General features: G+C 33.8%; 1 protein-coding gene across 1 annotated transcript; it reads left to right on the forward strand.

Moving 5' to 3' along the window:
• Positions 1–31,891: 31,891 nt before the first annotated feature.
• On the forward strand, positions 31,892–58,752 carry LOC145283620 (18 kDa learning-associated protein of slug-like). The gene is made up of 4 exons (XM_080132566.1): positions 31,892–32,031; positions 40,625–40,766; positions 55,678–55,782; positions 58,595–58,752. Exons 2-4 carry the CDS (start codon positions 40,625–40,627, stop codon positions 58,750–58,752), a joined length of 405 nt encoding a protein of 134 aa, XP_079988692.1. The 5' UTR covers positions 31,892–32,031.
• The last annotated feature ends 2,196 nt before the right edge of the window (positions 58,753–60,948 follow it).

The raw sequence follows: 60,948 nt of genomic DNA on the forward strand, positions 1-60,948 counted from the left end.
TAGCCTTGTACAGGATACTTTCAGGCGTAAGTAACTTTCTAGCACGGAAGAGAGAGCCGACCTTCCTCTCAGCGAGTTACTTTGTAAGGGAGAATTTCTGTATTACTTATTAGATCCGGCCTATAATTAACATTGATATAAAAAAAAAGTAAGAACAAAAACTTGTTATCATAGACTTGCCGCTTATCAAGGCCCAGAGACCACGCAAAGACAAGGGTTAATAGGTACAGTTACGATCGCTGATGGTGGAAATTGGATGTTAATGTATTATAGAATGCTGCTCTTCAAGAACCTGTTTACGTTGGACTTGAAAACGACCATGTTATAGTCAGCTGGGAGGCAGTTGTACAAATATATAAATATCGGCGCTTCTACACTATCAGAACGAAATTTCAGAAATCGTAATCCTGAATTTCACATGAAAACAATGGTATCTACGTATTCCTCGTATTTTTAAGATGATTATATAAAAAAAATTACGAAAATCGATAAGGTAGAAAATTATTTATTAAAGAAAATAGAAAATAGTATTTGAAGAAAACGATCGTATTTGCTTATGTAAGAAACAGGAAAGTTAAAAAGGGGGTAATTTTCTGTTTCGATTTATTTATAAAAACAAGATAGCCGCAATTTTTCACTTGCTAACACGAGTTGGGTTTTTTTTTTTTAATAATTCAATAATATTCAGTTAATTTCGACTGCATAATTTGAAAGCTAACATTGTAATTTATTAGAATTGATAAAAAAAATCAGTTGAAATCATTGTTTTTTTTATCCCAAAACGCCATTTATTGACTACAAGATTTCGTTCTGGTAATGTAGAAGCACCTAAATATCTGTATTAATGAATATTTTAAAAGTCAATTTTGAATATGCGTAAGTTTGTGAGTGGGAAGGTATACCAGAAATTTCTCTGATGTGATGATCTTTCGGGCCATGCCAGAATAAGAGATATCGCTCACCACTATTAAGAGTTTATGATTAAATGTGAGAAAACGAGAGACATGTTCTACGATAAACAAAAACAACAAAAAATGAATTCAGAAGGCATATATTCAAAAAAGAGATATTTTCTGTATGTTAAAAATTGAAGTTTACAGCAATAGAAAAACATAGAATGTTCGTGATTATTTTAGAGTCCTTGTAAAGAAGGTGGATTCATTAGTTTATAAATAGAAGTCAGAGTCGATTGTTTAAGGGCCGTGTATTACAGGGGTCAGAAGACCGTAATTAAAACTTCTCTCAATTCAATAAATTATATTTCATTAAAGTCATTAACAAGCATCTTTGTTTATCATATTGGAAAAGAGGTTCAGTGCGAAAGGTTGGAAATATTTCAATGAATGGGTTTATACAGATTGACAGATGATAATAAGTCAATGAGTTGTGTGTGTGTGTGTGTGTGTGTGTGTGTGTGTGCGTGCGTTCGTTAATGTTTGTATGTATGTGAATGGAAAGAGATCTTGAAGAGAGGAGCGCCAACAAAGGGGCGCCCAGCGATACCAATCTGTGGATTCGGATCAGCTTGACTCCGCTGGTTTATTGAAGAAAAATCTGGCCTTTTAAGGGATCCAAGTAGCTCCCAGAAAGACTATTTCGAATAAATTCAGAAAGTTCTCTGATTGGTTCAAAATATAATCATTTGTTTTAATTCAGGACACTGTATGCGCAAACGATGTGCGCACAAACGTGTTTAGTCATTTAATTTTGGACGCCAATGTGTAAATGTCCATTAACAGGCCTTCGTACTCTATTTAAGATGACGTTTATAACTGCTTTGTATTAAGTGCTAGTTATCGTCCTTGTTTGGACATGCCTATCACACACACAGATAATAACGCGGACATGTAAGCACATGTGCATTTAATTAATTCACCTAATTGTCTTGGAAAGGAGCTTGACTGTTGTTGGTAGTGCTTACAGCCATTTTAAAAGTCTTTATCTACAAGCAGCGTAATTGCTATTAGCATTTATTAAACTGAAGTGATTAAATGTCTCGATGCGATTAAGTACCAACGTGATTATCAACGTCTAGTGATTAATAGTCGTGTGATGAACTGTCGGGTGATGAAAAGACCCTACACCCTGTAAAGCTCAAGGTTCTGCGTTACTTTCGAGTTCAGAAGTAAATTAAGTGAATCCAATTGAATGTGTACGAGCCTTTTTCAAGTCTCACACAAAAACACACATTCACATTTCAAGCTATGCCATATACATACGCGCACACAAACATACGCGCCCACGTCCACACATGTACACATATTCACGTTCGCGTACATATACTCACATTCACGTGTATAGACACACACGCTAACGCGCACACAAACACACACATGGACGACGTCACTTCTGCTTTCTAAGGAAAAATACACATGCGCAAATGACCACCGGAAACGAGTATAAAACAAAGAGACAAGCTGTTTCTAACCTTTTTAGGACCAACTCTCGACCAGAGAGGTTGGGCTAACCAGCCGCCTCCCTTTCGGGAGACGTACGCTCGCGCGCGTCACGCCCACTTACTACTATATATGGGGCACGAGCTAACAGACTGTATGTACACATTCCCAATCTTTCTCTCTCTATCTACTACTGGTCCTAAGAACACCTTCGCGTAGCTGACTACTAACTGACGTCAACTCTCATATCCTCTTCTTTGTCTACACGCTGGACTATCACTCTCAATTTCCACTACAACACTCATTTCTCTTCCCACGCGCGAACAAACGATAGTGAGATGAACCCACTTGGCCATTTGGTCAAGATCAAAGTGTAGTATCTGTTCCGGCAGATTCTGCAAGCTATGACTAGCTATGACTAGCAAAGACCAGATGTGGGGGCAACCCCACATGCCTGACCATTAACCAGCTCCCATTTCCCACCTCTCGGGAGCTGGTCCCCTTTTTCCCTTCCCCCTCCCTTCACTCCTCACATTAAAAATCGGCCTTGTGCCTAATTTGCTCGGTGGGGGAGCAAATAAACACCATCTGTTCTTCAGATGCTGCACTTCCATTTCTTGTTCTCTTTCGGTGGAGGGTCAGTCCTTCACGACTGAGACAATTTTTTACTTTTGTACCTTTTCTCCACGTTAAAAAACGACTCTGGTGTCTAACTCTGTCCCGTGGGGAGGCATAGTAAATAGGTACAACACCAACCCCGCAACGGACATTGGTTACATATGCGCGGACATGATCACATGTTATAACTAAAACGTTCATTCTTTCAACAGCAAATAAACGACGTTTATCTTATCCATCAATTGAGTCTTTGTTTCCTTCAATTCCATTCGTTTCATTATTTTCTTGTGGCGAGCAAGTGTATTATACTCTGGTCCGTTACAAATGTTTAATAGGAAAACCACATTTTTAAGTTATACGACACACAAAATTAAAATACATCCAACAAAAAATCTTGCTGGGAGAAGATTGGATTTGCAAATTTCATTGTTTTATAAAAAAAAAAAACAACAACAACAACTCAATGTCACTTTGAGAGATGTAACAAAAACATAATTTCGTTTTCGATGCCAACGAATGATGCCTCAAGGTTAGAGGAGAAATGTTTAGCCTTCGAGTACAATTACCTCGACCGAGGTTATGAGCGTGATCCCAGCGGTCGTGAGAAAAGCGTCTGCAATCCACAAGTGCACTCGAGGAGGAGAAAACCTCCCCTGTGTAACTGGATACGATTGGTCCAGAGACCAGCCCTAGTCTTACCCCTCACCTGAATATATGAACGGGACGCAGAGTCGAAACCGGAAGTTAGCACAAAGTTGGAGCAGAGTTCGAGCACAGCTGCAGCTGAAATTCGGAACCAAGTTGTTGAGAGTCTGAGACTGTGTCTTAACTTTTAAGAGTCACCACACTCCTCTCTTCCCGCATCATCCCCACCGCAATACCGAGAGAAATCAACCCATTGACTCAGCAGAGTCTGTCAAAGTCAACATTGAACTGTGGACAATTGTATATGACTATATACTTGTATATCTTATCTTGAATTTAATCAGTAGAATTGAGCACGAAGTTGTTTTTTCTTTTGCATGCATGAAATTGCTTTCTTCTAGCGCGACAGATCGATGAAGCAGCGACATGTCAACCCGATTGCGAAATTAAGACCAATCAAATCGATTGACGGGTCCAGCCACACTAAGACACCTTGCTAGCCTGCGGGCGGGTCACATGTAATCGCTATACAAATTAGATCTGCTTGGTATGGTAAACCCACACTAACTTTACGAAGAATGGTGCACCTTCCCCAAATGATGTTACTTCACGTAGCAATATGAAGCTGGATACTCAATCAGACTAGATGAATTCTTGTCATGGAATTCAATAAGAATAAGAGACCAAAAAGAAAGATATACTATAATATATTACAATAGTCGAGTGGGGAGAGAAAAATTATGTGCTCAACTTCTTTACTAACTCAGTGTTTAGGAGGTAAAAACAAGCATTAATGGAGCATTCGAATATCTATGTATCTCATTAAGAGTCCAGGTGTTAGATCTAGGTAGGGGTCCCTTTATTTCTGAGAACTTCGACAGAAGTTAAATGAAATAAAGTAATCTGACATATAATACAGATGAAATCTTCTTTCTATTGACCGTATAACCGATTACAACATTCTCGGATTTCACAAAAGGGTTCAGGTTTCCTATTAGACATTCTATTGGTTTCCCTTATTTACTTCTGAACTCGAAAGTAACACAGATATTTGAGCTCGAAGAGGTCAGCTCGTTTACAGAGTGCGGTCCTAAACAGTTCTAGGTTAACTCGCAACAAATTAAATAAAAAGAAAGGTATTAGTGTTGAATTCCATAAGAAAATATTCAAAATCCAATAACTCTTCATACTGATTGTGCTGAGTTATTCCCCTTGAGATATTTTGGAGTTATCTCTCTTGATAACATACTCGCAAATTATCGCGCAGACCACACACACGATTTGACAAACACTTCTATTAAATCCATATGAAGACTTTCAAGCTAAATTGTTCTTAATTGTTGTGTGCTCAATGTTAGTGTTGGAGTTTATTTTTCTGTATTTCTTATTCTGATGTATACAGTCTCCTCCAGTGTTTGACAGACTATGGATACCCACGAAGGGGTGCCTGCGCGTGAAATTTTGGTGGCAGGAGGTGGTGCACAATCTCCAACCACACCTCTCCTGAATCGGCATTGTTAAATGCCAGTGGCAAGTGAAGTGTATGTACAGGACGACTGGAAACAAATGCCAATGTGTGTGTGTGTGTGTGTGTGTGTGTGTGTGTGTGTGTGTGTGTGTGTGTGTGTGTGTGTGTGTGTGTGTGTGTGTGTTATTTGTTTTTGTTTTTGCTATACGTTTTGAATGAATTCAATTATTGGTTAAACTTACACGTGTTTCGTCGTCTTTGACTCATCAGAGTGGCTGAAGCTAACGAGTTTCTAAATCAGGACCCCACGGTAAGGAGCCTAACCTCTTACCGCTCGGCGCTCGTCCATCTCGCACGACTGTTTGGATATATCGCGATTTACTTAGGCGTTATTTGTTTTTGTTTTTGCGATACGTTTTGAATGAATTCAATTATTTACGAAAGTGCATTTTTTTTTATCTAAATGCGATTTGGGAATAACTTTCCCTTTAACCAATTTTGTGCCCCCACATGGGGAGCGGCATATATATTGTTTTTTAAAATATAATTATCCACTGACATGTGTTTCGTCGTCTACGATTCATCAGGATGACTGGAAACAAATGCCGAGATAAGCAGAGAGCACATTCAGTGCCAAGAATTTCCAAATGGTCACTCATCTGGTACTAACCTGGCTCAACGTTGCTTAACTTATGGTGATCTGGAGATCTAATAAGAACCGGTGTGTCAATGCGATTATGTGGCACATTCTGATGTATCATCATTAGCAATCACCCGTGAGGAGTATGATTGTTCTCCCATCGGTGAAATTGGGTCGGGTCATTTGTGGGTCCTCAGATGGCTGTGGAGGCCGATCCTTGACCCGCAGACTTTATTGCAGTGGGGACATGTGTGGGTGGTCAATTGGGTAGTGGAAGAAATGGAAGGAGCTGTGTTGGTAGTAGATCTCTCTTTTTTCTGCTTCCTCCTGCTTCTGCGGCTCTGCGGAGGTCCTTTTCTGAGTGAGCCTTGCCCTCATGGAGCATCCTACTCCACATCCTCCCAGCTGGTAGGGCTAAAGTGACACTGCCTTGGGTGGGTCTTTACGTTGCCCTTATATCTCTCTTTCTGTCCTCCTTGGGACCGCTTTCCCTCTGTTAGCTGACCATAGAGCATTTGCTTTGGAAGCCGGTTGTCAGGCAGTTGTCAGGTATTCTGATGTACCTATTTACTATGCCTCCCCACGGGACAGAGTTAGACACCAGGGTCGTTTTTTAACGTGGAGAAAAGGTACAAAAATAAAAATTGTCTCAGTCGTGAAGGATTTCTCCTCCACCGAAAGAGAACAAGAAATGGAAGTGCAGCATCTGAAGAACAGATGGTATTTATTTGCTCCCCCACCGAGCAAATTAGGCACAAGGCCGATTTTTAATGTGAGGAGTGAAGGGAGGGGGAAGGGAAAAAGGGGACCAGCTCCCGAGAGGTGGGAAATGGGAGCTGGTTAAAGGTCAGGCATGTGGGGTTGCCCCCACATCTGGTCTTTGCTAGTCATAGCTAGTCATAGCTTGCAGCATCTGTCGGAACAGATACTACACTTTGATCTTGTTTATATATTTTATTGAGAAAGAAAAAATTGAACATAAAAAACGTACAAAAAATTCAATTCAACAAAATTAGGCATAAGGCCCTACAAGAAATTGGGAGGGGGAGGGTACAGGGTCTTTTTGACTATGTAACAGATGAGACTTTGAAGTCTTACTCTTGACTGGCAACATTTACCAAAATACCTCAATCACTCTGTGGATCCTAATCTAACTAATAACCCCAGCGTTCAATGTAAAATTTAACTATGTACAATTTGTATATTCATTTCTGTATGTTGTGTGTGCATTTTTTTTTTTTTTTTTTTTTGTGTGTGTGTGTGTATGTGTGAGAAAATAAAGTTCGATTTCATTAGAAAGAGTTCTTGAATTAATTGGCATAAAATGTTCGTGGAGTGGGAAAAAACTAATGAAAATGTTCATTTCAAAAATAAGGAAAAAACTACTAATGTGTTGTTAGTAAGACCCCCCTGTACTATTCTATGTGGCTAGATCCCCCACTGTTTTCCGGGGAACCGAAAACAAGCAGAGCATCCCTAATGGGGTTTGGGGAAGTCGCCTTAATGGAGGTGGGAGAAAATAAAGCAACGGATGGAGGGGGTAGGAAGGTGACCTCTGAGTAGGGGGATGACCGGGGGCATCAGAAAATAAAGATGAGGAGCAGGGGGGGTTGGGCAGACTCAGAGGTTCTCTAATACCAAAAAATAAAATCAGGAACAGGATCTCATTTGTACCACCAGTCAAGAGTTACTTTACTGAACTTATAATGCTAACCTAGGCGGGATGGGTTCCGTAGGACCCAGCACCACCCATGCCATGCCTAAGGAGGGAACACGTATTGAAACTTGGCTCCTCGACGGATGCACAAACTAGTGCTGTGCACCCACCTCTTGTCAAATTCCACTCTAGGCAACCCCTTCCAATCGTATCTGATCTTTACTTTAAGCAAATGTTTAAAGTAAACGATCAGATCCCAATCAGGAACAGATGTCCCTTCGTGGACCAACTTGAGGCGCGTGATCCAAATGGTCATGCGCGCTAATGCTAGGATCGCCAGGAAAACCAAACTTTCCTCCCTGGGGAACGGCGGCTCCATGTTGTACACAAAAGTTCCTACGTCGAGATCGAGCAGACACTCGGCATCGATGCGAGCTGTTACCCCCTCGACGTACTTTAATAGGGGCTGTATCCGGCTGCAACTAAAAAACGCGTGCTCGATTGTTTCAGGCTCGCGTTCGTCACAGCACGGACAGAAGCGCCTGGTATGTTCTTTATACCGGAAAAGTACGTCGAAGAGGGGCAGCGCATTTCGGACCAGTCGCCAAGTCAGGGAGAATTCCGAGTTATTCAGAATCTCCCGTCCCGGCGCCCAACACCATTGAGAACGGACAACCTCCATCGACCATCCCATCCGCCTACAAAGTGGATCCTTCGCGGTCCCCTCCACTAAATCCCGATACCGTTTCTTCCTTGGCTGATCGAGGACATTGGTCCCCGGCAAAGCTCTAAGAGCGGTTCGGCATTCGGAGAAGAACTTGGACTCCCCCTTCGGTCTACGACGACCTTCTACCGAAGGGTTGGGTTTGAGATTGGGAAACGAGTTCTCAACCACAGGGACCCAAGGAGCGTCTCCTTCAAGCAAACGACCCAGGAAAGCCAATCTCTCGGCGTTTCTATGACACAAGAGACTGGGCTGACCCAGGCCTCCCTCGCTCGGACTTTGAACACAGACCTCTCTGCAGACATAATGCTTACCCTCGTTCCACAAAAGTGAATCGAGGCGCCCTTGTAAGCGGGTTAGTCGTTCTGCAGGGAGAGGAAGTACAGACAAACGGTAAAGGATGAGCGGAAAGACGTATGTAGCACACGCCTCCGCCCGACCCTTCAAGGACAATTTCCTTCCAATCCAAGTCTTTACTGACGATTTGACCTTAGACTGTACTTCCGACCAATTCTTTTCCAGCTGAAGTCCCGGTCCAAACGGATACTACACTTTGATCTTGACCAAAAGGCATACACACAGTACCAAGAAGCAATCTTAAAATATTTAAACGTGACATTTGATGTTTGTTACAACAGTCGTTGGAGACCGAGATCAAAGTGTAGTATCTGTTCTTTCAGATGCTGCACTTCAATTTCTTGTTCTCTGTCAGTGGAGGAGAAGTCCTTTACGACTGAGACAATTTTTAATTTTTGTTCCTTTTCTCCACGTTTAAAATCGACCCTGGTGTCTAATTCAGTCCCGTGGGAAGGCATTATAAATAGGAGCTATCGTCATGACAGATTTAGTGACGACGTGTTTTTTTTTAATTTATGATAACATAAGTAATTAAAAAAAAAAGTCTACTATTTATAAGCACTTTCTACTATATCGCACATTTGAAGATTATACTTCAGCAACATCTGAAGGAAAACGTGCCAAGCGTTACCACCGCCATGGTACGTATAAAGAAAACCTGTATTTCCTGATGATTATAAATCGAAATATTGAATTTAATTTTAATAATTAAATATGTTTATTTATTTAAAGAAATTCGGCGCTTGTTTTTGGTCTTTAACACCGTTAAATTTTGAATTTTGCATTAAATATCTAAAAATATTTGATTCTTCCAAACATATTTTAGTTGACAACACTTTTTCGATTGAATAATCACAATAATCGTTGATCAGCACACGTTTCGGTGTTGCCCGGCCAATATCCAACATTGGTGGTTTGGTTAAATCTGCATTGTGAACACGCGGCAAGTTGCAGTAATCGTGTTCAAATTTGATTCCATAGAATTACATTAAACTTTTTTTTAATTGAACGGTATCAAGGGGAATTTGAGGTCGTAAGTTGATGCTCCTCGTTGCTAAATGCGCGTCACGAACTTGTTTGTTGACACTGTTACTTCACAACTATCTTCGGTGAACATTTTTTATTGGATATTTTGATAAATAGATATGTTTATTTATTGGAAAAAGAATTCTGCATTTGTTTTGGTCTTTAAAACCGTTAAATTTTGAATTTTGCATTTATGATCAAATATTTTTGATTCATTTGAAAAAGAGAAATCGATCATCTTTTTTATACAAACACAGCGGTTATTTGAAGTAGATATCACTGCAACTAGTACGGTATTTTACAATATCTAAATTCATCCATTACGTACATTCACCACTGCGGTTTCATGTGGCTAAGTGGTTAACGGCACAGACTGATAACCTGGGTGTTCCAAGTTCGAATCCAGTTTCTTCCCCAGAAACACTTTAACCAAAATCCACATCTGCCCTTGTGTCTCGACTAGCTACAACCACTACATATGATTTTCCCCAACTCTCTATCTGTGCCTAAATCTAAACGCAGATTCCATGAACAAAGCTTCTTTTCCAGAATCGCCCGCTTTTTGAACACTGTTCCGCTGGCATGCTTCCCGGTTGAATACAACATGGCAGCATTCAAATCTAATGTAAACAAGTTCCTGTTAAGCCGTCCCCATAAATAGTCACATTCTACTCCATTTACACCATAAGTGATTACTACAACACTACCTTACATTCATTAACCCTTGTCCTCGAGTGGCCTTCGGGCCTTGATAAGTGGTGACACCACGAGTAAAACAAAAAAAATTCTTGAGAGGAGGTAAAGTAAACGTCAGCAAAAAGAGAATGAAAAAAAAAAACAAAAGACGAATTAAAAATGTGTTCTTTGTTTGTTACGTCATGTCTTGCCCCGTCTGAGAAGTAACTCAAAACAAGGTCATAAAACTGAAACCGAATATTTGTGTTATATTGATTAATCGGACTATTATTCTCATCTCGGGTGTTATTAGCACAACGTTTCCGTCGCTGCAACCTGCGACCTTCTTCGGGCGTTGAAAACATGTTTCTTTTTCTCTACTAAGGAAAAGGGGGTTGGCTCTGCATTACAAGAATTCGAACCGTAGGCTCGAGGGTGGGTCCGTAGATCATAAAGAAGGTTCAATCTTCAGGGGTCACTAAGATATTTTTAAAGGCTTTCCTATGACTCAATTTTTCCGTATATGTAGAAAAAGGTGTAAGGAAAGACCTTTAAAAAAAAAATTACTGCGCCCTATGTAGATGTATAAGGAAAATTCAAGATGGCGCCCGACTCTCTCTTTAACACGGTAAGTTCAGGAAAAGATGTTATAAATGTTGCAGCAACGTAAAGCAATTCAATAACCAGTAAACACCGGTTCTGCACGGAATCCAACTAGCAATGTGCCTAGACGGACGCGAACGGTTACTCAGAACGGACCCAACAACGGTAAGATATCCTCACACGGCACGAGAAGCAACAGCAACACGATTCCCGACCAAGTCAATCATCGCTTCCCCAACGTCTTTCCATCACCCGCTTTTATGGCCGTTATAGGCCGGATAAATTTGCATATTGCGAGAATTCGTGTGACTTTGCGAGATATCATCCTTTACAAAAGACGGCGGCCGCCATCTTGATCTTTCTTTATCTATTTTCGGTCAGCGACGCCGAGCCGGTCCCGAGGTAAGTCTTTCCTTTTCGTCCGTCTCTCTTACGCACCCACACAACACACAAACACGCGGACGCTTGTCTCCTTGATGCACATTACAGTATATCTATACTAATTCTTAATATTAGTGAAAAAATATTTTACGAAACAGAGGATCGATACCCATGCGTATTTTTGTTTTTTGTTTGTTTGCTTTTTTGTTTTGTTTTATTTTTCTTGTAATGCATAGCCAACCCTCTTTTTCTTAGTAGACAAAAAGAAACATGTTTTCAACAGCCGAAGAAGGTCGCAGGTTGCAACGACCGAAACGTTGTGCTAATGACATCCAAGATGAGAATAATAATCCGATTAATCAACATAACACAAGCATTCACGTCTCATCTCAAAAGTTCAGAATTGAAACCGAATATGTTCACCATATTATTTCTATTTATTTGGCCTCTCCATTGGGGCAGAGTTAGACACAAGGTCGGTTTTTAATGTGGGGAAAATCCAGCTTCCCAAAAAGGGACAATCTGGATAGGAACAAAAATAAAAATTGCCTCAGACTAGAAGGATTTCTCCTTCACTGGCCGAAGACAGAAAAGGTGGAATGTAGCATCAGAACAGATACTACACGAAAAGGTCATGATTATTAGATACGGATCTCGCATCTGTCTAACTAAGTTCGACAATCAGTACCACTTAACCATGATTTGTCTTTTCTTTACACATTGACAGTAGCTTTGAATTATTTTGTCATCTGGGGAAAAACAGCTGCTAAGGGGTCAAAATTGAAAAGTTAGTACTTGGCGGTGGGGGGTCGGATTTTATGTTTATCAACTGTTTTACGACCGCGCATGCGCGAATCGTTTTCTTTTTACTTACAAAAAGTGAACTGTTAGGTGTATCAGAATTTTTGGGCAAGTCGCCATTGCAAACATTTGATTAAATAGACTCTCCATGTCTACAAACTTATAACAATATAAAAATGTAATTTCAAACCCTAATTCTTATTTCAATAAAATGAGCAAAGGCCAAATTTTAAAATCATAAAAGATTTAATCGAAAAATATACAATATTTTTTTTTCATCGGTTTTCTTTAAAAAAGATTTCACGAAAATCAACAAATTTAACTTCATCGAAATCTAATAAATATATATAACTGCAAAAAAATCACTTACCTGTTCAAAATTACTAAGCTATGGGTGCTTCTATTTTTCATGTATAAGAATTTGTCCATATTTATATATTATATTCCATGTATATTTTAAATAAAAGGATTTTTAACCAAGAATCCCGGAAAACCGTCTTTTCACCAATATTTATCCGCCATTTGCAAAAGAGGATGTTTGTCGATTTGTTATATACGAAAGCATCAAAGTGACAAAAATAATTATTTGAAAAACGTAAAAACAACACATTAGTAATCTCGATAATAACTATATGAATAAACAAACATTTAATGTAATAATAACGAACAAAAACACGTTGTTTTTTTTACTATAAGCATATTTTATTCAGTTTTGTATAAAATAAATGAGTGTTTATGTATATACCAAAAATATTTTTTTTTAATTTTAGGATTGACATTTCCCTATTTTTCAATATAACTAAGATTTTACTCAAATAAATTCTTATGAATTCTTCAAAACTGTTAGGAATTAAGCTAAAAGACAAAGAAATTCAATTTAAATTTATTGAAATAAAAAGAAAAAAATTAAGATACGTTTGAAAAACAAGAAAATAATTAAAATTTTCCAGCAAACATTTTGAATTCGGAATAAAAGGTTTTAAATAAATTTTTGGGTGACAGAACGGTAATAATTTTCGGTTGTCTTCTCTTTGTCTTTATGCCAGGCATTCTTATATCCCTTTTGTATTTTCGACATATTTCATTTCAACTACAAAGTGGTCAGTATCTGCTACCATATTTGCAAAATATGAACATTTCATTCATGGATTTTAAGCGATTACAAAAATTTCGCTCTACCAAGTTTCCATTTTTTTATTCTCTTAAAGAAACACATGATTTTTTATTTAATATATTTTAATTCATCTTTATCGGGTTATTTTTTTTAAATATCTAAAAAAAAAAGAAAAAATTGAATGAAATAGAAAAAATTGTCGTAAGCGTCCGATATTTACTTGACAATCTAAGCATAACATAAGCTTCCACTTAAAAAAAACTCAACGTGGTTTAAAAAAAAAAAAACGGTTTATGCTGGACTTTACAAGAAAATTTTTAAAAAAAAAACTTCTTTTTTTGTTTTAAATTAGAATATTTTTTTATTGATCTTTTATCTTCAATTTGTGATATATAAAACTTTGGTAAATAAATTAATTATTTGAATTTTAATAGACATTTCAAAATGGGGGGATGAATTAAAAAAAACGTTTGTCTAAAATATTATATTTGGTTTATTGGAAAGAGTATAAAATTTTACATTGACCCTGAAAATATCGTAAAAACTGAACCAATAGAAAAATTCTCATAGATTTTTAAAGTTTAAAAATTGAAAAATATTTAACTCGTAAAATTCAATTAATTTCATTACGTAAAAAAAATGGTTACATGAAGGCGCGCCGGCACTTTGTAAACACTGTTTTTTTAAAAATAAAAAATAATATTTCTATTATTTTTTAAACAACTTTAATAGTTTATTTTGGAAGTATATTCCACAAAGAAAATAAACAACCCACTTTAAAAAGAGAAATTACGAGTTTTTTTATATTTTATTCGCAATTTTGTGTTAGGGGTGTCAAAAATTCCCAAAAAATTCTGATACACCTAGTGAACTGTTTAGAAAAAAAAACATAATACTCGCATGTACATGTCTCAGTTTCTTTCCGGTTTTTTTTTTTTGGGGGGGGGTTACTTCATTTTATTTTTAATGAATTTAACGATATGTTTAATATCGGGCAACGCCGGGTAATTTGCTAGTAAACTATAAGTCAATATAAAAAAGAAAGATTTTAAAGAAAGAAAAATAAACGTAGAAAGAAAATGATAATACAATAAAACAAAGAAAAAAGAGAAATAAATACTTTATTTTTCTTGAATTTCTTGTTCTGTTTTTTTTATATTTTTTCTATTTCAAACTATTTTTTTTTTCTTTTTACACATCTCGTTTCTCCTCTCCCCTACCTTCACCAAGTTTTAAGCATTAGTCAAAAATACGCAAAACTAACAAACCATTGTTTGCTTTGCTTTTTTTTTTCTTTTAAAATAGTCAGACTTAATTTCCATTTTGATTGATGAGAATTTCACAACATTGTAGCTGAAATTGAACAATGCCACTGATTTATATTGGCTCAAACACGGACAGATTTCATGCATCGCTGGATTTGGTTAATTTTACACAACCACAGGCCGAGTGTTGTTCTTAGCATAGAAGAAACGGATGACATGGAATGACGTCATTCGATTTGATGTATTGAATAAAATGTTACGATTGCTAGATTTCACATGCAAACTGATCGTCAGATTATGCTTTATTACAAAAAAAATATGCATGTTTTAGAAGGAGGCACAACTTTTTAAGGCCTAGAGGCCACTAGGGGATACGGGTGTAATGTGTGTAAGGTGGTCCGTAGTTGTAGAAATAGGGTAGAATTCGATTATTTAAAGAGTCAGCTCAACAAGAACTTATTTACATTGGATTTGAAGACACCCATATTGGATTTGAAGTCACCCATGTTGTAGTCAGCTGGAAAGCAGGCCGGTGGTACAGAGTTCTACAGGCGGCCAGTTCTAGAAAAAGAAAATTTGTTCATGGAATTTGTATTTAGACTTAGCCACACATAGAGAGTGAGTGGATTTATTGGCGGTGATTGTAGCTAGACAAGTGCTTGTTTAGAAAGTTTTGCAGAGGGGGGGACATAGATTGGAGATCAGTCGAGCACATGGCATTTGAATCTCATATAAGAAGTTGCATATATATATGCTCCACCCCCTCTGCAACTTCTTATATGAGATTCAAATGCCATGTGCTCGACTGAGCTCCAATCTATGTTCCACCCCCTCCCCTCTGCAACTTCTTGTATGAGATTCAAATGCCATGTGCTCGACTGAGCTCCAATCTATGCTCCACCCCCTCTGCAAAATTTTCTAAACAAGCACTTGTCTAGCTACAATCACCGCCAATAAATCCACTCACTCTCTATGTGTGGCTAAGTCTAAATACAAATTCCATGAACAAAACTTTATATATATATATATATATATATATATATATATATATATATATATATATATATATATATATATATATCCGAATGTAGTTTAGTGTTTCATGCTTCCGCACTCATCAGTGCAGGGAATGATAATTACTGCTGGTCAGGATATTCGAACCCAATCACAAAACCACTCATGACTTCGCAAGCATACACAGGAATTAAAGTAAATTATGTGCGTATAAATGCCATGTCGGTAGATATTCATAGTGTTGGAAATTTATCTTACTTCCAGATTAATTCGACGCTAAAGTAACTAACCTGAAAAAAAAATAACAGCATGAAATAAAAAGGGGAGGGGTAAAGAATAAAATATAAAGGTCTTGCTTTGAAATGAAGAAGAGATTTTATTCACAATAAAATTAGTTGCAATTTTTTCCCTTTGCGGGCATTAAATTAAGAAAGCGCCAATGTAACATATAATGAAAAAAAATAACACTGGTTCTTATAATGAAGATGTCGTATCCATGAATGAATACAATAATAAGATTCAAAATAGTATCTCCTAATCACACTTTCATATGAAATAAATTTTAGGAGCTTAATCGCAAATTGAAAGCCAGTCAGGCACGAGCCTTTTTCTTTTTCTTTTTTTTCCTCGTTTAAAGTCCTCTTAGAATTTTCTCTCCTTTCATGTGCGAGCAAACCGTAGACACACAGATGGATTTCAGAAGCATGCCTCGTCGCATGCCCGGGGTATTCTTGCCGGATTTTCTTCTTTGAAGGAGGCACCAAAATTCCTTGTCTGCGGCGGGTAATGAACACGTTCAATCTCCACGTCGCTGGAACCAAAAAAGAGAGCGAATCTCGCGCTGGGATCGTTACATCACCAAGGAGCTAGCATTTCCCTTTTCTCCAAATTAAAGGGAGTTTCGTACAAACCCAAAATGTACGAAACTAAGACTCATAAAAGATATGAAATACAAAAAATCAAATACAAGAACCAGAATATAAATAATAAATGTAAACGGGGAGGATGCACAACCAACATTAGTAAACAGTCAAAGAGTATTCAACGGCCGGAAGTTCGCTAAAGTTGAGTGTTTTTTGTTTTTGTTTTTTTGTTGTTTTTATGTTTTTGTTTTTTGTTTGTTTCTAAGTTGGCAACAATATTATGAGATTTCAACGTTAAAACATATCAAATACCAAAAGGGCTATGATTATAAGTTTAAGTCAGGAGGTGCTAAGCGTCTAAATCTTCAAATACTGAAAATAACCCCTACTTACTTACAAAACGGCAAAAGGGAACTTGCATTTTCAGATAAGAATGGCAAACGAATTTGTAATGTGACGTTGAGATAGGAAAGCAGCACCCAAAATTAAATGATGAATGAGAGCAAAAAAGGGGAGATTTAAATGCCCCTCCCCTAAAAATGCGAGAAATAAAATGATCCAACCTCATCTAAAAAAAAAATGAAAAAAAATAAATAAGTAAATAGATAAAAAAAAAAAAAACCTTTCTTGCGCGAACGGGATTCTCCAATGGCGTATCCCTAGGTGTGTCAGAAATTTCGTGAAAAATAGTGAATAATTCCACCCCGTTTTGCCAAGCTTATAACTCCTCGAAAAATGTAATTCAAGTCCTAATTTTTTTTTTTCAATTAAAGGAGCAAGGACCAAGGTTTCATTAAAAAAACAAAACAAAAAAACAAACAACGTGTTTTTAAAAAAAAAAAAAAAAGGTTTTAAACTTCGAACTTCACAGGTAAATTTCTTTAAAAAACACTACTTTTTTTTTAAATTTGAATATATTATTTATTGACCTTTTCTCTTCAATTTGTGATATATAAAACTTTGGTCAGTAAATTAATTATTTACTTTTTAATAAACACTTGAAAATGGGGGGGCGTGAATTAAAAATAAAACGTTTGTCTAAAATATTATATTCAATTTATTACAAAGAGCATAAAATTTCACATTGACCCTGAAAATATCGTAAAAATAGAATGAATAGAAAAACTTTGATAGATTTTAAAAGTTTAAAAATTGAAAAATATTGAATTCGTAAAATTCATTACTGTTTTTTTTAAATAAAAAAAATATTTCTATTACTTTTAAAAAAAACTTTAATAGTTTATTTTGGAAGTATAATCCATAAAGAAAATAAACAACCCACTTTTAAAAGAAATTACGACTTTATATTTTATTCGCAGTTTCGTGTTAGGGGTGTCAAAAATTCCTACAAAAATTCTGATACACCTAGCGTATCCCCACCCAAAAAAAGATTAACAAGATCAGGTTGACTTGTTTTTGAAAACGATGACAGATCGACGTGTAAACAACAATATTCAAAATGGCGACCAGTGAATTTGTAAGGAATTTGCTGCATCACATACATTTATTCTAAATGAAGTATTTTTTTTTTAATTTCAACTAAAAATTGTTTAAAAGTTGTTTACCTTTATTTTTCATGTTTTTTCATTGATTTTTTTCCACATGAGTAAAAAAAATTGTTTTGTCATGATGCAGTTAATTGTGCCACTCGCCCTCTCCACAATAAATTCATAAACATACGAATTAAACAGATTCACCGAAGTCCCGTTGATTCATTCCGTTCGACTTAATCTTAGTTCTTGATCGCAAGGTCAAGGTTGCTTATTAGTCAACAAAATGGCAATTGTACAGCCATATTGATTTTTTATTCATTGAATGTTTACACATTTTCATTGTGCATTTCTCGAATTTCGATGGGTAAAATAAATTAACTTTTTACACGAAATGACTCCTAATGTATTAATGTTTAAGATAAGAAACATTTTTAATACCTTATTTTTCTCATATCACCCGCAAACCCTATGTAGCGATAGCAGTGTCAGAAACCGATCTTAAGAATGCGTGAAAAAAAATTGAATAATTCGACCTCCTATCTTTACAAGCTTATAACTACTTGAAAAATTCAAACCCTAATTTTTTTTTCACTTAAAGGAGCAAAGACCATTTTTTTTTAAATAGCAAATTTAATAGCAAATTATGCAATATTTGTTTTTTTAAATCGGTTTTCTTTAAAAAAAGATTTGAAGAAAATTAACGAAATTTTACTTACTTCGATCATAAAAAATCGATATAAATTCCAAAAAATCACTTACCTATAAAAATACTATTGAATGTGTAGTTCCATTCTTCATTGTTCAGAATTTATCCATATTTATATTTTAAATTCTATTTATTTTTTAAATAAAAGAATTTTTTAAAACGACTATTTGAAAAAAGCACCATGACGCAAGCATTTTTACGTTCTTATCGAAAAACCACACGCTCGCGTTAGCCATCTAGCCTTGTGAAGAAATATGTGTTCTCATAGTTTAAAAATAAATTCAATTTTAGTTTTTGATCGCAAGGTCAAGGCTGCTTATTAGTCAACAAAATGGCAATTGTACAACCATATTGATTTTTCATTCATTGAATGTTTACACATTTTAATCGTGCATTTCTCGAGTTTCGATGGGTAAAATAAATTAACTTTTTACACGAAATGACTTTTCATCTAATAATGTTTAAGAAAAGAAACTTTTTTAATGTCTTATTTTTCTCATATCACCCGCAAACTCCGATAATTGCACAGAGAAAATAGAAAATAAATTGATGATGGTTGTAAAATGGGTGATCAGTTTACATTATAAGAAAACGGTTTCCCTTATAAAATCTTTCTTTTCTTTCTTTTTTTTATTGTGATGAAAACCGATAATTCTTTAATTAGTAGATTGTACACAAAAAAAAAAGGGGAAAGAAAATCTGGTCCAAAACAAGTAGTGCATGTGCTGAAGAAACGCCAAAATCAACCTTGTGAAAAATTAAGTCGCTTCAATAGGAACAAGCGCGTCGTCTCATAAGCGGTAACAAACGCTATATACAAATTGACTCAGTTTCCTTTGAACTCTCTCACAAATGAGAGTCTCAAATAAACCTGCATCTTCTGGGGGAAGAAGTTGCCTAAGAGATTGGCTATTTGTTTTAGATGAAATTTAATGATTTCTTTCTTTATTTATTTATTTTATTTTATTTTTTTTAGATAGTGATGCAAGGTAGGTAACTTAGAATTTTTTTCCTACGGTTATTTCCCTTGAACCAAGTTTTTTTGCTGACGGAGGGAAAATGTGGAGCGCCGCGGTAGGTGTGTCAGAAACTTCGTGAAAAATATTGAATAATTCGACCCCCTGTCTTTCCAAGCTTATAACTAGTCGAAAAATGTAATTCAACCCCTACTTTTTTTTTTTCAATTACAGGAGCAAGGACCAAGGTTTCATTAAAAAAAAATACAAACAACGTATTTAAAAAAAAAAAAAAAAAGGTTTTAAACTTCGGACTTTACAGGTAAATTTCCAAAAAACACTTTTTTTTGTTTTAAATTTGAATATATTATTTATTGATCTTTTATCTTCAATTTGTTATATATAAAACTTTAGCACATAAATTAATTATTTACTTTTTAATAGACATTTCAAAATAGGGGGTGTGAATTTAAAAAAAAAACGTTTGTCTAAAATATTATATTCGATTTATTGGAAAGAGCATAAAATTTTACATTAACCCTGAAAATATCGTAAAAATAGAATCAATGGACAAATTTTGATAGATTTTTAAAGTTTAAAAATTGAAAAATACTGAACTCGAAAAATTCAATTAATTTCATTACTGTTTTTTTTTTTAAATAAAAAAAATAATATTTTTATTACTTTTTATACAACTTTAATAGTTTGTTTTGGAAGTATAATCCATAAAGAACAAATTCAGCTAAATTTTGAAGTTAAATAAATTCATTGTAAAAATACTTTTAGAAATAAATATTAGTTTTCTGGGTCTATTTCAAAGATAATTAGTAAAGTAAAATCCTAAGATATTAAATTAAATTTAAAATAAAAAAACACCTTGTTGGCACAAAAAATAGCTGAATTAGCCCAAAACCGAGTGTTTTTGCTTTTTGCAAAAGCGCAACAAACCGTTATTTTGGAAATACGGAATATACAGAGGCCCAAAATCTGAGACAGTCAAAAAGCTGTCTGAGAATGACGTCATGTAATTAAAAGGAGAGAGGGGTGCTGGGTTTCGTTCCCCTCCCCAGACGTGCATCCGTACATTTCTATTCTAAACATTTGTATAAATTTTACCATTTTTTAATTTAATTATTTTCCTATGTTCCTGTTTTTAAATTAATTTTTTTTTTTTAATTATTGGCCAATATTATATAAAAATTATGTGACGCCGAAAGTTTCACAATCTTGCGAGCAAGGAAAATATTAAAATCTTACATGTAAAAAGTATGTGAAATCTGCAATTTTTAAAAAAAGTAGAAATATTTTTTGCTATTATAATTTTTTGTATGAAAATATTAGATAAACAATGCTTAATTCAATAATAACGATAGTTCAAGAAATTAATTTTTCTTCAAGTTATATCGAATTCATTAATACAGACTTTAGGGGCTTTCGTCATAAAATTCCTGTAAAAATTAAAAAATATTTTGTTAATTATTATATTTTAGGATGCTTTCTTTTCATAAAAAAAAGCAAAAATAAATTCCTGCAACTTCTTTTACTACAGAAAACCATAACTTTAGTAAATGTATTTTTTGTTTAAACAAAATAATACATTTCCACTACAATTTAAATAAAAGATAATGAATTCATTATATTCCGTGATCATTATTTGATAAATACTGAAATTTTCATTGAAATTGGTTAATTTCCTGATTTTTGGTGATTTTTTAAGTAAAGGGAGAGGTCAAAATGTTTATTCATCTCGTACCTACAGTAAACGCCTCATAGAGATAACCAAACAATGCGCAATGTGGCTTTGGGCAAAAAGGAATACCGCATGATAGAGTAGCAAGTATCTACAGTATAGTTATCTTTGAGTAGATTTATTTATTCATTTATTTAAAGATTTTATTAATTTATTTATATATTTTTTAATTTAATTTTTTATTTGGGTTTATTTATTTTTATTTTTTACTTTATTTTCTTCTTTCTTTTTTCTTCGATGTGAGCGCGTCTTAACTTAACAAATATATTAGATGCAGCCTTGCAACGTTTTTTTTTTTTTTTTTTTTTTTTTTTTTTACAAAGGCATCACCACATTATCAAGGCCCAGAGGCCACTCAAAGATAAGGGTTAAAGAGTGTACAGTAGAAATTGGTCAATATAGTAATCATTAGTAATGAAAATTTGGTAAATTTAATAACTTATATGGAACGGCTCATCAAGAACTTATTTACTTTAGACTTGAACACAACCATATTGTAGTCAGCCGGAAAGCAGGAAAACGGAAGACAATTCCACAGGCGTGCAGTTCTAAGAAAGAAGCTTTGTTCATGGAATCTACGTTTAGGTTTAGGCACAGATAAAGAGTGGGGGAAATTATTGATAGTGTTTACAGCTAGACGAGTGTTTCTTGTGAAAGTTTGGCGAGGGGGGACCATAGATTGAAGCTCAGTTGAACACTTTCCATGAAAATAACGATACATCAGAGACAAACTCGCAACATCTCTTCTGTGAGATAGAGGTTGCAAGGAGGAGAAAAGGACATCTCCTACGAGGCTACGAAGTCTATTTAGAACTCTATCAAGGCAGGACAAGTCCTTTCTAGCAGCTCCTGCCCAGATGTGGCAACAGTATTCCATCCTTGGACGTACCTGGCTCTTATATAGATAGAGAATAGCATCAGCAGTGAGATATCTACTGGATCGATAGAAAGATCCCACCATTTTTCCAGCGGCCTTGGCAACAGATTTGATATACGTGTTCCATTTAAGATCAGGAGTAATGGTCAAGCCCAGAAGCTTGTCAAAACTTGAGGCCTCCTGAAGACGAGAGCCATTCATTTCAATTGATGACAAATGTGGATTAGAATGTTGATGATGTAAAGAGAGAAGCTTGGTTTTAGATGCATTAAAAGTAACCAGCCACTCCTTTCCCCATTGTACTACGTGCTCAAGATCAGAGGAGAGAGAATTGGAGAGAACATGGTTGTTTACTGTCTTAGATGTGGTACCATAAATGGTAGTGTCGTCAGCATAAATGTCTACAAATGATGTAAGGATATGATTTGGAAGATCATTAATGTAGATCAGGAAAAGAGTTGGGCCCAGGATGGATCCCTGAGGGACACCGGCATTAATACTGTGAGCTTCTGATTTTTGCCCCTCAACTACTACTCTTATGAACCTATCAGAAAGAAATGATTTAATAATTGAGAAGACTTTTCCAGCTATACCATAGCTAGCGATCTTATGAAGTAAACCTTTATGCCATACCCTATCAAAGGCTTTAGATATGTCAAGAGCAATTGCCCTAGAAAGATTGCCACCGTCGAGAGATTTGCTAATCCTATGCGATATAACTGTAAGGACATCTGCTGTAGATCTAGCAGAACGGAAACCATATTGAGTGTCACTAAGAAGGTTATTTTTGTTGAGATGTTTGATTACTTCTGTATTTAACACAGATTCTAGCAACTTACTCATGACGCACAGGAGACTTATTGGCCTGTACTGAGAGGGGGATGAGCGATCACCTGAATTCTTAAATACAGGGCATACTAATGAGATTTTCCAGGGAGATGGGAAACTATTCTCCTTAAGACAACGTTTAAACAGTTTTGTAAGTATGGGCGCTAGTTCAGGTTGAAGTTTTTTTAGTACTATAATTGGAATACCATCAGGGCCAGTTGCTTTACTGGAATCAAGGTTTTTGATTAGCTTGGCAACATCACGTACAGATATACGTATATCACATAGCGTGTTTTCTGATACAGGAGGAAATATTGGGGGTTGGCGGTCTTGGTCGCAAAGGGTAGAATTAGCTGCAAAGTTCTTGACAAAGAGTTTGGCTTTGTCTGATGCTGACGAGATTACCTCAGGTCCATTGATAATAGTTGGGATGGAGCACACGCTTCTGTTCAGGATTCTGTTTGCTATTTGCCAAAACTGGTGGGAACCAAGCCGCTGCTCAGCTACTTTGGACTTAACAGATTGAGCATACAACTCTCTTGCGTTCCTTATTACTTTCTTACAATGGTTGCTGGCAGTCCTGAAAACGGCTTTAGTTTCCATACATCTATTACGTTTGAAGCAATGGAAAAAGTGATTTCTGTGCGCAATGGCAGCAGCACATTCTGGAGAGAACCATGGCTGGCTGTTAGGTTTTTGCTGAAACTTTTTAGAGGGTATGAAATGGTCAATACCTACAATTAACCATTCAGTTAGGTCTAATACTATAGAGGACACATCCTTTTTAAACATGGAATGCAGAGGTAGATCAGATATAAATGTACGGAAGCTATCCCAGTCAGCCTTAGTGTATCGATATACTGTACGATGAAGAGGTACGTCTGGGGACTTATTACATTTCATTTTTATCTTAATTGATACAACAGAGTGGTCGGAAGATCCAAGAGGCGACAGAACAGAAACTGAACATAGTTCAGGGCAAGTTGTGAGAAAAAGGTCTAGTAGGCTCGCATACTGGCCGTCATTATCGGGCACACGGGTAGGTTCCTGAACAATCTGAGTGAGGTCATAGGCAATGGAGAAATCATGACAGAACCTCCCCTCATCATCGGTCTTGTTTGAGTGGGTCAACCATTCGACGTTGTGAACATTGAAGTCTCCACATACGTGAATGTTAGCTGAAGGATAAGTAGAAAGGACTTGGTCAATTTTCTCAGATATGCTTTGAAAGATAGTAACTCCGCTGTTGTGGGGGCGATAGAGAGTAAATATAAATGCAGTAGTGTGAGCTAAAGCAACCCGGAAGCACATATAGGGTAAGTTAGGATCTTCCCTGGAGATGTCCCTCCCACATGGAAAGCTATCTTTAATATAGGCACATATTCCATGCCCATGGCGATCTTGGGGGTCAGATTTAGAAGTTAAGTTAGAGTATCCTGTAATTGCAAACTCATCTAGGGAAATAGCCTGTCCAATGCCAGTTTCACTTAAAAATAAAAGGTCTGGTTTAGTCTCCTGTAATTGGGTTTCAACCTCTGGAAGGTTAGAACGTAGACCCCTGATGTTGGAGAAGGAGACATGGTAGTAGGGATCTATGTTGGAAGTTGGAGAACCGGGTTTAATCGTGTATTTTTTCTTGAAACTTGTCATGATGAAATTTTGGAATTTGTGGACTAGGTCGACAGATTTACTTAGAGCAGGACAGAGAGGGGAAACTAAGAGAGAAAAAGAAACGAAGAATTTTTTTTTTTTTTTGTACCACATGATAAGGTAGTATGGCATCGAGAGGCCCCACCAGAAGCTACTGCATGGTCCAGATTCCATTCACCAAATGGCAATACAGCAGCCCCAGTACTTTGCACCTGCTGATAGGACAGCCTCCTTAGTGGTTAATCCAAGGTTCGGGTCCCTGACTATCAGGCGGATAACGTCAGCCCAGACAAAACGTTTACCTCCAGCACCCTTACTAGTGACATGGCTACAAGGATAGACATAGAAACAGAAAATTTCCACAAACTCTGCCAACTGTTCGCGCAAAAATACTGCCAACCTAGAAAACAGCTTTTTCTTCTCCCTTTGTCAGAAAAATCACTCATTTAAAAAATGAGGACTGAGGGACAAATAAGAAGAAGCGAGAGTAACAGGAGCTGCCGATAACGCATCCACAATGCGTTTTCTACTCTCCATTAAAAAAAAAAAAAAAAAAAAAAAAAAAAAACTATTAAGTATTGTACTTAATAAAAGTCCACCGGACGTGTTTAAGGGAAAGTATGGTGATAGATTCCCCTCTCACGAACTAAAAATGAGTACAATTAGGTAATCTATTTTTGCAATCAACTCGGTAGAAAAATAAACATTTATGGACGAGAAAAAAAAAAAAAAAAAAGCTAGCATTTAATACAACAGAAATACATAAATTAAATACTGAAATAAAATGTAGTTATTAATATTTGAATCTAAAAATAAAAAGTGCGAATTAGTAGAGAAAATCACTTATCACAACAACGCTTCCGTCTCCAAACTAGTGAAGAATTTAACTTTTAATAGCGTTCAGAAGATTTTTTTTTTTTTTAAATTAACCGTTAAGAGAAAGCGTGATTTTATTCTGAACTTTAACTAATCACGTTTTAAGCAACTTATGATATAAAAGAAAATCGGATGGGGGGGGGGGGTCTTCCGAAGTTAGTTGGTGACGTTATAAGTAATTGCGAGATAAGATGGGAGCCAGAAATTAGAGGTGGGGGACTGAAAATGATAATATAATGGATTGATTATACAATATTTAAGATCATTAAAGTTTAAACGACATGCGCAAAGTCATTGCTTGTAACAGGAAACAGTAAATTATTAAACGTCAATTTTATTGTATTGAGCAATTCAAATGCAACAGATAATTGAGCCTCGCATCAGTGAGGAGGACCGATACACAAACAAGCCGTAGTGAGGAAAGCCCTGAAATGGTACATAATCTCTCCTGATGACTCGATATTGTCTGGAGGACGAAATGAAATATCCCACGGAAATAAAAATTTAAAAAAAAAAAAACACGATTATATACACGTGTGCGAGTAAATAAAATAAAAAAATGAAGTGAAATACCCCACAAAAAAAAAAACGATAAACACGATTATATACAATTATATATTACAAGAGAATAAACTAGGAAAAGAAAGGTCCTGAAACAGACTGTTTTCTCTCCTGATAATCGATATTTACTGAAAGCCAAAATGGATTACTTCACAAGTGAAAACAGTTGGAAAACCTGATTATATACAAATCTACAAGGTAAGCTGTTACTTTTAAAACTTGCTTCATAGCAAGTTTCTGCTACTGTTCTGGTAGCAATTTTTATCCTATAGAATCATGGCTAGTCCATTGATTTTCGGGAATAGACTGAATGGTGACTAGGAATAGACTAGCGAACTCTGGAAAGACAGGAGAGGTTGGGAAAAACCGAATGAACTCATCAGACCAGCAACCTAGAGTTCTTATAACATAAGCTACAGACGTGGATAAAGAAAAATACCCTCAAGATCACTGAAATTGGGGGGGAGGGGCGATGGACCAAAAGGAAATGATCATTATATGACAGACATACTAACGGATTATGATTAAAGAACATACGGAATTCCAATGCATCTGTGGACGAAAATTCAACTTCCAAAAGGAATCAAGATTCACTGAAGCAAAATGGGATGTGCTAGTCATCCAGTGACTCATATGCAGCGCTCTGATATCTCAGATAAGATGTCGGAAAATCAAGGCCAGGACACAACCCACAGTGGTGAGGATATCCAAGCTATTGAGCCAGTTGGTGAGTTGAAACTCCCCAGAATCAAATTTCCACCGGCAGGCTGTTTGAAAGAATGATGCATGCTTGATCATACAATAAGCAATGCATTACATAAAGAACTGGATAGAAAAATTATGATAAACGGTTAGAAAAATGCGACCATGTTATATACCATATTTGGATTGCATTGTATGGTGAGAAAAGGAAGTTAACTAAACCACCAGCCAAGAAGAACAGACAACAGCTAGCAATTTTTTATCTTTAACGTGCTGAAAAGGATACGATTTAGAAAAATTATATTTTCAACAGTTTGCAGAGTTTTCTATTGAGAGATAAAAACAAATGCAATAATTTCTAATATAATAATATGCATTATGACCAGTCTTTTAATATGTTTCCATGTATATACATATAATATTATAAGTTGATATAATATATTCTGTATAGAGTTTCAGTATTTACTTCAACAGTGCTAGATACATGAGCAGAGCTATGTAGCTTAATTGCCATAAATATATTTGCATTCTTTATATATATACTGTACATGTAAAGTTTAAAGAAGCTTTGGGTATTTTATATGAAAAAATGCAGTTTAGATTTCAAGTTATGCTAAGTTTAGCATGTAACAAACTTAGCACTCGCATAAGCCAACTCACCGCGAGAAAATTCACAATTACAAAACTAGATTAAACTATATAGGAGTGAAGAATGTATAAATAATAAACCTTGACTTAAATTATGAAAAAGAAAATAGGGATAGTCAGCTGTTTACCATGTAGCCGTTTTGGAGATTTAAAAACAGTACAGAGTAGAATGATAAATTTGTCGCCCTAAAGAAACTAGAAACAGCTCTATTTTAAACTTTTATTGAAAAAATCAATTCAGGCAACTTGATTATGTTGTAGAGCTGACATCTATTCAATGTAGCCGTCTTCAGCCTCAATCACCGCCTCGATATAGTTTTGGAACTGGCAGCTTGCCTTTTTCCACAAGCACTGGCGGGAGCTTGGTAAATACTCGATGAATGGCAACAATCAGGTTGGCTTTGGTGTTGTGGGAGGTCATGTTGGTGATGTTCTCGACGTATGATCAAACGAAGTAGTCCAGCAGATTCAGGTCCGGAGAGGAGATGGGCCAGTGAGTGAAGGGTACAAAGTTTTAGCACTCTTTCTGAAGCCAAGTCTGGTTTTTTTTTTGGACTCGTGGGCCGGCGCCAAGTTATGTTACCACACCTGGCGTCTGCCAGCGGCCACCTGATTGCACAAGGGGATCATACAGTATTCAGCACATCCATGTACACTTTGGTATTGACTTTCAAGCCAACTTCGAAGATGTGAGGTGGCATAATGTGGCTCTCACTTGAAACCACACCAAAGACCATAACCGTGGATGAAAACTTTGTTGAGCCGTGCCCTCAAGCATTGAACTATCCAGATTGCATTTTGAGGATGTTGGCAATGGTCCTGTTGTCATAACTTGGATTGGTAGAGAACATTAGTTGTACAGCGGTGCCTCTCTGATCTCGCTTGCTGAACCTTATGTCACTTCCAGATATGATAGAAGGCTCCTATCGCTCTTGAGATTTGTACACAACTGCCGATTGTTCATGTCCATTTGAGGTGGTAGGGCTGTGATGTAGTCTAGAGCATCATCCTCTGTAGATGATTCCATGTTTAATAGTCCGTCAAAATATTCTTTCCACCTGTGGATCAATTGGTCAGATTCAGTTAGTGTATTGAATCCATCTGATGACTAGAATAATGATGTTTGGTTTTTATATAATGTGACAATGACATATCGTTATATAACTAATGGTTTATTTATAAATATATACATGAGAGTAGAGGCGTACGTGTTAGTCAACTCATGTCCAAGTGTGAAGTGAGTTCTATTGTCTATATTCATACACCAAAGGGTTAAAGATATTGTGCATATGAAAATAGTTCCATGATATCACTACATCTTCCTTACCAGATAGAAAAGAAAATTGTTCAGATACTTGTTAGTACATATTGTCCAGGGACAAGTGCTCATAAATTATGAGCTGTTTTGCCATGATACATTTTCCGCGTGTCTTGTCTATGTTATAGTTATTTATGGATATGGTCAGAATCGGGAAATCTTGCGATTGAAACTTTTGCAGTTATATTTGATTTCATAATGTTTAAAAATTCAGCTGACCTTGGAATGTTGTGGTTGATTGTTGTGGCTACAGCTGTGCAAGTGTCTGCTGCTGAATTAGAACTGTTTGCTGTTGTTGTTGTTGTTGTTGTTGGACGAGTGCCTGTTGGGCCAGTGAAACCTTCTGCTGTTGCTGAGAAAGAACTTGATGTTAGCCAATAGGAGAAAGTTGCTGTTGGGTTAGCATTGTTTGTTGTTTTTGTTGGGCATGTTGGGCAAATTCCTGTTGTTTTTGCACTAACTCCTGTTGTTGAGCAGTTAGGCTGGACTTTTGTTGGCTTAAAGCTTGCTGTTGTTGTTGTGCCAAAAGTTGTTCACATGGGAGATTGCTGTTGAACCAAGGCCTGTTGTTGTTGTAGAACAAGTGTTGTGTTTGTTGCTGGGCCAATACTTACTGCTGTTGCAGAAATTTGGCATGCATCTTTGGAGGCTGCGCTATGATGGGTAATTAGTTTAAGCTGTTCTAGTGATGATATTTAGTCGTTTCGGCCCCGGCCTTGGCATTATCTACTGCCAAGGCCTCATTTGGGGTCCGAAACAACTTAGGCACCAGGGCCAGTAAGGGGGGAATGGGGGAGAAAATAGAGGTCTTTGCTAATTTTCCTAGGCTAGACTTGCGTTGGATAGCAAGTACTTTATTATAAAACCTACACTAAAGTTTCTATCATACTATATTTTCCAACCGCCTACATTCTTACCAGGACCTACTTAAAATAACAGTTCCCCAGCTTACGGGATGGTGGGCGACATTCACGCTGTTGTAAAAAAGGAGAAAAGATAACATATTTACAAACTTAAAGTATTTTTTTTTTTTTTTTATATATATGGAGGGTGACATGATGGGGAGGGGGGGGGCAAACTAGAAAACACCCAAAAAGAAAGAAAAAGAAAACAAATAAACAAAATGCCTATGGGGGCGGGTTAGTAAGGGGACCCTCCCTTCCTAACAGCTGGTTTGTCATGTGAAACGCCCACTGTCTTCCGGTCATCAAAGCTATTCTAGTGATGGTAGTCCTAGAACTGCTGGCCCTTGTACATCTACAATGTAGAAAGTGCTGTTATGCCAGTCGGAATTATTATATTTACATGATATTATTATGCTACCATAACATTTTATTGGTGTTCCGTTATATGCTACCAGGTTCTTATTACTTGTTTGGTTTGTTAGGTTTGGAAAATCATCAGTGTCTTATTTTATGTGGGAACATTCTACGAAATGTAGAGATTGGAAGTGTGTTCCCCTGAGCTCCTGTATCAATTTTTGTTTGTAACCTACGAATTCCATTTCTGTTTGGCAGTTTTATGTTTACATATACATAGGCTTCCCCTCTCTGATTAATAGAGAATGTCTTAATGCTGTTGAAAGTTAGGCTTTCAAATTGTTTGTCTAATACTTTAGTGTTGTTGCTATATACTGCATCAGTTTGGATAGATTGCCTTTTCCTGTACTGGTTCCTTTGATATTGTGGTTGATTTTTTTATGTTGATTTTTTTTTATGGTCTTTGGTATAATGATAATATGGGGATTTCGTTTGTACCGAGTGTCCATACAATGGAAATATGTCACAGACTCTAATAAATAGGTACGGGCAAAAATGGACAAATAAAGATAGGGGGACAAAGTTTTGAAAGCCGATTTATCATATTTTTTTTGTAGGTTTCCGATTACTTTTTTATTGTATTTGAAAGATTAAAGACTAAATTTAATTTCCAAAAGGAAAAAAAATATTTGTACACGTGAAAAAAAAAAAAGTTATGAAAAATGTTTTCATGGCAAGCTAACCACTTCAGTTAAATTTGGAAGTTAAATAAATTCATTGTAAAAATCCTTTAAAAGATAAATATTAGTATTTTGGGTCTATTTCAAAGATAATTAGTAAAGTCCTAAAACATTGAATTAAATAAAAAAAATAAAAAATAAAAAAAAGCAACAAAAAAAACACCTTGTTTGTACAAAAAAAAATAGCTTAATTAGCATAAAAAGCGAGGGATTCTGTCATCCGCAAAATCGCAACAAACGGAAGTTTTGTAAACACGGATTATACAGAAGCCCAAAATTTATATCAGTCAAAAGGCTGTGGGAAAATGACGTCATGTAATAGGTAAGGGTTGCTAGTTTTCTTTTTCCCCCCCCCCCAGACGTGCATCCGTATATTCTTATCCTGGACGTTTGTATAAATTTTACCATTTTTTAATTTAATTATTTTCCTATGTTCCTGTTTTTAAATCTTTTTTTTTTTAATTATTGTTCAAGATTATATCAAAATTATGTTACGCCAAAAGTTTCACATTCATGCAAGCAAGGAAAATATTAGAATCTTACATATAAAAATTATGCGTAATTTTGAAAAAAAAAAGTATTAAAATATTAAAATCTTAGCACTTGTTTCTGTGAATTCATTAATACGAACTTTAGGGGGTTTTTTCGTAATGTTCATGTAAAAATTCATTTTTTTGTTATAATTTACGATGCTTTATTTTCATTAAAAAAAAAGCAAAAAAAAAATACATTCATTTTTTTTTTTTTTTTTACTACAGAAAAACATAACTTTAGTAAAGGTGTTTTTGTTTAAACAAAATAATACATTTCCATTAAGATTTAAATAAATAAATTAAAAAAAATGGGTTCAATATATTCCGTGATCATTATTTGATAAATACTGAAAATTTCATTAAAATTGGTTAATTTCCTGATTTTTTATGAATTTTTAAGTAAAGGGAGGGTGTCAAAATGTTTATACATTTTGAACATCAGCATTCATTTTGCACGTACCTACTAACAAGGCTATTGGTGATAAAGCATAATAACCAGATATATTCTGACGCTGCATGGACCAGATTACTTAGATAAATACTTTTACAGTTTTAAAAAAAATTTTTTTTAACAAAGTTTTAACTAAAATAACATCGCGAAGTCTCCATTCACACTGAACGTCCACAGTATAACCAACAGCAATATATTACATATGAAAGATACCGCTATGGAATTTCCACATGTTTGGCTAATATATATAAAATATTTTTAGAGAGATGTCTCTGCCAGGCACCGTCACGTTAAGAGTTACTGCCCTTGTTGTATAATTACTTCCCTTGAGTAATTTACTTTTACACCGTTTTTCAAAGTTGTTGCTTCGCTCTCTGTTAAAACCCACGTGTTTTTTTTTTAAGCAAGTCATTTTCTTTTTTTACAAAACCAAAAGGTATCGTATTTATTTTATTTTTATCATCATTATTGATATTTTGTTTCTTTATAAGTAATAATTGAATAATGTAAGAAATTTGTTTGCAATAAGATGTTGATAATGTTTTTTTATGCATTCTCCAGAAAAATGTATATATGGGGCGATTTTCAATGCTTAATTAATAAAACCTTATGTTTTTGTCTTATATTTATATTGTATCAAATATAATGGAGGCGAGAGATATTGTTTTTTTTTTTTTTGTCAAAAATACATTTTCGTAAATTTTGGTGTACTCTATCGGGTTTGTATTACTATACACATAGATTCGAAAAAGTTGCCAAAAAAAAACAAATATATAACAAATAAATGGGGTTGGTATTACTGTATACATAGATTCGAAAAAGTTGCCAAATACCAAATATATAACAAATAAATGTTATCAAAGGCAAGATAAGTTACTTTTCTACAATGTAACCGGTTTATTCAGCTCGAAAAGCATAGTTTTTACCGACGTATTGGAAAATTAAAAATGGCGCTCGACTCTTTCACACGGTAAGTTTGGGAAAAGGAGTTAAAAATATAAAACTAGGCAAAATACTGTTAGAAATTCGCTCAATATATGTTACCATGACATAGGCTGACATATATTCGGTGGGTTTTTAACAGTATTTTGTATATTTTTTTTAATTTTTAACTCCTTTTCCCAAACTTACCGTGTGAAAGAGTCGGACGCCAGTTTTAATTTTCCAATACGTCGGTAAACACTGTATGCTTTTCGAGCTGAATAAACAGGTTACATTGTAGAAAAGTATTTTTTTTTTTTTTTTGTAGAAAAGTATATTTATTTTTAACTCCTTTTCCCAAACTGACTGTTTTTTGATCTGAATAAACATGTTACATTAAATAAAAACACTAAAAAAGTAACTTATCTTGCCTTTGATAGCATTTATTTGTTATATATTTGTTTTTTGACTTTTTCGAATCTGTGTACAGTAATACAAACCCAATAAATGTTATCAAAGGCAAGATAAGTTACTTTTCTACCTAACTAAATAAGATTGTAGTGTTTTTATTTAATGTAAAATGTTTATTCGGTTCAAAAATCATACAGTATTTATTAATATATTTGAAAAAGACAAATGACTGCGAGGTCTCTGTTGTATACGTTAAGTTTAGGAAAATGAGTTAAAAAATATTTTAGTTTTAACTCATTTTCTCAAATTTAACGTATTCAACAGAGACCTTGGCAGTCATTTGTCTTTTTCAAATATATCGATAAACACTATGATTTTCGAACCGAATAAACATTTTACATTAAATAAAAACACTAAAATCTTATCCAGTTAGGTAGAAAAGTAACTTATCTTGCCTTGTGATAACATTTGTTTTTTGACAACTTTTTCGAATCTGTGTATAGTAATACAAACCTCTGAAATCGGTGCTCGGAAAAAAAAAATTAAGCTACCAAAAGTGAATATGGTTGATTGTGTAAGACAACTGAACGGAACGGAACGGAGACACGAAAAACAAAGAAATATATTTATTAAAAAAATTACCTATGGCTTAAGTTCCCCAAAAATATTATAGTTAGATAGGCCTAAAATATGAATATCAATTCAGAGATAGTTTCAATGATGAAACTATTTCAGACTTGATGAAAAGCTTGTAAGGAAAAAGGGGGCTAGCGACCGACGTCCGAATTCATGACGGTGACGGGAGCCTGGGTCAAAACTTGGTGGTCCTGAATGAGAATCAGTTGAAAGTCTAACATGAGCTTATTGGGGTTGCATTCTAGCAGTTCAACTTTGTCGACAAAGGGTTCATACTTAAATTACTTTGATTGAGATTGTCGGACTGACTTCCTCATCTTGGTTGTTATAGACACAACGTTTCGGCCATTTTGCCCTTCGGCTTTCATCAGGTGTTTTGTATCGAACTGGGGAACCGTTTGTTAGGAGTCTCGAACCCAACCCTTTATTGTTATTACAGGGGTACCGTGTTCGGACTCTAGGCTCTGGGACATAGTTGCTGATTCTCAGATAAACAGAGAGACCCACTGGAAAGTGAGAAAACTTGACGAAACAGCTCACATGCTCGGACATAACAACCTACTGAGCAAACCAAGCATAGAGCTGAATGCAATTTGGACACCTCTGATAGAGAAAACCTTGAATAACAAGATAAGTTTAACATTAACAAAAAAACAACTAAGAATTGTCCTAGTAACATATGGCCGAGACGTATCAAAGTTTACAGTTACCCAAAGGTGCTGAGTTCAATCCTGAACGAAGGCAGTGAAAAGTAACATTCAAAACAGAGAATCAGCAACTATGTCCCAGAGCCTAGCTGGAGTCCGAACACGGTACCCCCCGTAATAACAATAAATGAGGAAGTCAGTCCGACAATCTCAATCAATGAAAACACCTCATCTCAAAAATACAGACAATTATTAAATTACTTTGTTATATTTTATCAGAACCAGACCTGGATTCAAAAGCCAACTGAGAAGAGGGGTAACAGCTGTTGATTTCTGATTCTACGGGAATATTAGCTCATGAGGTGTCGCGTTAGTGGTAGTATACAATACTGAACGAATGGAATGCAAGGCATTGCGCAAAACTGATTCCTAATGAGAAATTGGCAGTCTTTGCAACTTCAATGCCAGCGATATCATTTTCCATAACGTGGCATTTAGTCCTTGTACCTGGCCATTTCCCTGAGGGTTATAGGCGGGTGTGTGGCTTGTAGCTAGTCCCTTTTGATGAAAACCAGGCCGATAGCCATTAGTCGCGTGCTCTCGTGTAATGAATGAATGCATGCGTGAATGTAGGATTGACATGAAATTCTTAAAGATAAACTAAAATGACCGAAAAATGGGCTGAAATGACTTAAATAAATAAAAAGTAAATGACTTTAATGAACTTAAGGATGAATCGAATGACCTTAAGAATGACTTGAATGCTTAAAAAATAATTGGAATCCTTCAAAAACAACTTGAATGGCTTTGAGACTGACTGGTTGTAAAGTGAGTGATCATTTTATATTAAATTAATACAGAAAAGTGATCCCCCACTTTATATCACAATAAGTACAGCATGTAGTAAGAACAGATACTACACTGAGATATTAAATCCTTTATTCATGTTAAAAATATATTGAAAATCAACAATGAACAAAAATACTTAGGCACATCTTGGCCAAAAGGCCAAGAAAAGCTTAAAAAGCTAAGAAAAACATCTATTAACAACAGACCTCTGATCTTCACTGTGTAAAAAAAAAAAAAAAAAAAAAAAAAAAAGGCCAAGCACAAAAGTGTTACGGACGGACTGACTTATAGAGTCGCTTGCACGCAACTAAAAATCTGTTGTGTTGAAAGGAATGATGGACCTCTGTCAGAGTGAATAAAGAAAGGCATGCTAAACAGCGAAAATAGTCGATAGAAACAATTTATTACTGTTTGCGAGGACATATCTTGACACGGAAAGGCAAAGGGGAAGTGTAAATATTCGTCGATAATAGTTAATCGATATTTTGATTATTAGATAACAGGAAACCTTTTTAAAGTTAATACTTAAGTGCTCGGACGGTTGTATCGCTTTGACAAGCTTTTTTTATTCATTAGTGGGATGAAAAAATTTGCATTTTTAATTCTGCACAGATGGAACAGTTCCCAATAGTCCATTGAACATCCTTGATGGAGTGAAGGAGGTTACGCAAACCGCTCAAGAAAGTGTGTCTGCAGGCGCATTATCATTCTCAGGACGGTATCTTATATCAAATGTAAGGGCTGATAGTTGATTCTCCAACGTTCTACCTTCTCATTCTTTATTTTGCTTGAGTGTTTCAGGTCATACATGAAAGCTACAGAGCATTGATCTATGAGTTTAAAGGTAGAACCAACCAGGTAGTGATGCCATTTACGCACTGCTTCTTTCTCGACCGAAGAATAATGTTGCTCACAAATCGGGGAAAAGAAAGCAACTGGGCGGCCGTTCTGATTAAGAGTGGCAATTAGAGCAACATCCGAAGCGTCAGTTTCTACTGTAAGGAGTATGTTAGGATCAGTTGTTGTAAGAGGAGCCTGCTTGAGTTCTTCTTTGAGGTTGGTGAAATCTGCTAAGTAGGATTCAGATAGAGGGAAGACTTGGTTCTGTGCAAGCCATCGAATTTAATCTGAGGAATTCATTGAGCATAATATGAAAACCTTCCAACAACCCGTTGTTGTGATTTAGCATCTTGTGGTGGAGGTATAAATCTCAAAGCACAGAAGCATTCAGGATCTGGTTTTACAATTCCAAACAGAAACTGGTGCTACCAGATCAGGCTGTTTGAAGATATTGGCTTCCTGAGACGAAATGCACCTAACATTGATGCTTTTTTTTTTTTTTTTCTACTTCCTTTTACAAAACTTAATTATGTTCTGCAAAAACAAAAACAACCCACCTTTCCTCCTTTTCCTTCTTCCCATTTCCCCTGTCTCTTTCTATCTCCCCAATTTCCTAACTGGTTTCCTAACTTAAAATGTACCAAACATTAATACTATAACTCCTTTCCCATTGCAAAACTTATGTTCTGCAGGACAGGGAACAAAAACGATAAAATCCACTATAAAACAACGGAACCAAACGCTACAAACTAGCGATTGAAGATACAAAGAACTTGAAGAATAAAAACCTTTTCCAAAATAACTGGATGGAACATGAATACTATTTCCAAAATAATTGGATTCGGCATTAAATAACCCGAAAAAGGGTTGATATGCCATAAAACAACTAAACGAAATGACACTTCATACTCTTAGAGGGTGACTCTCTCATGCTCTTGTTTTCCCTGAAACTTATTCCATACTTTCTGGCAACATCTAAAAAACAATGAAGATTTTCATCAGGTTCCATCATATTACAGCCACATATAGTGATGCTATCAACATACACGAAAATGTCGGCAACCGTCTTGCGTTTTATTAAATTGTCTATTGATTGTTGGAAACATGATATGTATGATTGTTACACCAAATGGAATACAGCAGAATCGATATAGATTTCCACATAGCGAGTGATTTTTTATTTTTATTTTGGGACTAGCTCATCAGTTCTTGGAAAAGGGTAAGCATCAAGGTACATGAACCGGTTGACGACAAGATGCTTCTTGTGTCGATCATTAGTGGTTACTAGAACCTGTGCTCTCTAGGGAGAGCGAGGGGGGTTGATAACACCGTCTTTTAGAAGGTCATGAATATCGTATTGTTGATAGATTGGTGCATTTTTTCTGGCTTTTTGTAGCAGTAGTCTTGCAACCAGGCAATGTTTGAATAGTGGTGGAGACACAAGACGGGACGCCATTACAGTGCATACAGAAAAAGAATCTTTTTAACTGCCAAAAGATATTTCTACCTTTGTAGTTTGAGAAAGTCGTGGCCAAGTAAGATGTCTGAGCAAAGAGAAGAAAGGACTGAAAGTTTAAAATACGGCTAAGTAAACCGTTTATATGCTAATGTACTGCTTGATAAGACCGTGGACGCCATTGATGTTTTCCTGTGAGAAGTTTGTGTCAGCGAGTTGTACTTATGGATGATGTTCTATAATATATAGCTTTCTGAGCTACCAGTATCCACCAGAGCCTCCAAGATTATTCCATTCACTGAAAGTTTAATTATGCCTTCGACAGACAATCAGGTGATGTAGTGGTTACAACGGATGTGATTGAGGATTCAGGAGCAGATGTCACCTTCTTAGGGGAGCGATTTGATCGGCGGACTAGTTGAAAATGTCTCCTCTTACCACAGCTTCTACAGACTGCATCACAGGTGGGATATTTAATTCATGGATGTTGTTGATTACCGCAGAAGAAACATTTTTCCTCCTGCTGCCAAAACATTTTCGGAAGTACAAGACACCTCACAAGTCACTTATGGTTCGGCGATGGTGCCACATGGTGTGAGGTTGATATAAGATTTGGCTTGTTTCTGGACTGTTTCTTGAGAAAAAGCTCTGTTCTTTAGCCGTTACTGCCTCAAAGTGATAATCCCCAGTAAGCAAATCTAGCTTCTGCAAAAAATCGTCAATCGTTTCTCCAGGCTCCTGCTTAGAGGTTGCCGAAAGATGTCTAGAATGAACAATGTTATGAGGAATTTACAAAAAGAGACTGGAGTTTAGCAATGACAATTTACTATTAATTTGTGCACTGGATGGGAGATGTAGTTGGTAAGAAAGTCTAGTTGACCTCGGGAAGTTGTTGAATGTACACAGCCAATGTGTCCAATGGACTGCGGAATCAGACGCTGAAGAGTTATCATTGAAATGCTGTAGCTTCAGAAATTGGTTTATTTTGGATTAGATTCTAGATGAAAAAATTGTAATGATTTGCAACACAGAAACCATTTAATAAGGCTTTATTCATCTACAATCACACGTATGCATGTTGAAATAAAAGAATGAATAATTGCTAGGATTTTACACAAAGTAACAATGCTAATGTGACAGCCATTTTGTTAAAATTGGTTTTATGTGAGTTGATGTATTGAAATAGTTTTGATGGTCACAGAAGTATAAATACAATTTTTTTTAATTACCATTATTTAAATAAACTGACTTTTTTTTTCAATTACCATTATTTAAATAAACTGACTTTTTTTTAATTACCATTATTTAAATAAACTGACTTTTTTTTTAATTACCATTATTTAAATAAACTGACTTTTTTTTTAATTACCATTATTTAAATAAACTGACTTTTTTTTAATTACCATTATTTAAATAAACTGACTTTTTTTTTAATTACCATTATTTAAATAAACTGACTTTTTTTAATTACCATTATTTAAATAAACTGCCTTTTTTTTTAATTACCATTATTTAAATAAACTGCCTTTTTTTTTAATTACCATTATTTAAATAAACTGACTTTTTTTTTAATTACCATTATTTAAATAAACTGACTTTTTTTTAATTACCATTATTTAAATAAACTGATATTTTTTTTAATTACCATTATTTAAATAAACTATTTTTTTTTAATTACCATTATTTAAATAAACTGACTTTTTTTTAATTACCATTATTTAAATAAACTGACTTTTTTTTTAATTACCATTATTTAAATAAACTGACTTTTTTTTTTAATTACCATTATTTAAATAAACTGACATTCTTTTTTTTTAATTACCATTATTTAAATAAACTGACATTCTTTTTTTTTTAATTACCATTATTTAAATAAACTGACATTCTTTTTTTTTAATTACCATTATTTAAATAAACTGACATTTTTTTTAATTACCATTATTTAATGAAACTGACTTTTTTTTTAATTACCATTATTTAAATAAACTGACTTTTTTTTTAATTACCATTATTTAAATAAACTGATATTCTTTTTTTTTAATTACCATTATTTAAATAAACTGAATTTTTTTTTAATTACCATTATTTAAATAAACTGACTTTTTTTTTAATTACCATCATTTAAATAAACTGACATTTTTTTTAATTACCAATATTTAAATAAACTGACTTTTTTTTAATTACCATTATTTAAATAAACTGACATATTTTTTAATTACCATTATTTAAATAAACTGCCTTTTTTTTAATTACCATTATTTAAATAAACTGACATTTTTTAATTACCATTATTTAAATAAACTGACTTTTTTTTTATTACCATTATTTAAATAAACTGATATTTTTTTTAATTACCATTATTTAAATAAACTGACATTTTTTTTTAATTACCATTATTTAAATAAACTGACATTTTTTTTTTATTACCATTATTTAAATAAACTGACTTTTTTTAATTATCATTATTTAAATAAACTGACATTGTTTTTTTTAATTACCATTATTTAAATAAACTGACTTTTTTTTAATTACCATTATTTAAATAAACTGACTTTTTTTTTAATTACCATTATTTAAATAAACTGACATTTTTTTTTAATTACCATTATTTAAATAAACTGACTTTTTTTAATTACCATTATTTAAATAAACTGACTTTTTTTTTAATTACCATTATTTAAATAAACTGCCTTTTTTTTAATTACCATTATTTAAATAAACTGACTTTTTTTTTAATTACCATTATTTAAATAAACTGACATTTTTTTAATTACCATTATTTAAATAAACTGACTTTTTTTTAATTACCATTATTTAAATAAACTGCCTTTTTTTTAATTACCATTATTTAAATAAACTGACTTTTTTTTAATTACCATTATTTAAATAAACTGACATTCTTTTTTTTTTAATTACCATTATTTAAATAAACTGACATTCTTTTTTTTTTTAATTACCATTATTTAAATAAACTGACATTCTTTTTTTTAATTACCATCATTTAAATAAACTGACATTTTTTTTAATTACCATTATTTAAATAAACTGACTTTTTTTTTTAATTACCATTATTTAAATAAACTGACTTTTTTTTTTAATTACCATTATTTAAATAAACTGACATTTTTTTTTTTTTTTTGCCAAGAATTTATTTAATGCTGTTCTTTTGACTGCTCCAGATATTTAGATGTAAATATCGAATAATTTTGTTTTTTTTTTACATTGCAATTTAAAATAAATGTTTTTCCTTTTCTCCCCAATAATTTTAGATGGCAAAAAGTATACACAGTAAACACAAAATACGGATGAGAAATGAGAAACGAAAGCGTTATTATGTCCGTGAATTGAACAATTTGAAGAAACTCGCAACCGACAGAGAAGCACGTAAAATGCTTGGAGAGTATGCAAATGGTAAGTCGACTTCCTTTTTTTTTTTGTATCTATCTGTTTCATTGCTGTATCTATCTGTTTCATTGCTGTATCTATCTATTTCATTGCTAAATATTATCTGAGTTTCAGAGGCAAATGCCCTGTCAACAGGGCCTAGAATTTGCCAACTGCAACCCTATGAAAACGGTATTACCTGTAGGCTATGGGTGGCAACCCATTATATGTTAGGATGGAATCCTGATGGCTGAGCAGTCTATGGCCTGATTACACAAATAGTCACATGACTCGCAACCCTCTACTTCACCCTTACTTCTACTAGATGTGAAGTTGGAGAGGTCCGATCTGGTCAATCAGCCATTCATATCTTGCCCTAACATGCATTCTATCAGTTGTCTCTATTGTTTATAATATTTAAATTGACACCATAGTTATCAATATCTACTCCAGTTTATAAATAAGTGCTAAGAGGCGGTGGAAGGGTTAGACAATGTGAAAGATAAATAACCGCAACATGGCCATGTGCCCCAGATTTTTCACTATACAGGTAGAAAAATTGACAAAATAAAGGTGATTGTAATCACATTCAGATTGAGTATACGTTGTGTCAACGTGATTGGGTTTCTTCCTTGGCAAATCCATAGATTTTTAGTTGAAATGAACTCAGCGGAGGAAGAGGAATGATGAATATGAAAAACAAAATTTATGGCTCCACTAAAAGAATGCCGCAAGATACAAGCTCGGAACATGAAGAAAATGATCAAAGCAGATTTCCAAAATTCATTGTCTTTTCAAGCCTTAGAAGAATCTAAACTAATCTTATCTACAAAATTGTAGGGAAACAAAATAGGCATTTAGCTGATTAGACTTGATCAATCTATAAAAGTGATAATGTATGTGTATGTATGAGGACACTTCTCAACCTATATACTCAACAAATTTTTAATCTACAGCCTTGAAATTTGGTATATAGAGTATTCAGACATGTGGAAAACTTTCTAATCATTTTCATCTGTAAAAAAAAAAAAGGCTACTAAGGATCCAAATTTGAAAATTTGTACACAGGGGGCGGGGGTGATCATATTCTTATCTGTTTTCAACTGTTTCACGAATGTGCATGCGTGGTTGTGAAACATGACAACTTATGTTAAGTATAAGTTGATTTGAAAACACATTTTAAAGATCATGTCAAGTTGGTCTAATGGTTATAGTACTTGACTATCTAGGTTTTGGTTTCGATCTCATTTTTTTTTTTTTTACTTACAAGAAGTGATCTGTTTAGAAAAAACGTAATACTCGCATACATGTCTCGGTTTCATTCTTTTTTTTTTTTTTTCCTTTTTTTTTCTTTTCTTTTTTTTCTTTTCTTTTTTTTCTTTTCCTTTTTTTTCTTTTCCTTTTTTTTCTTTTCCTTTTTTTTCCTTTTTTTTTTCTTTTCCTTTTTTTTCTTTTCCTTTTTTTTCTTTTCCTTTTTTTTCTTTTCCTTTTTTTTCTTTTCCTTTTCTTTTCCTTTTTTTCTTTTCCTTTTTTTTCTTTTCCTTTTTTTCTTTTCCTTTTTTTTCTTTTCCTTTTTTTTCTTTTCCTTTTTTTTCTTTTCCTTTTTTTTTCTTTTCCTTTTTTTTTCTTTTCCTTTTTTTTTCTTTTCCTTTTTTTTCTTTTCCTTTTTTTTCTTTTCCTTTTTTTTCTTTTCCTTTTTTTTTCTTTTCCTTTTTTTTCTTTTCCTTTTTTTTTCTTTTCCTTTTATTTTCTTTTCCTTTTTTTTCTTTTCCTTTTTTTTTCTTTTCCTTTTTTTTTCTCTTTTCCTTTTTTTTTCTCTTTTCCTTTTTTTTTCTCTTTTCCTTTTTTTTTCTCTTTTCCTTTTTTTTTCTCTTTTCCTTTTTTTTTCTCTTTTCCTTTTTTTTTCTCTTTTCCTTTTTTTTTCTCTTTTCCTTTTTTTTTCTCTTTTCCTTTTTTTTTCTCTTTTCCTTTTCTTTTCTCTTTTCCTTTTCTTTTTTCTTTTCCTTTTTTTTCTTTTTTTTAATTTCTTTTTTATTTCCTTTTTTTTTCTTTTAATTTTTTTTTTTTTTTTTTTTTTATTTTTTTTTATTTATCTTTTTTTCTTGTTTTTTAAGAAATTTAATGGTGCATCTAATACCTACAGTATTTCTGTGTATAATAAGTAAGAATTCTGCAGGAAGTAAAATATAATATTCATATATATTTTATGACCGGGCGGCCTGCTAGTCATATAATAAAAGAAAGAGGTTGTTCCAAAAGACTGGATCTTAGTACGATTGTGAATTGTTACAAAAGTTAAAGGATAGAGGTGATCAGAGAAGCAAATTAGTTGCTGCGAATGGTCACATGACTTGCAACCTTCTACTTCACCTTACTCGGTTTCAAGACAGGACGTTGCATAATCAAAGGTGATTATGTCATCAAAGCTGACATAATCATAGACGTTGCATAATCAAAGATGGAATAAGATTTGGTCTTATGGTGAAGTACTACTGATGTTATATTTATTGTATTTATTTGCTTTTTCACGAAAGCAAATTAGGCACAAGGCCGTTTTTTTAATGTGGGGGAAAACCAGCTCCCCTAAAAGTAGGGTAAAAAGGGGGCACTCTGGTTGTGACCAAAAATAATAATTGTCCTAGTTTAGAGGGTTTCCCGTCCATTGACTGGTACAAGTTATCTTAAGTGCAGCATTTGCAGAGCAGATACTACACTTTGAGATATTAAATCTTTTATTCATGTTAAAAAATACAGTCAAAATCAACTATGAACAAAAAACTTAGGCACATGGCCAACTCAAAAGGGGGGGATTTTGGGGGTCGTTGGTCATCCTTGTCACTCCAGAACTAAACAAAATCAAAAGTTTCTCCCAGCTAGTATCTTCTTTCACCATAATACCGCATTCACCCTTTCATATTGGGGGACGTCCTACTTAACTCCCAATTTTTAAAACATTTTTTATTGATATGTAAAAACAAAAAAGATAACAATAAAATGGTACAATAATTCATTTGTGTCGAGGGCGGGGGAAGAAAAAACAAAAGGTGATTAGTAGGACCCTCCCAACCCCATCTACTTGATAGACTGCCCGTTTCACTAGGTTTGTAAAAAGAACCTCGCTTCTGTGGGTCAGTCTCTAGATGGGGATGCCCACTAGATGGGGGTGAATGGAGACTTTGATCCTGGCCCGAAGGCCAAGAACAACAGAAAAAAGGCAAGCCTCTTTTTCTATTCTATCTATTCTACTGGTGTTATATTTATTTGGAGACAAATGTAAGAGAAATATCTTGGTGAGAAGAACATATGTTCTTCTTTTATGGATTTGAAGAAAGCTTTTGATAGTTCCAAGCGATGTTGCCTGGATTAGGCTTTGTGTTAATTAGGGGCAAACAAATGGTTCGTGAACATCCAAGCAATAGACAGAAATATGTAGTCATGTTAGAAGTAACATCATATTCAGTGACGACTTTAATGTTAAAGTAAAAGTACATTAAAGATTTGTACCGTATTTGTTCCTTTTCATTTGTGCAAGGGTCCCTACAGGTCTTTAAAAAAAAAAGTTCTATGCTGATGATCTTAGAGCTTGCCCGAGAAACAATAAAAGATCTACTAAGTTAACGAGTTGGTGAAAAGCTATGGAAAGTAAAAGTTTGTGAGTAAATGTTATCGGTGAAGATTAGTGGGTTTTAGTGTAGAAAAGCCTTCAAAAAGGAAATTTCCTCTGTTTAATTTGTAGAAATAGTTGGGAGCTAATCTATTTTTTGTAATACTTGTAAGTATTTGGTATGCAAGTTCAGTGGAATTAGACTATTTTCCTGACTGCAGAAATTAAATGTAATGTAAATAAATATTTTGCTACGCAATTCCCAACTTTGAACGTCCCTCCCTCACATACGCGCCCTATAATTCTGTCTACAAATTCATATATATATATATATATATATATATATAATATAAAGCTGAAAGTCTGTGTGTGTCTGGTCACGAATAGGCTCCTATATGGTTGACTATTATAGAAAACTGATCACATATAATGATAGATGTATCGAGACACAGGAATGGGTATGTTTGATCTGGCATAATGATGATTCATTAAAATTGTGGGGTCTGCATACGTGCCTGGTCCACAAAGTATGGAAATAAAAAAATTTAAAAATTAAAAAAAAAAACGTTTACAAGTGTTTTTGATATAGATGTACATAAGAATACTTCGATAAGTATGTTTTAACTTAAATAGGGATGGAATAATAAAATTGTGGGGTCTGCGTTCGCGTCTGGCCTCCATGGAATGGAAATAGGCACAAACTTTAATAAAGACTTTTCATATCTATCTGCGTAAGTATACTTTGATAATTATGTTTCAGTTTGAAGAAATGATATAATAAAATTATGGGGTGTTGATTCGCACCTTACCTCCATTGAATGGAAATATGTCACAAAGTTTAACAAGGTTTTTGCCGTCGTTCGACCTTCACCTGGCAAATTCCATTTCTTTAATTTTCACACTTTTGCACCGATTTTCCCCGGTTAAAACCCAAATATAAAGTTTTGCATGGGTTTGAATAGCCTATATATTAAGTTTCATGCCTGTAGATCAAAAACTGACAGGAGTTTGGTAGCCAAAATTTTTTTAAATATATATACGCATGTATAAATATATATAGAAAGAGGTTTATGTTTACTATAATCTTTTTACACAAATATTACGTAAGTATAAATCATGTAGAATATCTGCATGAATATAATTACCCGTGATAGTTAACTAAAGATGATCATCCCATAAGAAAACCATAAAAACTAATACAGACTTAAAATAAATGTTTAAAAGAATATGTAAATTAGCTAGATCTTTTGCAGATGAATGCAGTTCCATGACCAGTGTATAACAAAGTTGTATTTTCTTTTGAAATAAATAAAGAGGTTTTTTTAATATGAATATCAATACCCAAAAAAAAACTATTTATAGGAGTGTATGTATGTATGTATGTGTGTATATATATATATATATATATATATATACTAGCGGGGGTACCCGGTGTTGCCCGAGTGTTTGTTTCCGGGACGGGGGGGGGGTTTAAAAAATGTTATGGTAGGTAAGTAGGAAGGATCAAACCCGGAGTCATGAGTAAAAGTAGGAAAATAAAGTGTGAAAAAAAAAAAAAAAAAACATCTGCAATGTTAACAGTTCGGCCACCAAGAAAAGTCCATTCCGGTTGTTTAGGGGGAAAAAAAAAAAAAAAAACTACTACGGTAGGTCGGCGCGAACGTGAAAATATAATGTGAATTGTCCAGCACGCTAACCACTACGCCACAGAGCACTGCAGCTTAGTTTAGTGATTTTAAATAACTTCACATGAAAGAACTACGAAGCCAAACCGGTGTTCTCTTCTCAACTGTTCCTTGTGAACGATCCCCAAACGGTGTTATGTGGTGGCAGGGGGAGGAGGAATTTATTAGAGAGAAAATATTTTACCACTTCCATTGATCTTAACCGATTTTGACCGTGACTTCTCAGCAGAAAAAGTATAGAAATCTAAGATTATCGAGGAATTTGAGAAATAATAAGCCTATAACACACCTCAGATATTGTTCTGCCGTTTGTGCATATTGTATTTGCATGAGATATCTTGATTTTTAATCCTATTAAGGTCAAAATCCGACGGGAAAAAATGAGTTCATTTTATTTATATAGAGATAATGATTTAGAAGTTATATTATTAAAGCACAGGGACATACTGGTATGATTGCAAGACTTAAGAGTGGATGGAGTGACTTCTGCCATTACTAAACAACAGGGCATTACCAGTGTCAAAACTCTATCAGACATGTGTACAATGGGCTCTTCAGCCTATGTACTGTCCATTTGTGTCATACATTCATTCTACTTATCATCTAGAATATAAATCTCGCCTGTCTGTTTAAATGTATGTTTGTATGTATGTCTAAAAATTTTTCACAGCGGTGACAGATTTTCACAAGATTGGTATCATTTTGAAGCTCGACCCATTGGCTAAAAACATTAATTCCTTCACCCTCAACTGGGCAAATTGGGCATTTTTCTACAGGGAGGAGGTCGCTTTTTTCGCCGATATTTTCAAAAGTCACCCCGACTAGCCTTAATTTAAACCTTCGTCACTTCCAGTTTGGCGATGGGCGCAACAGCAAAGACGTCATTTTTTGTTTTTTACATTCTTTTCCTCCTTTGCGGTACAGGTTTGAGCCTGCCTACTACCACTTTTTTTTTTTTTTTCCTCAACACACATCTCCAAACACCCAGGCAACGCCGGACACCCAGGCTAGTTTTTATATAAAATCATTCTTGAGTTGCTGTTACCATGTAACCATCTATCATGATATATTTAATCATTAGATGGGCTGTTATAGTTTTATTTTATTTTTTTTTTTTTTAAATTATCATTCTTGCTCACGTGATTACATGATTTTTCTTTATTTAAATACACCCCTTTTTATTCTTGTATATATTCTTTTAGCCTCTTGCCTCAGTTAAATTATGTACAGGTTAGTTGAATAAACCTTTGATAAGGACTTTCTTCTTTTTGTTTTAATTATGCTACAATACACTACAGAGGCCTTCAGTGAAAAATTTACAAGTTTTGTTCCATGAATGTCTACACTCCCAAGTTCTTACATTTGCTGTATCAGCCAGGTATGGGTGAATACCAGCTATGTGCAAGAACTAATAAAGTTGTAAGTAGAAATAGTGAATAAAACTAGAATTAGATTTAAAATTCAGAAATAGTAGATTGTGTTAGATATAGCCTTTCCTTTCAATTATTTAATGAATATTAATATCAAATAGGGCTTTACATTGCGAGTGAAACAGTCGCATTTGCGAGTGATTTTTCAAAATGGCGACTAGAAATAATGAAACCCTTATCTTCTGGCGATTATATTTCTTTCACTGACAATCTTTCAAAGCTCACTACCAAGTGAAAAATGTCTTTTCAACTTTTTTTTTTTTTTAATAAAAGAAAGTAAAATTATTTAAACAATAAAATTTTAACAGAATAATATACTTTTTTTTTTTTTTTTAACGAAGGCTGTTTAAAAAACATTTGAAAAAATTAGAATGTTTATACCTTGAAGTATCAACATAAAATTTGTATATTTAGAATTACACTTATAAAAAAAAAAAACACAGAAAAATCTTTGATGTACATACTCGTCATGAAACGAATGTCATATTCCAAAAATAGGTTTGGCTAGTAACTTTTCTATTTGACTAGTAAACAAAAATATTTAGTTGTCAAAGGTCAACTAAAGATAAATTTGTCCATAGAGGCCTGTCAAATTATCTCATAAAAACCAATTCATTTTGGATCAAATACTGAATGGTATTGATTCAGACTCTCTCTCTCTCTCTCTCTCTCTCTCTCTCTCTCTCTCTCTCTCTCTCTCTCTCTCTCTCTCTCAAGATGTATACTTTTTTTTTCTGAACGCTCTCGAAGTTTTAACTGTCAGGTTTTTTGATTTGGAAATTGAAATGGATTAGTTAGACACGTGATATCCAATTAAAAAGACAATTGCACTTAAGGGAACAATGAGAATGCTAAAAAGAGCTCTCGGTAGGTTTCAATAAAAAGCTGGGCAATGTTGGCAGCTGGTTTACAATCAACATTACAATCTTCAAAGGAAGAAGAAAAAAAAGACAATGCAGACACAACATATTAACAGTTTTTGTGAATTGAACATCAAAACTGGCAATAAATTGATTTGGGAAGAAGGTTCTTCAAATGCAACATCAACTCAAAAACCTTTGATCGTGCAGTCAAGCAAAGAAAGTTTTGAAGGTTCATGTTTGTCGAACAGATATTGACATGATAGTCAAAGACGGATTTCCTATTAAGGATAAATGATAGTCAATCTCCGTGTGAGTTCGAATCTCATCTTCGTTGCCAAATTTTGTTGTGTTCAGAGAAATTGTGATGTCGGGCAACTCCTTGTATTTTTAAACAATTTATTTGCAGCAGAAAGATTAAATTCATTACAGACGGTATTGAATGTCCAGTGATGTCCGCCATGTTGCTTTTTTCTCCCTGGAACTCTCTAGTCTTTTCAAAGATCTATATGCAGGGCTCTACATTGGAAGTGAAACAGTCGCATTTGCCAGTGATTTTTTAAAGTGACGACTAGAAATAATGAAACGCTTATCTTTTGGCAATTGTATTTCTTCACTGACAATCTTCCAAAGCTTACTACTGAGTAAAAAATATCTTTTCAACTTTATTCGTTTTATTTAAAAAAAAAAAAAAGTAAAATTATTTAAACAAGAAAAGTTTATAAGAACAATATACTCTTTTTTATTTATTTTTTTTTAACGAAGGCTGTTTAAAAAAAAAAAACACCTGAAGAAATAATGTTTATATCTTTAAGTATTAACACAAAATTTGTATATTTAGAATTACACTTGAAAAAAAGAACACCTGAAAATCTTTATGATGTGCATATTCGTCATGAAACGAAGATGTCATATTCCCAAAATCATGTGGGGTTGTTTAGTAAATTTTCTATTTGGCTAGTAAACGAAAAAATTTAGTTTTCAAAGGTCAACTAAAGTTAAAATTTTGTCCATAGAGCCCTGATAAGAGGCGATAACTCTCAATAAAGAAAGTAAGAGTTATTCCCCCTTTTATCGCTAAAACAGATATGTATAACATAGTCAGCAGGTAATTTGCTGATATCTATTTGGGATGCACTGGGACTTATTGCGATTTGTGAATCAAATTAAAGGAGCATTGTCTTCAACATATGAAGAAGAGATTGATTGCAATATTCAAATGATGTACAACATTTTTGATAACTCGTTGCATGAAGACGATGTAATTATAAAGCAGCTTTATGATTACAATACACAGAAAGGTCAAATACATAAGCCAATACCAAATCAACACAAGTACTTCATGATCGGCGCCGATCATTTTGTGAAAGCTGTTGTGCACAATTGTAGTGAAATTCAGGACTCTTTCAGCAAGCTCTTTGTAAACAACAGTAAAAATGCTCTACACAGCAAATGGGATCACCAGATCCTGCTGGAAAAAGCGTAACCACAACAAGTAATACTGCATGCCCTTTTCTTCACATATAGAGAAAAGCTCAGATCAATGAATTAGTGGAGATATGAGTTTTCTAAATGGGGTTAATATCTGTCCATAACAATACAATACAATATACGGTAATACGGAACACAGGGTCATTTCATGCTAATTCACCAGGCCATTACCCCCACTGACACCAAATTACTTGAAATTTGGCACAAATATTCTCCTTCATGAGTTAGGAAAATTCTTTGCCAAATTATTTGGTCCTAAACTTTACCGTTCGGATTTTAGGGGAGTGTAAATTGGCATATTTTGCTTCTATATTTATTCCATGAAACATCACAAAGTTTCAGTGTTTTATATAAAAAAAAAAATACTTCCACATATTCAAAAATTTCTGAAATTTGGAAGGAAGGGCATTTAGGGACTGTAGAATCCGAATATTTAATTATTTTAACCCCATACCTGGTAGAAAATAAAATTTTGCTCATTCCAAAAAAATGTCCCCCAAATCATCAATTTTTTATCTATGTAGATTACGGTCAGTCTAGAGAAAATATGTCCGCTTCAATTTTCATCATATTTTTTTTTATAGCATCTACTATAACTGCTTAAGTTCTCAAAAAAATTTTGTGAATGTTTCTAGCCTACTTTAGAAGATATGGCCCTGCCAAGGTTATAGTTTTTTTCCTATGTACATGCGGTAATTCAATGAAAGATTGATAAAGACAATCATCCTAATGCTCCCAAACTCCTCAAATGTTCATATTGTGTTAAGTAATTTCTTAAACTATTCAATAAGATAGTCTTTGTTAATTTAAAAAGAAAATAATTTAAATATATTTTGCAGATATTGCATTTTGTATGGTACGGACAGATTGTCTTCAACAAGTGATAAACATTGACTCATGCATTAGGATCAACATTTTATAGAGTTTTTGTAAATGGCATTAAACATTAAATTAAAAAATTATTTCTGATTTGAATTTTTAAAAAAATAATTAATTTCATTACTTTCATGAAACCAAAAACATTTGATTTTTTTTTGCTTTTCTTTTAAATGCATGTGAATATCTAAAACTTAGAATATTTGTAATTGGCACTAAACATTTATATATATATTTATTTATAAGAAATGCTTTCAATTTCATCACTTTAAAAATTATTTATTTATAATTTTTTTTACAAAAAGTTATTTTCATTAATCTAAATCTTTTTTTTTTTTTCATTTAAAAGAAAGTGATAACAATATGCAAATTTTAAACTATGCTGTGCACCAAATTTTGTTGGGTGCAAAGATTAAATTGTTTTGTATACAATTTTTTGCACCGATAGTTTATCCACTTTGGACAAATGATAAACTCTATCATTCGGTGTTGTAGGGACATCAATATTGCACAGAATATTTGCTAATGGCACAAAGCATATATCCTTAAAATCCTCTTTCCAATAAAATGAATGTGATGAAAGAGCTGGATGCATGAACTTAATCAGCAAGTCCTTATTTTCCATATTAATTTCTAGGACCATGCCAATCCAAACGTTACTGTCATACCTGCAAGAAACATATTCTGAAACAACAAATTTCATTGGTTTTTCTTCAACCCCAATAGAGAAGTCATATATCAATTTATAGTCTACAACCAAATAATTTGGCACATTTTCATACTTCATGAAAGAGGGTTATTTGTTCCAAATTTCAAGTAATTTGATGTCGATGGGTGCAGATTTCAACTTTTTGCTGGTGTTTTGACATGGAATGACCCCCCACAGGCCTATACACCCGAGATTACAGTCTCTTATTACACATCGAGTAATTCCTCCAATGTTTTTGTTTTTTTTATTTAAAAGGTAAACTTTGTGTTGCCTTACAAGTCATAAAGATCTGTTTCTTTCTCTCTCTCTCTCTCTCTCTCTCTCTCTCCTCCCCCCCCCCAAACCCCTCTACTGGTCTGCAGACAAAAAAAAAGATAAAAAGATAAATGAAGCATATAAGTGAGTGCTGGAGAAAGACAAAGGGCCTTAAAAAAAAAAAGAAAAAAAAAATCTTCTGTGCGTCTTACATTAACCTCTAACCACTTTGCTTATTCATCTGTCGACTAACTCTGGCCTCATTGGGTGCTAATACCTTTGACATAAATATGACTTAAACATCAGCATCATTATCACTACCATTATCATATAGAATAACCAGAGTTCAAAAAAACTAATTCTACATTAGTCACATCACATTGAAGTTAAGCAAAATTTAACCTGGTTAGTACTTGGATGGGTCACCATTTGGAGAAACCAGGAGCTGCAGGAAGCTCTTCCCCTCTCACCAGGTTTATAAATGGAGTTAGACTTAGTGACAGACTAACATCCTGTCTGTACATGGCACAGACCCATCTCGTGCCATGGAAGGGTATAATTAAATAAAATTTTGTGCATTAACATCAAAAAATCCCTTACTCTTGTCACATTAATGAGAATTTTAGCAAACATATACAATGCAACACAATACATGTTGAAGAAACACAATCCTATACACCCAAGATTACATTCTCTCAATGCACATCATCTCTAGATTTGTAATCAAAGAAAAGCAGGTTATTCTGCCAATGTTTGTCTCATCTGGCTTTTAAGATATTGAGTGGCTCTGCAGATACCATTTCTTTCGGCAGCTAATTTTTTTATTCTCTACACCTTTCCTTGGGTGTATATTACTGGTTCTGATCGCAATTCATAGGAGTTGATTGATCTGAATGACGCAAGGCTGTCAAAGTTCTTTGTAGCATTACTGACTCACAAAAAATCTTGCAACAAATCAACTTAATTGACACCATACATAGAATGTGGTATGCCTGAGATCCACTAGTCAACCATGAAACGAGTGGTTCTTCTGCAAGAACTGCAGAGTTTGTAGACATTCTACATGCTATTGTCGAACTCCAAAAAGCTGATGGTGTAGTGAATGATTTTTTTGTATTTTTATAAATGTGTATTAGATAAGAAATTGGTTTTGAATTTTTGGTATATGATGATATTAAAATAGTTACAAAAACCTTTGTGTTTGAGATAATGTCGATTTAAAATATTTAGAAAAATTCTATGTTGAATACATGTTTCAAACTAGCTTGGCTGAGATAATATGTTGTGATATGATGATTTCGTCTGTATTATTTCACCTGTGTGCAATCACACAATCGCAGTTTGCTTTTTTGGTGAATTGAATCTTGTTTTTAAAATCCTCCTTATAGTGAGATATAGTCATAATTCACTTTGTCTTAGAAATGTTGATATTTGATTATTTAAACCGATATATTTTTTATTTCTCAAAATTGATAAAAATCTACTTCCAATTTATCCAAAATTTTTGTTTTTGGGGTCATTTTAAGAGTTTCTTGTTGTTCTTTCAATTAAAGAACAACAACAATTTCTTCTTTTTTTTTTTTTTTTTTTTTTTTTTTTTTTTTTTTTCTAGAGAAAATATTGAGAATTTTATCTAGTTATGTAATTGATTTTCCATTTGAATAACTTCATTTTTCATCAAAAGGACATCCCATAGCCGACTGATGACAGCTAGTTAAGAATGTGGTGTTGCATGAAGAGAAATGATACAAAAGTTTTGTCTTGATCTGTATTTTTTTTTTTTTTTTTTTTTTTTTTTTTGCAAGGCAAGGTTAGATCTGATAAATTCAGAGGAAGATTAAGTCTGAAGAGTATAAAAATGTATACAGAAGACTTTATTGGTGTGGTCACATCAAAAGGATGGATTCGTTGATATAGAATAGTTGGGTAGTAAGGTCAATTGGCAGGGAAAAACATACTAGGACATGGGGGGGGGGTATGCTGAGTGCCAATATATTATGTGTAATTGCTTCTTAATGTCAGCTTCACTCCTGTAACTAAAACCTGCAAAGGCCTTTTTTTTTCTTTTTTTTTTTTTTTTAAACATGTGTCGCCATTTATCAAGGCCCAGAGGCCACTCGAGGATAAGGGTTAAAGAGCATACAATAGTCAATGTGACAATATCATAGTTTAATCAGCAGTGTAAATTTGGTAAATTGGATTACTTAAGGGGAACGGTTCATCAAGAACTTGTTTACATTGGACTTGAAGACGACCATATTGTAGTCAGCTGGAAAACGGGCAGACGGAAGACAGTTCCACATGTGTGCAGTTCTAAGAAAGAATCTTTGCTCATGGAATCTACGGTTAGGTTTAGGCACATATAAAGAGGTAGGGGAAATTATTGATAGTGCTTCCAGCTGGACGAGTGTTACTTGTGAAAGTTTGGCGATGGGGGGGGGTCATAGATTGGAGCTCAGGCGGGCACTTGCCATGAAAATGATAAAGCAGACACAGGCTCGCAACGTCTCTTCTGTGAGAAAGAGGTTGCAGGGAAGAGAAAAGGGCACCCCCTACTAGGCTACAAAGTCTATTTTGAACTCTATGAATGCAGGATAAGGTATTTATAGCAGATCCTGCCCAGATGTGGCGACAATACTTTATACTTGGAAGTACCTGACTCTTATGTAGGTAGAGAATTGTATCAGCAGTGAGATATCTACTATTAATTTTCCTTTCCCCAATTGATCAGTTAGATATGTTATAGTATACCTTTCTTGTGGTCTCTTGGTATTACTGGATCCTTGAAAAGAATTCAGCTAGTCTGGTAAAATATCCAGTTTTGTGCTGTTGCTTAAGGTAACATCACTTAGGGAAGGTGTACTATTCCTGGTAAAAGCCAGTCTGGGTGAGCCATACCGAGAAGATCTTATTCGGGCTGCGAATACTATGTGATTTGGAATATTTAGTTATGATTTACTTGTAAAAAAAATATCCTTATGTCAGGTTGTCCTGAAAAACCCGCTGTACAGAGACACCTTAGACACTTAACGATAGTGTCTAGTAGGCATTCAAGTTCTCTCCCCAGGCATTCAAGGTGCATTAAACTAAATGCGACTATACACACAATCATAAGCCATATATCAATAGAAACACCCATACACAATGCATTCAAGAAGATAACAGGTTTCGGTAATGTCAACAAATGCAGATTCTGCCACACGGAATTGGAAAGTGTGAGTCATCTGGTATCAATTTGCAACGTTCTTTTGGGGGACGGCTTCTATGCAGCGAGACATGATGGAGTATGTAAGTACCTCCACTGGACCATTTGTAAAAAGTTAAACATCCAATGTAGCAGCAAGTCCTGGGAACATCAACCTGAAAGAACAGTTGGAAATGACATGTACTATACATTACGACTATAGAATCTCTACAGCCACCTACCTAGAAAATGCTGCTGTCAAACGTGACATAGTTATATGGAATAAGTCAGAGAGAGTTGCAACCTTGGTTCAAGTAAGTGTCCCTAATGAAAGAGGTTTGAACTGAGCTGAAAGGGAGAAACAGACCAAACATCAAGGTCTCATCAATGGTATTAAAATGTAGCCCATCCTTGTGCACTGTCTCTTTTCTGGTTATGTAACATTGTTCATGAGTTATAGCTTAACTTTTGTCAGTGTTTGAAAAGGTAATATCTAATCTAAATATATAAATTCTGTGTTTTTTTTGTTTTTTTTACAAAAATGGCAATCTCTGGTTTAATTTTTTTTTTTTTTTTTTTTTTTTTATTACACATGTTTTGCTTATCTTTTGATTTTTAAATGAGATTTTGACAAAAAAAAAAACAATATGAAAATATTAATTTTTATAAATGTCTCCTCACAGGAGTTTCCATCGGTCTCTCCTCCGTTTGAAAAACACATTTTCATTGCTAAATGCATAAAAAGGATACAATTTTGATAATGGTTTTGTTATTCTTAAAATAACTCTTTCAAAATGTGATTAAATTGTCTTTTCAAAATTATTTTGGAAAATTGCTTTTCCAGTGAAAACAGCAGATCAACTTGCCATTGAACGAAAACAGAAGAGACTCGAAAAAGAACAAGAAAAGAACCCGGAAGCCGCAAAGGAAGAAGAAACAACAACAACCGGTCAGTTTTTATTTCTTTTCCTTTTGAAGATTATAAGTCCCCAAACAAAGGAGGGATTCACTCTTGTTCATCTGTTCTCACTTTTCTCAATAACCACGCCTTGGATTTTTTTAAAATTAACACAAACATTAGTCATGGTGAAAGTAAATTTTTCACTCGTGGATGGGGACCCCGCATGCTCGGTTTGTTTTTTGTCAATCTGAAATTAACTTTTAGAAATAATAGATGAAGATAAGTTTATTTCTAAGATTTCTAATGACTAGCAAAAATATGTTCCCTCTAGTTGCATATTTTTGCTAGTATGTAAAATGAACATATACTAAGCTATCCCCCATCCCAGGAGGAGGTGATGGCTGGGAGGATGGTCTAATGACAACAGATACTACGCTATTCCACCTCTTTCAAATTAAGCATTGCAAGATAGTAATAATATACGTTCAACACAAATATCAAATCTCTTTTTTTAGTAACACATACACTCATGTACCTGACTTAATCTTCTAAAGTTCATTGATATTATGATATCAAAATGGCAGCATAAAATAAGTAAAAACTAATGCTAGTGTATTCAGTTGTTATGGCCAATCTAAGGTGTTTTAGTTGTGAATGTGAAACAACTTTGAACTCGGATTATTTTTAATTAAATAGTGCAGTTGGATCGATTTATATGCAATCAAAATAATAGGATATGGAAGGGAAAGAATGAAATTTACTCGTCTAGTTAAGTTTTCTATGCTTTTTATTGGAATCTTTTATCTCAGATTAACTTTGTATATACTAACAGGAATTACCTACGTTGAACATGAATGACTTAATTGATTTGCGCAGTTTAATGCAGTTAGTAATGAGGTTTTCGTAATGTGCATTAATGTAAATAATGAGTGACATTTCAGTGAATTGTAGAATGTGTACAACAGTTTATTTTGTAATTAGTAATGATGACACCAGTTTGTGAATGCTGAAATTTAAATTCAAAAATGCTTATTCAACATAAAATTTAGTGCTTATACAGTTTAATCAAGACATTAAAATCTGAAAATATTGAAGAAAAAAAATTATATTGTACATACCCATTATGGAATGAACTTCTCTAAAAAAAAAAAAAAAAAAAATTTTTTTTCACTTAATTTGATCGAGTAGTTTTTATGGCAATGCAATGAAGGTAGCCATGTTTGGATTTTTAAAACACGCCATGGGGAGATAACTCAGTCTAAAGTGCCGACCCTTCTTTTGATCAATATCATAACATATTGTTTCTTCGCTGTAAAACAAATAACTACTTGATCAAATTAAGTGAAATTTATTTTTTGCAGAACTTCATTCCATAATGGATACATACAATATAACTTTTTTTTCAATATTTTCATTTTTTAATGTCTTGATTAAACTCTACAAGTACCTAAAATTTATACAGGAAAGCAATCTGAGTCTGAGGTCCAAATAGTTTTTTATTCATTTGTTTTTTTATTGTCATTTTGCAGATATTTATGTATATTAGCAAATAAAATCTCAATTTTATTTTATTTTTTTTTTTTTTTTTTTTTTTTTTTTCAATAAAAAACCCTTAATTTACCAAAATAATTTTTTTTTTTTTTTTTTTTTTTTTTTAGTAAAAAAAAAACTCGTAAATTACCAAAAATTATTTCTAGATCTTTTTTATTTATTTTCCAATTTTCAGTGTTAACATTTTAGAGTAGGGTTTGTGATTATTATTTATATTCAGCTTCAATTAGATTTCAGGTTTCTGATGTGTGGATCACTCAACCTCCCCACTTTTTTATGTATAATTTTTTTTTTTGCTGTTTTGTGATTTATTCAAATTATTTTTTTTGTTTTTTTACTCAAAAAGGAAATGCCTATTTAAATTCTTTGTTTGAAATATAATTGTTGAACTTCAAAAAAAACTTATGAAGCAGTGCTGAAACTCTTGTATATATTACTAAATTTAATTGGGAAATTCAGTTTTAAAATTTCTTTTATTGTAAAAAAAAAATACTATTTGTAACCATTTTATTTTAATTATTTTAAATTAAAGATGAATTTAATCTTAAATTTAATCAAGCTTAAATTTAAATTATTATCCACTTGTTTAATTTCTTTTTAAATATTTTGTTTTATAATCCCTTAATTTGTTGGGTTCTATATTCATTGGATATTATGGAGCAGATTTTTATTGAATTATTGTTCGAAATACTAGAGAAAAATATACAGAAATAAGCAATAAGTGAATCTCTTTAAAAAAAAAAAACATTCATAGAAATTGATATAAAGTTTCATTGCATTTTTTTTCTTTCTTTTTAAAGACTTCAAATTCTAAAAATAATTTGAATCCAAACAAAAAGACTTTTTGTTAATATTGTACATATGAAATTTTGTAGATGCTTTAAAAATGATTTGTAAAATGTTCCTTATGCTAAACTGAATGATTTTTGGAGGACTCTATTATGATTTTCATTAACAGATCTGTAATTTATTTACTGTGGCTTTTCATGAAATGTTTCATTACAATTATCTCCCTTGTGTTGGTTGATGTACTATTGTAAACATAATCAAGAGTTGATATCTTTGCTACTAGACTCTCAAACTAGGTTAGAAGAAAAATAAAACCTATCACCAAATAGGTTCCTTAACACTGAGCCCATTGTATAGAAACTTATTTTGTAGAGAAAGTAGGTTTTCAGAATTATATTAATCATTCGGAGATGACAAATGTTATATGAAAATACTTTCTGCTTCTAACGAAATAAGTTTTAAATGTAACTTAGATCTGGAGAAAGAATTTATTTTTTCTTTTTTCCATTTAAATTTTCAGATGTATCAATGGAGTCGTCAATTGTTCATGTTTACGATAAAAACATGAAGGACCAATTTGGAAGTTATCCTGCTTGGATGAAAAGGAAACAAATAAAGAAAATGAAAAGAAAAACTCTGGGAGGCAAAAAGAAGAAAAATAAAAAATCTAAAAAGTAATTGAAGGTGTTTTGTTTTGTTTTTGTCATCAAAATCACTCATTTTTCTTTGAAATGTCTTAAATTTTATGAATTCAAAGAAACATTACATCAAATATGGGAGAAGCATAAAATAATGTTATAAGAGTCCTGTGAATAAGAATGGATACATTCTTAAGATGTGTTCATTCAATTTCTACATTAAGTGATAAAAATGCTATTCCAACTTATTACTGACAAACAGACAAATAGTGCTTCATAGTAATTATCCAAAACCAAAATTTAGGCTTTATTTCCAAAAAAAGGAAAATTACATATTTGCAAAACAATGTTACCAAATTTATTTTGGTAACTCAATTAGCCATGTTAAATTTAAATTAATACAGATGCAAAGCTATTATTAAATCAATCCAGCTGAAAATATATGGCAAAATCTTATCATTATCAGTGACACCCCCTCTTCAAAATATGTGCAACAAAAAGTTTCAATAAAATAGTTAACACATTGAATCGATATGATTGATAGCCCCATTAGAGATCAAACTAGATTTTTCTTTGAATAGTAAATCAATAAAAACTCTTGGAGAAATGGAAACACAATTTAATGATAGAGCAAAATGGAGGTGGTATGTTACTGAAATGGCTGGAGGTTATACAAATTGAGACTTTGAAACTATATTGTCTTTTCTTTTTTTTTTTTTTTTTTTTTTTACTTACAATCTCATTAAATTCACTATCTTTTTTTTTTTTTTACTTACAATCTCATTAAATTCACTATCTTTTTTTTTTTTTTTTTTTCATTCTTTTCCTCCTTTGCAGTACAGGTTCGAGCCTGCCTGTCTACTACCACTTTTTTTTTTCTTTTTGCTCAACACACAAAACATCGGGCACCCAGGCTAGTTACTATGTATTGGAACCAGATTCAAACTCAGGACACCCACGTCGTCAATTTGTGTTTGTGTTTTAAAGCAAAATATTATTTACTTTTAAACATTAACTTTTAGCTTTTATAAACTTGTTTATTCAAACTGCAACTTGCATACTTTTTTTTGCTCTAGCAATTTTACTTTTTCAGAATTATTAGATTAAATTCCTGAAAAGAAAGCAAATGTTTTCGGTTTTTGTAACCTTAAAGGTGTGATATCTGTTCACAATGTTATGCTAGGATCTCATGAAAAGCATTTTTATTGTCCATTTATTTTTATTGTCCATTTATTATGCCTCCTTACATAGTTCTTATTTGAAGCAATAATCAGATTTTAACTTTAAATGGAGAAAAAAATCTCCTCACTTGTGTGTTTAGCTTTCTTGCAAGAGAAAGAATAATTTAAAGAATTGAGCACTCTATGCAGTCGATAATGCATATCTAAAACTTGTGAGCATTATCATGTTTCTTACTTCATAGCGCAGATGATAAAATAAAGTTAAGAGTTCCTCACTGCTGACCAAATTGTTGGGTTTCAAATCTCGGTTTAAGGCACTAGCTCATTTGTCCACATTAAAAAAAAAAACATTAACCTGTGAAACAGCTGTCTGTAGATGATATATATAAAATTAAATGACCAGCAATACTGTTTCTTTATGTGAGTGTTTTATTTGCCTAGTGTTGCCTCTAGGGACCTATTGTCCCAAGTATTACCTCCTTTGTAAGGAAGGTGTGTGTATTATTTCCAGTTGCCTTATATATGACACAATCGCGTTGACACACTGGTTCTCGCTAGATAACCAAAGTTAAGCAAGGATGAGCCTGGTCAGTACCAGATGGGTGACCATTTGAGAAGGCTAGGCGCTGTATGTACCGCACCGAGTCATAGGAATTTTCAGGTTGGTATCTGGGGGTGCGTTTAAATCAAGCGGAGAGATACCCCACCCCCACTCAAATCAAGATGAAAAGCAGCAGGAAACTACCATCTTTACTTGTCTTCCCGAGATTACCATGGCTTTACAATTTGGAGAGCCGTAGTTGCTAATGCTGTTTAAACAGCAGGGCCACTGCATGCATGCTATGGCCTCACTACTGGAGAAAGTCGAATGGTCTGTTACCAGCCATATTTGCACACTTCCAGTGCCTCTTCTCAGAGGGAGCTGGATTTTTCACTTGTTAAATTTACTGCAAGTGGGAAGCAAGTAAAATCCCCAACTCAGCATCATTGTATTTGAAAGCTATCCATATCAGGGTTGCCAGATTTATCCACGCATAAGTAGGAGGACACACATG

Source organism: Euprymna scolopes, chromosome 1, assembly GCF_053919585.1.
Source record: "Euprymna scolopes isolate OS-2025 chromosome 1, ASM5391958v1, whole genome shotgun sequence".
NCBI classification, from domain to species: domain Eukaryota; kingdom Metazoa; phylum Mollusca; class Cephalopoda; order Sepiida; family Sepiolidae; genus Euprymna; species Euprymna scolopes.

Excerpts from the sequence above, each read along its gene's own strand:
- LOC145283620 (XM_080132566.1), top strand. The coding sequence starts at position 40,625 with ATGGCAAAAAGTATACACAGTAAACACAAAATACGGATGAGAAATGAG. Across the intron at positions 40,767-55,677 it reads GCTTGGAGAGTATGCAAATG|TGAAAACAGCAGATCAACTT; the intron begins GTAAGTCGACTT and ends TTGCTTTTCCAG. Across the intron at positions 55,783-58,594 it reads AGAAGAAACAACAACAACCG|ATGTATCAATGGAGTCGTCA; the intron begins GTCAGTTTTTAT and ends TTAAATTTTCAG.